General features: G+C 39.7%; 4 protein-coding genes and 1 long non-coding RNA gene across 5 annotated transcripts in view; 3 read left to right on the plus strand and 2 right to left on the minus strand.

The window, feature by feature from the left end:
• The first annotated feature begins 26,417 nt into the window (after nucleotides 1–26,417).
• On the plus strand, nucleotides 26,418–29,006 carry LOC125501880. The gene has a single exon (XM_048658997.1). It carries the CDS (start codon nucleotides 26,694–26,696, stop codon nucleotides 29,004–29,006), a length of 2,313 nt encoding a protein of 770 aa, XP_048514954.1. The 5' UTR covers nucleotides 26,418–26,693.
• A 3,851-nt stretch (nucleotides 29,007–32,857) lies between these two features.
• On the minus strand, nucleotides 32,858–35,408 carry LOC112694914. Its single transcript, XM_048658998.1, has 4 exons — nucleotides 35,274–35,408; nucleotides 34,986–35,141; nucleotides 34,688–34,897; nucleotides 32,858–34,510 (listed from the first exon to the last, which is right to left on the minus strand). The coding sequence occupies exons 1-4, from the start codon at nucleotides 35,406–35,408 to the stop codon at nucleotides 32,858–32,860; spliced, it is 2,154 nt and encodes a 717-aa protein (XP_048514955.1).
• A 986-nt stretch (nucleotides 35,409–36,394) lies between these two features.
• LOC125501881 lies at nucleotides 36,395–41,075 on the plus strand. The gene is made up of 6 exons (XM_048658999.1): nucleotides 36,395–36,526; nucleotides 36,628–36,852; nucleotides 37,146–37,494; nucleotides 37,594–37,641; nucleotides 37,744–38,829; nucleotides 38,938–41,075. The coding sequence occupies exons 1-6, from the start codon at nucleotides 36,395–36,397 to the stop codon at nucleotides 41,073–41,075; spliced, it is 3,978 nt and encodes a 1,325-aa protein (XP_048514956.1).
• A 2,375-nt stretch (nucleotides 41,076–43,450) lies between these two features.
• Nucleotides 43,451–46,237, minus strand: LOC125501701. The gene is made up of 3 exons (XR_007279306.1): nucleotides 46,089–46,237; nucleotides 45,735–46,010; nucleotides 43,451–45,618 (listed from the first exon to the last, which is right to left on the minus strand). It is a non-coding gene; the product is annotated as an uncharacterized LOC125501701 (long non-coding RNA).
• A 22,568-nt stretch (nucleotides 46,238–68,805) lies between these two features.
• The window catches only part of LOC105692974 (zinc finger MYM-type protein 1-like), a 4,343-nt gene continuing 1,059 nt past the window's right edge, over nucleotides 68,806–72,089 (plus strand). Inside the window, exons 1-3 of the mRNA XM_048659000.1 lie at nucleotides 68,806–69,219; nucleotides 69,340–69,903; nucleotides 70,123–70,404. Of these exons, the coding sequence (XP_048514957.1) occupies nucleotides 68,806–69,219; nucleotides 69,340–69,903; nucleotides 70,123–70,404 (1,260 nt within the window). The remainder of the gene's footprint in view (nucleotides 69,220–69,339; nucleotides 69,904–70,122; nucleotides 70,405–72,089) is intronic.

The following is a 72,089-nucleotide window of genomic DNA, read 5'->3' on the forward strand; positions in this document are numbered from 1 at the left end:
ATCGTTAGGCCATTTTAAAGGTTTGCCAAGCAATTGGTAGTGTGCATCTAATTTTTCTTTTCAATTTCGACGTGTGCATCAAATAAAGTAACTTAAAACAATTAGGACATATTTCCGTAAACTAGTAAAATCTACATTCGCTGTAATATTATAAATATGGAAGCTATTCAATGAAACGCGAACCCAACTCCGCTTTTGAGCTCCCGTCGCAGTAAACATACTCGGTAGACGCCCGTTCTTTTGAATGTAATTGGCGCGAGACTATACCGAGTCTCTTGTTACAAAGAGAGAAAAAAATACAAAATCTTAATCCGCCGCTTTCAAAATTGGAGTACATATTATACGAAACGCGGTGGGATCTTCATATTAATTTGTTACAAATTCTTACCTCGCATAAAGCTGGCGAACTCGTATATTTTAGATTGGGACGGTGGATAGCTGCTGCCCAAAGTTCTCGTCTCTTCGGATCTTTGGGGAAGTGTTTTAAAATTATACCGTTTTCGCTCCTATTTGAGCATCCCAAAGCCGCGCAACTAGTCATTTTTCAGCGTCACTTTGATATATTCAGTTGCATACTTACCTAATTCGCAATTGTTTTTCAAGCCTCCTTCGCTTTAGCGCTCTACGTTTTATCACGATTCTGATTCGTTCCTTCGGTGGACCCGCCATTAATGATCCAGACCGTAAGAGCCAATCAAAAGAAATCTCGCATTGGCAAGACTCTGTCAGTAGAGAGTCTCTAGTGCCATGCATGATGGGAAATGTGTCAAGCGGTCGCGCCGCCACGAGTGTGTCAGGAGTACTAGCACTTAGTTAAAGTCAACGAATTCAGACTTATATAGAAGAACAGGGCCTGTACATGGACCTAGTATTATATATTATATCATATGTATAATACTAAGTCCATGGGCCTGTATTACAGCTTGAAGCTCGATTTTTAGTACCTACAGCCGACGCGTAGCGGCGCCACTATAGAGACATTTGCCACTTCGACAAGCTGGGCAGAAGTGGGGCAAGAGTAGGTGGAGCGTAGAGCTGGTGGGGGATAGAGTGGGGGACCTTTTACTCACGCCGCGGGAAAATATTTGGTCTTTGCAAGATCGGGGTATTAGTTTCAGCATTGAGTAAATACGAAGTATAGTCACTCAATGATTTCAGCGTTGACCACTGATCATTGACCCAATATGCCTGGGTGATTTTTGCACTGATTGTCTTATACCGGCTGAAAATCGCGGATGCAAAATTTTCAACGCAAGAAACATCTGAGGAATAAATTGAATCTACGCAGCACTGTTTCAAGTTTGATCGTATTTACTCGATCATTTTTGATTCTCATAACCTGGGATATACATTAGCTAAATTTAGTACAGATTCCCACATAGAAACTATCTTAGCGTCTAAATACAGAAAATAACGTTGCAGCCCCACTCTTAGCTGATGTCAACTAACATATCAATACCGAGCCTGAATTTTAGAGCACATGAATGTTTAAGCGAGAATTTGTGGGGGTGTCAAAGAGTTCATCATGCATGCAAAAATAGGCTTTTATGCAGTCATATCGTAATCGCAAAATTGAATGATAAGAAATTATTGCGGCATTATGGACTGGAAATGAAAGGTGACATCACTCAATGGAAACCGCGAGAAGGTGGTGGGTGTTCTTCCATCTGGTAAGGATAATGGACGGATAGGATTCGGGGGTTGGAAACACGAGAGGGACAGGTTGATAGCGTTTAGCGAATTAAACAGAATTATGAAAAAATTCAAGTGGTGTTAAGCGCAAGATGAAATTCTTAAACAGCATTATAATATCATGCAATCATGCAAAACATGCAATCATTTTTGTAGGAATACATCATTCCGAGCATAGTTTGATCAATCCATTTTTTCTATGGAACTGGAATTAAATCAAGTAACAGTGGAAACCATGCACAAGCAAATTTATGCAAATAGTAAATCAGCATATTACTTGAAGCTATATATCATGCAATTTATACACAAATTATCAAGTGAAATTATGAAGTATCATACAAAAAAGATGCTGTAATGAAGCCGAAACCAAAGAAAACCGAAGTGTATAGTCAAAAAAACAAAGGAACTCTAGGAAACATTTATTGCAATTTTCGCGAATTATAAAATCACGTTACGCATACAGTAATATTCGAACATCTCAGCAAATTAACGGACAAAGTAGAATTATTGAAATCATTATCCGTATGGTGACGAAAAGTTTCATGATAAATATGCTGAGTGGTAAGTGGTAAATGGTGGTGGATGATGCTCAGTAATCGATGAAGTATTGATCCCGATTAATCTAGCATCTTATTGATTGGTGACTTTCAGCAATTTTCTGCTACCCTTCGAAATAAAACTATTACCCCTTTTTGCCCCTGCCTGGTCTTGGATATCCTTAGATATCCATTTTGGATTGGCAAAAATATGCAACCTGACGAAGAAATCTATTATGAATTTCCGATGGTGCCAGCATTCACCATCTACAACCCAAAACCTGCTGTACGTCGTGTTGTTCGTCAGAGCATTTCGGATACAGGTACCAAGGTAGCGGCCGATCTGAGGCTTGTGGCAATTCTGCCGAAATTCAGAAGAAAATTTATCGTAGGCCAAAATGATACAAGAGTTGAAGTCCTCGGAGGAAACCTTCAGATTGCCTAGTTGGTCCCCCTCTTGAGTTGCGTAAGCCCGCCAAAAAATAGGTAATTCATCGTTGTGCTCCAAATTTTGACTATCTTTCGTTAAAGTATTTCCGCAGTTTTCGCAATTAAATTTAAGCAAACATTTATGAGTTAAATACCCTGCAACGTATTTCATAGAGCATCTTTCCAGAGTTGCTTCGGTTGCCAGAGAGGCCGGCTGAATAAACTGATTTGAAACTACCTCGGATCGATTATCTTCGGTGCTCGCGGTACCCTCAATGTCGATCGTTACAGTGGCGTCTGTTCGGTCGATCTCAGTGTCTGCAGTTATGTCGATGCTATTTTGATCACCTTGTTCGTCTGTACAGTCTGTACGGTCTGTAATAGCGTTTCCTTCGATCGCTAGCAAAACTTGGGCGTCGTCAATCTCACAGTTTGTCCCTGACGGTGGCTTCATTAAATTAACCGTCATCGAGTATTGCAAATTCCTGCGGAATTGCATCGCGGAGGGATTATCATTGTGCCCTGAACGAGCTCGCAAAACTGCAAACAAATTCTCAATCGTGTCTTGATTGAGGTTTACGGTGCTCAAGAACAATGACTCCTCCCCCTTGATTTCTTTCCAAAGCATGAGAATACCTCTGATGCTCAATTTCAATCCACCAAAGCAGGGAGGGGGGGTCTGTCCGTTCGCAAATTTCCACTTTTGAATTCAGAGCAAAGCTGTCTCTAAGTATTCTTGCACCTGGGGGTGTTTAAAAAATAAGGAGCATTTTAGTGGATTTGGATCGTTAGGATGGCGGCTATTGAGGCAGTCGAAAATGTCATTCATTTTACGGACAAAATTGGCAGTCGCTATGCAATTCGAGTCTACCATGTCTCCCGTAATCTTGCCTGCGTTCATCGCAGCCGACACCGTCTTGCTGAAGACCTGGGTCGCGAGACTAACTGTCATACGCTGAAAGTTATTGGGAGCGATATGACGATCAGTTAGTTTCGGTGCTGCTCTGCAAGGTTTATTACGTTTGACCTCCCGTAGTTCCCGAATTGCACTCCAAGAAATCGTCTGTCCGTCCATTTCAAAGTTTCTTCTCATTAGATTATTTCTAACACTTTTTTTCAAGTGCGGCACATCATAATTAAAAAAAATTCTCCGTCCCTCAGCGAATTCTACGAAAGGTCTGTCCTGGGTCACTCCTAGAGAGGTAACTGCTCCTCTGTTGGCTACACCTTGATCGCATACCATAGATCTGATTCTAAATCCTGTCTCAGAAACTTTACTGACTACCAATGAAATTAATTCTTTAAGGTCAGAACCTTTAAGGTCTCCATGTGAGATGAAATATGCAATAGGCTGCTTCCAGCTGTACCTCAAGCCACGTAACATGAAGACAAGTGCATATCTTGCCAACTTGTTACTGCGACCGAGCTCACCGAGATCTTCGAAGCCTTCCACAAGGTCATCTTTCGGATTGTATTCTAGAAGCGTCTTAATGCTCATTCCGTCCCGCATCATGACAGAGTTGCGTTCGTATTCCGTCATTGTCTGTGCTTTTTCTTTTAAGCGATCAAAAAGTCCAGTCTATAATCCAGTCCTGAGATTCAGTTCATTGATTTAACTCCTTATCAAAGTAACGCAAGGTAACGCCATTTTTTTAACGTCCTGTAGAAAAACATAGGCTTTGGGCGACTTGTCGTACAGGGATAAAGCAAACTGCTTCTCTTCCTCTGTCCACTTACGTAATTTACTATGATCTAGTTGCATTTTGAAAAATAACAACTGTCAAATATTTAGATGCGCCGTCAACAAGGTCTTTCATCGTCGTACGTTTGTTCATCGAGTCTGTCCTTTTCGATCTACGGACACGTTGCGCCTTCAATTTTGACTGGGCAGACAGTCGTTGGATTTTGCGAGTCAGCCGCCTTTCCCTGGGAGTGAGATTAGATTTTCTAATAAGCCGCACGTTTGAAGATGTCGAGGAATGTTCAGGGAGGGGTTGGATGCAATCGAGGTCATGATGAGAAGAATCTAATCATATCGTGAGTGACAGTGGCGTTGTCTGAAGGTCCAGGAAGATCAATGGCCGGAAACGATACTGCCACCTGACTCTCCAATAATCGGCTCGACTCTACATTAAGATCTTTTGTTATTACTCCATTATCATTATTATTACTGAAAGCACAATCAATCGGGATCGCCAGTCGTGTTAGAGTAGGCCTACCTGAGTGAGTTGGGTAAAAACTCTGCTGGCTCAAATGCGCGGAGCAGACCCGCTTATCACCCAGCTCTTTTGCCGATAGGTCGGTGAAATCTGGATTTCCAGATCGCACGATCCAATCCAGTTGACTGAAATTGAAATGTGCAAACAAATCGATGACTCAAAATGTGACGCAACAAACTTAAAGTGCATTGATCCTTTTGTTGTTCAGTACTATATACATATATACGACAAAGCTTGACCACGTTTGTATTTACGAAGAATATTTTTAGTGAAACGACTAGTCTTTTATTGCGAAACGAAGCCAATAATACTTACGTTTCATGAAATACAGGACATAACAATAACAACGTTGTAAACGCCGTATCATATCTAGTCGCATTCAAAGTTGCATGCCGATTGAATAACGATGGAATTGTGAATCGGGAATGACGAAAGGTTCAATGTACTAAATACATGCTTAGGAGTAAGTTTGGATAAATGCTTGAATCTGTAACAACACCGGAGGATGATAAAAGTAATTGAACGCTATTAGATGCGCTATACGTGCAATGCAATGAAAGGGTAATTAAGTTGAATAGTATCGAACCGTGACGGAATCATTCCGACAAATTCTAGAAAATCTAAATGAGTTAGATCATACTCCACCTGCCGTAATATCGACAATATAGACCTTGTAATATACCACTATGTAAAAATTACTTACGTCGCCTCGTGTGTGGGAAAACGGTGGAAGGAAAGGTCGGGTCGTTTTTTTTTACTATTTGTGCAGCCCACGTAGCAGCAAAGATTTCTCGCAGGCATGATGCTAATCCCCAATTTAAAATAATTTATAATAATGAAAAACCACAAAAAATACGAGAGGCAAACCGATTGGAACCCTATCGAACTATATTGAATCTCGTGCAATCAAAATCAGACAAAACTAGAAATATCGCCAGAAAAACAGAATCAATTTGAAAAAACTCTCCAAACTTCGAAAAGCCACCAACAAAAAAAAACTATACAATATCCAAAATATCAAACAATAACATGAAACTGATCTGATTCTCTTTAAACTTTAGAAACCCACAAATTTGAATCCACTGCCAACACGTGCTTGTAGACCGCTTGCCAGAAGCTCTACTAGCTGCTTCGGGTGTGAGAGAGAAAGCCTGTGTACCCCGAGTGAATGCTACGAATGAGTAAGAGAGAAATATCAAATCGAGGGCGGGGCTTCGAGTCTTCGCACACTAACGTTAAGCTGTAAGCCAGTGTGTGTGATTGTGCTCAAGTGTGAGTGCACACAGATGTGAACGCTACTGCACTGCTAGCTGCTGGTCGGGGTGCAGTACTAATCTCGGGGTACACTGAATTGAGCTTCAAAGCCGCCTATGCTCCTGTTCTTCTATATAAGTCTGAATTCGTTAGTTAAAGTACTTTTATGCCAACTCTTATAATAATAATAATAATAATTATGAAGAAATAAATAAAGATACATAATCTGCTTTTGAAACCATTATTTGTATTTTTTAATATTATTAATTAATTGTAATTAATAGATTATAAACCCTGTCTGCGTCAATTTCTTTTGTAAATTTTTTCAGAAGTTGAACCTGATTTTTTCAAATGCAGCTCATCAGTTACCTTCGTCCAATGTTGTATATGTGCTGGTTGAGCGCACCTCATTTTGATAAACCTGCCAACTATCCAGACAGGGATCGGACCCTGCAAATACTGATTTTTTTTTTATAAAATTTTCATTTTTAGTTCTAAAAATATTTTTTTTTTTTTCAATTCAAATTAAATATCACTATATTACATTATAATTAATTTCATTTTCTTATTACCTTAATTAATTAATAAATACTAACCATTAATAATCATAAATAAAATTATTTATTTAATAACAGCTGCACAGTTATGGAATCGATGTTATAAACAATTGTCTGTCGTGAATTTAATTACCTCAAATAAATTTTATATTGATAAATACTTATGCAATTACAATTACAAAAATGAAAACTATTGCAAATGAAAAGTCAAGTCGTGCAAAAGAAGTTTCAAATAATTACAAAAAATAATTATATACCGAACAGTTTATCGAATGATAGGTAAATCATTATGGTATATTTTATTCTAATTTTTCTCTTACTGAAAGTAAATTTTCTATGATCGATTATCATATTATTACTCATAAATTAATATAATGTTGTTCCCCTTTTTATTTATTATTACAGGTTTGGTTTGAGATTAACAAACAGTATTGCGTTGCTCTGAAATTAGAGATTTTTATTATTCACAAGTCCTTAAAACTACTATTTACAAATCTTAAAACTAATAGTTTACCTGAAATTAGAGAAACGACATTTTATGTTTGTTAATAACGTGCCGTGACTTTTATTATTGTACTTCAGTATTTTATTAAATGATAATCAATTGTGAAGTATTTTCTTCATTGTGGTTTTATACCATGTGCTTTTCTACCCTAATTTATGTTGTACGTTGTAATGTAGGTATTTTCTTTATCGACGTCACTTTTATAAAGGGCGGCGATATTTAAAAGACTCATGAAAGAAATAACATTTATTTCTTTACATTAATATTTTATAATTTTAGCTGTATGTGACACCAATTTTTATGGCGGCAAATATTGAATACTACCCTACTCATTGTTATTTACTGTAAATGTTTTGAACAATATATTGTTTATCATTATAATTATAATGAATACAGATATTATTATACGATTATAAGCTATAATTTGATGTAGTGTACCGGTTCGCTTACAATCGGCTGATTTTATGTGAATGTTGGGCGCCAAGTTGAAATTCAACTAATTTTGAGACTCTCCTTTTCGGTCGATTGGATATACGTCCTTGGGCCGGATACAAAAAATAAACAGGATTGGAATATGAGGTTTTCTTTCATGATTGCGTCGTAGGAAGGAAGGATTGACAGTGGCACGTAGGATTTTATTCAGGACACACACAATGACATGGAAGTGAGAGGAATTTACAGAAATTTTTTCTTAAGGCTAAGAGGATTTCTTTCCTTTTTTCACAAATTTTCAATTGACAGATATCCTTTTTTAGGGACTATGCTATCTATCTCTACAACTCTTTCTGTTTTCTCACGTTTATACTGACTTAAGGATTCTACTATTTGCTAGACTAGGGTCTCTTATACTAGTAGGGAACAACCATATCCCGGATTCTAGACACAAGGAGGGAATTTAATGCAACCTCAATGCGTTGACTTTTAGTATTTCGTGAATTTAATTGAATTTAGGGGGAAAAGAGTATTGCTTCTGCTGGGCAGTTTTTCGGACATTGTGTTTTGAGGTGGTTATAACTCCGGACAGGCAGCGAGACCAAAGTCACTCCGCGATGCCAGCAACTCAGATTTTGCAGGATTTTACGGGTAAAGATATGGACAGGCAGAGAAACCGAAGCCCTTCCGCGATGCCAGCAACTTTACCGGGCAAAAAAAGTTTTTTAAAAGATTTTCTGAAGATTTGGACAGGCAGAGAGACCGAATTCACTCCGCGATGCCAGCAACTCCGTCTCGGTGATCAGGTACAAGGGATATGGAAGTCTGTTTGAGTGGGGAATTCGGCGGATTATAAATCCCCTTCATCCTTTTGTTTTTACGAGAGCCCCTCTTCGTTCATCTCCCTCTAGGAGTCACATATTCAACTTAGCTTGTTTGAACTATTTGCTCGGGGCCTTCTGAGGTACTCCCGGCGATCGCGAAATTAAAACAAGTGCAAGCGCGCTTCACGTATACTGGCCTAATCACTTCCGTGGATCAGTATTCGTGTCGCTTACTTCTACGTATCGTTTTCTTACTATTTTTTAGAAGATTGGGCGCACCACGTTACAATGCCCCCCTAATGAATAGGTCTAAATGAGGAGAGTTGATCGCAACGTTTTCCGTTGAGTAGATCTCGATGCTTTTAGACATATTTCTTACAGTAAGGACCGTGGTGTAGACCTAGTTTAAATTTTTTTTTTTTTTTTTGCTTTATTTGAACGGAACTTGAACACAACACATAAACATAAACATGTAATACGTAACTAATAATAGTATTTCCAAAATTGTCTCTCTTTCATAACATTGGGGATCATCACTTTTTTGGGATTGAGAAAAGTGTTTCCAATAAATTGAATTTGTTTTTTGATCGTTTTCGAGGAATTATTCTGTCGAGGTCGATGCACACTTTTATCGGGGACTGTTTTTTCGGGGCCAGGGATTTTGGGGGGACAGGGCTGGTGTTTTTCTTCTGAGGTTCTGGGGAAGATTTGCACGGGGAAGGGGGTAAGGGCGTGATGAGTTCGGAGACCTGGTAGAACTTTCGTATCAGCTGGTCGATCAAATCTTCTTCGCGAACAGTGGAAGTGGCAAAGATGGATGGATGCACAGGGGTGTAGCATCCTTTTTCGTTTGGGTATCCTTGGAGAAGGAGCGGGTAACTCAATTCTGGTGTATTATTTTCTATCCCGATCCAAGGGCTGTCGCCTATCCACCATAGATGAGCGGGATACGGGTATGGACGACGGGCCTTCCTTTCTAAGATGATTTCTGGTTGGTCTATCGGAATGAGTTTCCAGGATTCACCCTGTTCGTCTTTTTCTGGCGGTGCCACCGTTTGGATACCGCGATGAGTCCTGCTGCTGGGACGAGTTGTTTGCTGGCATCACCCCAGCGCATGGCGCCCCTTGGTTAGTGCCCAGGGTCCAGGCATCAGAATTTTCTGGGCGGCATATCCTGCGATTGCTCGGAGGAACACTCCTTCCTCACTGGTCTGGGTACCGACCTCCCGGGTTCCGGGGAGATAGCAACTACTTTCTTGGTCAGGCATCTTCTTCGTTGATTGCTCGATTTTGAACTGTGACATTTCGTCAATTAACTGTGATTTATATAGGGATCCGTTTGCCATTGCCCGCACCAATCAGATGCGATTTCTTAGAATGCGTTTTTTGTCTTTTTCATGGCATTTCTAGTTTTGGCACGGATTTTGAGTTTTCGTGGTGTCGTGTGCATCGCCATCATGGCTCACCTGAGCGGGACCACTTGGAGTCTGCTGGGTTTGATCGGTTTTTGTTCTCCCGGCTGATTTCTTCTCCTCGTCGTTTTCGTAGGTTCGTGATGTCCCTCGTTGGTTTAATTTTGTTTTTATTTTTATTTTCATTTAGGGAGGAAATACTATTACTATACTACTCTCTATTTTACTTTCCTAGTTTTGATTTTCCTTATATCTACGGAGGTGATTCCGGTGGAACACCCCTTTGATCCTATTGTCCCTATGAATATCTGTTAATTCATAGGCATTTGCATGAGGTCGACCAGTTATAGTGAATGGTCCCTCATATAGGTGAAAAAATGTATTTATTTTCTGTTTCCCGACGGTGGAGGTCCTCAATGCTGTCACTAAAACTTGCTCACCTATTTCTAAGGGTGTTGACTCGATGCTGACTTTATTTCGTCTCGTGGCACTCCGCGTTAGATTTTCATGAATTAATCGTATTTGGAGGTTGCACGGCACCTCGGAGCTCCACGGAATTTTCAATAATTTTCTTATTTCATCGTCTGGTTTCTGACCGAAATGTGCCTCGTATGGAGTGAATTTGGTACTTTCATGGGTTGTTAGGTTAACATATTTTTGAATCTGGGGAACGATGTTCGCCCAACTAGTGTGTCTCGCACTGCAGTACGTGCGAAAATAACGCCCGAGTTCCCTCATAATGCGCTCGGTCGGGTTACTCTGCGGATGGCGAATTGGAGAAAGTAATAATTTAATGTCGTTATCCCTGCCGAATTTCTTCCACGTGAGTGAAGTGAATTGGGTACCGTTGTCTGACAAAATTCTCTTTGGCTTTCCGAAGTTTCTAAAATAATGCTCCCGTAATTTTCTCACGCAAGTGATGGCGTTTGCCTTTTTTATCGGGTATAGTGTGATGAATTTGGAAAATAAATCCATGGTGACGAATAGGTACTTTTCGCCACCTGTAGATACGGGTAGGGGACCATAGATGTCTACTGTTAGAACTTCATTTATGTTCGTAGGGATGTAACTGGACATGTGCACATTCATTGCGCTATTATTAGGCTTCGTTCGTTGACATATATCGCACGACACGACATACTTTCTAATATCCCGGTGATATCCCGACCAGATGAAATACTGATCCACGTACGCGATGCATTTCTTACTACCCGCATGCCCTGTGATTCGGTGAACATGCTCAATCATTTTAGTGGTCATGAGGCGCGGAAGGCAGATCCTCCATGACAGATCACTACGTGTATTTTGACAAAGAACCCCATTAATGATTCGGTATTGAGGGTTTTAAGAATCCTGATTCTCTTTGACTTTTTGAATAATCTTACTATATTTTTCGTCTTTAGCTTGGATTCGAGCTATATTCTTGATATTATTTTTCAATTCGCGACTGATCCCTACTTCGAGACGAGAGATATGGATCGTATCCCTTTTTTGTGTTTCGACTTGAGTTTCGTTGTCTTTCAACGGATTTCGACTGAATAAATCGGCGACCACATTATCGCGACCCTGGCAATGATGTATCTCAAAGTAATATTCTTGCAAGAATATAGTCCACCGGGTGATTCGACTATTGTGAAATTTTGCCTTCATTAAGAAGGATAACGCTTTATGATCTGTGATGATTGAAAATTCTCGCCCTAACAGATAACTGCGGAATTTCGTGGCCGCGAACACTATGGCTAACAGCTCAAGTTCGGTAATGGAGTAATTTTTTTCAGCGGAATTCAGGCAACGGCTGACGAGGGAAATGATTCGAGCATGATTTTCATGATCATATTGATAAAGTATAGCGCTGATCCCCATCAGACTCGTGTCGGTTCGGACATAAAACTTTTGATCTAAGGAATAGTGACTGAGGACCACAGAGTTGAGAAACTTTTGTTTTAACTCGTCGAAATGGCGGTTATGTTCCGGGGTCCATTCCCATTTATTCTTAGGACTCAAGAGGTTTCGAAAAGGATCGGTATAGTTTGCGTATTTGGTGATAAAGCGACGATAATAGTTACACACACCGAAGAATTTCTGTAGTTGTTTTAGATTTTTGGGTGGAGAGAAACTTTGTATTGCCCGTATTCGATCCGGGTCAATTTTCACTCCCGTGGTTGTTAAGATATACCCGAGAAACGTGATCTCCTTTCGGCACAGAAACGTCTCTGATAATTTAAGCGTGAACCCACATTGAATTATTCGCTTAAGTACTTGATCAAGGTGATCAAGGTGTTCGGAAAATGTCTGTGACGTTATTAGTAGATCGTCCACATAAACGGTAGTAAATTTGGCGAGATCGCTTCCAAAAGCGAGATTGATGGCGCGTATGGATCCGTTGCTTGCAGTTTTGATTCCGAATGGGATTCGGCAGAATTGATAGAGAGCAGAGTCATGTAAGAACGCGGTGTAAGGGCGTGACTCGGGAGCAAGGGGTACCTGCCAGTATCCGTTCGTGAAGTCCGTTGACGTTATACCTATATCGGACATTGTCATATTTCTGAATGAGATCGTCTACTGGTGGGGGTCTTTCATGATCAGCCTTCATGTATGAGTTTAATTTTCGAGCATCAAGGCAAATGCGAATCGTTCCATCTTTTTTGACGACAGGGGTAATCGGATTGAGATAAGGCGAGCTACTCCGCTCAATTATACCATCATTTATCATTCGATTGATTTCCTCACTGACCGAGGCCCGACGTGAATGGGGAACTGAATAAATGGGACCAGTGATGGGACTATCCGTAGTTAAATGTATTTGATGTGCGTATCCCTGAACACATCCGGGTCTATTACTGAAAGCTTGGGAATTTCGTAAAAGCACTTGCGTTAGATCTCCTTTTTCGGACTCATTCAGAAAATCTATTTTTGTTATCATCTCCTCTATTCGAGCTGGAAATGACACTTCTAATGGCACGGGTACGTCTCTTGGTACAAGTATTTGCTCAAATAAATTATTATCTGGAGGATTGGAATTTCCTTCTAAAATGTGATGTAGGCCTGCAGTTAGAGTCTGGGGCATCTCTTCGGATGGGATGAATTTCAATTCGTGACTGTTCGTTTGAGGAGGTCTGGGGTTGCAACCGAAAAAAGGTTCCGTCAAAGTAATCCCTTTTATCGGAATTGATAGTGACTCACTTTCGAAAGCAACCTGATTGTTATGAATCCAGTCGATTTCCAGAATTAAATTTTCATGAGCTAGCGGGAGTACGAAACAGATGGTTTCAATTTTCAATGAATCTACTCGTAAATCTAACATAATTTCGTGTTCCACGATAGGAGATTTGTGAAAGAATGCCCCGTGAACTTTCATGTTTTGAACGAATAGAATTGCTAATTTATGACTCTTCTTGAGCTTTTTAAAGAACTTTTCTGACACGCATGTGATTTGGCTCCCTGTGTCTACCAACGCTTGAATTTGAATGTTTTCTACGAGAACCTGGAGTCGTGGACAGCCGATTAAGTTAGATGAATTTTCATTAATTTCGCGTGGAGGGTTGACCTCGTCCATGACTTCCTGTGTGATAGTGTGAATGCTCTGATTAGGGTCTAGACTGAGACTAGGGTGGTCTAGACCCGACGTCGGTTTATAGAATCTCTTGACTCTTCATTTTGCGGTTGTATTGGCGCGCGAGTTGCTTCTCGAGCTTGGGGTGAGGTATTCTGATTTTGCTGCCGTGAGTTTTGATTCAAGGATGGACTATTTGAATTCAATGAATTGATCCGACTACGCGGTGGTTCCGAGTTTTGAGGTGGCGAATTTTGACTTGGCCATCTCGATCGCGAATTTTGATTCTGCCCCTGCGAGCTTTGATTTTGCCAACGTGAGTTTGAATTCTGCCAACGTGAGTTTGAATTCTGCGCATTATAGTTTTGATTTTGAGAGTTGTTTGGATGCGTATTGCGATTGACACTCTCCTGATCCTGAGTAGATGCCGATCGTTCGCTCGTTCTCCTCAGGTTCGCTCATTCCCCCTCCACGTTTAGTTTTTCCCCTTCCACTCGATACATGACGGTAAAACGAAATCACGACAATTGAAAGGTAAGCTACGTGAGAAAGTCACCGAAATGATGATCACACAGGATAAGGCCGCGATCACCGTACGTCGTGAACAGGCTATGAAATTGAAAGATTTTGGTGATGCACATCCCCCTACATTGCCAAGTGCTGCGGTCTTGCGTAAAGCAAAAAAGCAAATGTTGCTTCAAGAATACGGGTTGGTCTTTGCAACGCCTTCGTTAAACCTATTGCACAATATGATGGATGGAAAATACGCCGGTACTATACATAGCCTTGGTCTGCTGCAGTTTGATTGCATGTATAAGAGCAGAGAACAAGAACTAATTTACATGTCGAGATCCAAAGCACCCGATGCTTTTATGGCAATCGATGCGACAGGAGGGGTCGTAACGCGAGAATCCACGCAGAGTCCGAGGATTTTCTTATATCAATGTATGATTGCTGATAAAGAGGGCAGTGCACCAGTTTTTCAAATGGTCTCAGGAGATCACAGGGCACTTCATATCGCCTATTTTTTACAAAAAATTGTTGCGTCTGTAAAACCGCCTCACACAGTTGTATGCAATTTCAGTTTAGCAGTCCTTATCGCTGTTGCACAGGTATTTTCCAAGTCTGCTGATCTTTCATCTTACTTACAAAGATGCTACAATATTGCTGTGCTAGGAATGAAGATGGCCGTACCTAAATGTTACATTTTATTGGATGTGAGCCATTTCGTAGCGATGATTACGAAGTCAAAATCTCTTCAAGGACGCGATGAAATTTTGGTGCGACGATTCTATGTACACTGACCGGCATAAATGGCTTCACAATGTTTACGTCGCGCGGTGATGTGTGGGTCACAGGTAGGCGGAGTTTCTATCCACGGGGGCCCATAAGCGCGATCGAGAGAGCATCATAGTGCGACAGAGTTAGCAACATATCGCTCGTTGCATCCTTTTCGCACAGCACTGGTGCGAGCGAGTCGGCAGAGTCAGGTAGACCAGCTTGGTGGGGGAGATATTCTTCTCCTCGCGCGGAAGGCATTTCTGTCCACCGATTCTAATTCGTTTCTTGTCTTACTAACGCTGTGCGACGACGATGGGTGATCGAAAACACCATTCCTCTCGAACTCACGAAACTCGCCGTAGCGTCTTCTCACTCCCAACTACATGCTACCTACCGACGCGTAAGCATAAGTTTATTGTGATTAAAACGGCGTAACTTTCATGCAATAGACATAAGACTTACGCCCTTTCACCCTTGAAAAAGCGAAACAGCGTTACATTTTCCATATTGGTTTTCATATATTGCTGGGACAATTATCGGCCCTGAAAAGGGCCATTTTCGCGAAGGAACCCACGAGAACGGACCCACGAAAACGAATCAATAACACGGGTCAACATGAAATTTGACTTTGATTGCAAAGCATTAAATTTCGGTAGTTCAGGTCGTAATAAGACGGAAAAAAATATATGGCATGAAAAACTTTGTTTTTGTGCTTAGAAGACTGATTGAACGAAATTTTGAAAAATCTCGGATTTTAATTTTTGATTGAAAATAAAACTATTGAAATAAAAATGTTTATTATTTTTATTAAGTTTTACTATCAAATTAGCTTACAGAAAAGTGGAAAATAACTTGAAAGTGCACACTTTTACTTTTTCTTTTATGTTCATAGCTACATTCTCTCAATAAACCCCAAATATAGTCGCCCATCATGTTTTCATTGTATTGGCCTTGATAGCGTTGTTCAAAATTCATGATGTCCTGATGGAAACGTTCTCCTTGCTCTTCGGAATAGGCTCCCATATTGTTTTTAAATTTATCCAAATGAGCATGCAGCATATGTACTTTTAATGACATCCTGCAGCCCATGGCCTTGAAATTTGTAAGCATATCCTCAACCAACTTTTCGTAGTCTTCAGCTTTATTATTTCCTAAAAATCCAGAAACTACTGCTTTAAAACTGTTCCAACTCAAATCACAGCTACACTATCCCACCTTTTCACGTTTTTCAGCTACCAGATGTCGCCACCACTGATTTGCACAGAGCGAATACCTAAAGGATCAGACTGGAGTGTCTGTGAGAACTGGCGTAGGATAATTGTTAAAAGACACCCGAGTACAACACTGAACTCTGAATTAGCCGCAATAACTCCTAAGAAACGTACGAAGCCATCCTACCTAGATAAATGTGCCGAATGGAATTTTATAAAAGATGCAAGGAGAGCTAGTATTCCTTTGATGACAAAAGGAGGAACAATCACACCGAAAGGTGAAAGAACAATAACCCTCCATGAAACATGCGCCTTCGATTCCATCTTACAATTAATCGCAAGTGGTATAGCAACACACGCGAGTTATTTTTATCTTATCTATAAATTTTATCTAAGCACTATGCGATGCGGGCAGATATTTTGATGAATGTCGAGATTTTCAGAGACCAAATCAAAACTTACCTACGAGGGGTCCGAAAATTAAATACTAATTGTATTGCGCCACACTTAGCTGAACATCTTTTCATCAACGAACCCAGCTACATTAAAACCGGATCTTGTTTGTGTGGGATAACAAAAAAAAGGTCGCACGTTATGCTTAACGTGAATGTAGATATAATTCTCAATAGAAGATTGAATCATGTTCAAGAGGCAATAGACAGTGCAACAACCAAAACACGTACGTGCTCCAGCTGTAAACTGACCGTTGAGAATTCGATCCAATATGGACCTCATGTAATGATGGATACTGCGATTCTTACGGATAATTTTTATGGGGAAAGAAACCCCCAACTAATTCACACTTTAGACTTGATCTCAAAATCTATTGTGTTGGGTAATAAATCATATTTCTTGGTAGGGCTAGTGGATTATATCTCTGGCGGATCTGGACATAACACTGCTTATGCATACTGTTGTTAATTGTTCATGAAATAAACCTTTCTTGGACATTGTACTGCACTTGCCTTTATTTTTTATGAAACCTAACTTTTGCATATAAATTGTTCGTAAGCTAGTAAAACACGTGTGGCGTGGTTACGGCCATCTTTTTCAGTGAACAAGAGAGAATACTTAAGAAACTATTTGAGGCAGGGCGCTGCTATCGTTTCTAACGCAATACTACCAACATAACATTGAATTCCCCAACATGCCGCCCGCCTTGAAGCGTTTGCTTCAAATCATATAAAATGTGATCTAAATTAGCCTAATCTTCCCTTTTTTTTTTTTTTTTTAACTTGGTAAGTATAACATAATATATGTAAGATCAGGTAAGTTTCCAGCTTAATTATATTATAATGTGTCTTATTCTTAGATATATTTCATGTTTCATATTATTGGCTAGTTCACTCAAAAATAGAAAAGTAACATCTAATAGTTTTGTGAAATATAATCTCTACAACCAAGCTTTCTTTCAAATCTTATTTTCTAAACATTGGTTATTTTTTTTTTTTTCAGCTTCGCTACCCTTCTTCTATCTGTCAAAAGGTAAAGCACACAACTTCTTAACAGCTCGTTTGGATTCGCCGGTTGAAGTTTTTACAGTGACTACTCTCACGACACCGTCGGTTCCTGGATGCACCTGTACTACTATTCCTAATGCCCAATGCAGCGGTGCTGTGTTGTCATCAACCAGCAATACTAAGGTACCAATCTTTATATTTTCGTTGCTAACGACCCATTTAGAGCGAGTTTGCAATTGATGCAAGTATTCACTCTTTCATCTATGCCAGAAGTCTTGCTTGAGTTTTTGTATGTGCTGCCAGCGAGATAGGCAATTGTCGGATACATTAGTATAATCTTTGGTTACAGGTTCATTAGGTGAGACCCCTATAAGGAAGTGAGAAGGTGTTAAAGGAGATAGATCGTGAGGGTCGGAAGAAAGAGGAGTCAAGGGCCTGGAATTTAAAACTGCTTCAATTTCTACCAGGAGCGTATAATACTCTTCGTAAGTATAGATGAGTCCCTGTGTGACCTTATATGAATGCCTTTTCGTAGACTTCACTGCCGCTTCCCATAAGCCTCCAAAATGAGGAGCCCTGGGTGGGATGAATTTCCAAATTATTCGTTGATGTGATAAACCTGTAGTTATTGCATCTTGTTTTTGAACTAAGAATTCATAGACTTCGCGCAGTTCCCTCGCTGCTCCGACGAAATTTGTTCCATTATCAGAATATATTACTTGACAAATTCCTCTTCGAGCGACAAAACGTCTCAGTGCAGCCAGAAATGCTGCTCATGTGAACCTAGCATCTCATTTGCTAGCATCCGTTAAAAAACTTGGAGTTCTCGAAGCATCCCCTCGAGTTCCATAAATGAGCATAGATTTTCAACTAGGAATATGCATACGAATATACATACTATACAAATATGTGTACAACGTTGATATATGTATAAGGGGCGTTTTAAGTGAATTCGAGTAGGGTCTATCCTCCACTAGTCCTGATTTATTTGAAATTTTCCAGAGCAATAATAGCACCTTCAAAGTACTCTCAGATTTGTTTTGTTAATTCATCTATCGAACCGTTTTTGACTTCTGATTATTCAAAGTTTGAAAGAAACGACACCTCTTGAAAATCTAAAAAATTTCAGAAAAATCAGATTTTTTATTCCGAACACTTTAGGATGAGTTTCATTTTCACGAGAAATTTCCAATATCTACGAGAAAATATTAATGGGTATTTTCAACATGAAATAGACCTCATGCTGGCAAGAGGTTTCTAATTTAAAATAGTTAAACTGAATTTTATATTTGACTGAGGTTCTTCAATTACCATTTCCCGTAAATCTGGCCTGTCACAGAGAGCTGCTAGCATAACCTGGTAAATGCTGTCAAATGCACACGTATAAGTCACGTATACTTTCTTTCCATTAACGCTAATTGCGTGCAAAGACTTGTGGCTGCCATTTTTGATAATTAGGAGTTTTTTATTTTTTCCACAATTCAGTTGTTCTTTGATCTTGTATTTCTGATCTCCTAAGTATCTTGATTTGTTCGGCTTTTTCTTCTTCTCGATATTCTCCGAAGCTTTAGAAGCTTGACCTTGCCAGTTTTCTAAGTTACGACTTGCAAGAATCAATGGAACACTTCGTGTTGTACTACACGATACGCATATTCGTTTTTGTCCATAACCTTCATCCGAGTCATTCAAGGAAATGGAACATGTTTCAAGTGCGTGTACGGGTGTTTGGCATATGGCGCACTTATGAGCTCCACTTGGCTTATTATTATTCTGGCAAGCAGGACATTTTGAGGCTAACGTGGTAACTATTTGTTGCTGTAGGTTTGAATCATTGTGAGTTGCTTGCATGGCATCGATATTGAGTGTGTGGGTGCCTGTTTAGGCACCAACAAGGTAGAGGGCCGAGTTCATGTGTAGAATGGAAGGCGATAGAATAATTATCGGTTGTCGCCGATGATCGCCGAGGTGAGGTAGAGGGGCGATCGGGAATTCCTCGATAAGAACCGAGGATTCGCGGAAAGATAAGGAAGATCAGAGATGGTGTGTATCTCCCAGGGTCGTCGCGACGTGCACGTCAAAATTACATATATATATATATATATATATATATATATATATATATAAATATATATATACCCAGGAAATATAAGATAAGTTTCGAATAAATAATATACATTTCCACGAGAGATAAGGGAGACCAGAACTTGCATCAAACCGTTTTATACTAGGCCCCAATATATATTTTATACACATAAGTCCTTTCTACGTTTGATTCTGTCATATGTACAATTATTGCATCTGTCCATTTTAACATATATGTTTTGCTTAAAGCTAAGTTTTTTTACTGCCTGTTATTTCGTTATTGTCGACATTTTATTTATACAATAATCGTTATTTATTTTTGTGCTTTGTTTTCACCGTAAATCGTTTGTTCGCTAATTTATTATTATATCTGTGATAGCGTCATATATTCTCATTTTTACACTTCAAGATTGTTAGACAAGTGGACCGAAGAGATTTAATAAGCTTCTGTTATGTGCATATATGAACGCAATTTTTATTGGAATTAATATAAAATGACGATAGGTCAAAAGACGTTAGCAGTAATTTAAATTCATTGGTCCTAAGATCCTAACCCACAACATATTGGTCGATCGTCTTAATCCGATCAACCAGGCTAGCGATCCCCTAAATAAGAGAATCGTTACAAGTGACTCGTCATTTATGCGGTTTTGTCTGGTTTGGATGCTATGGCGCCCCAATGTTTCTTCTGTACACATGGTCGAAATACTTGTGTTTACACATTGGTCGTCATTGGTAGTCTGATCTCCACTTCCGATCATTCTTGCGCCAATAAGTTTAGTACGCCCACTTACATAATTCACGTAGAGCTTTAGAAAAGCATCGGCCCGCATAGGCAGGGTCTCATTTTTGAGGAGATGTGTTTTTATTTTATTGAATCCACCTTCTACAGGTGCACTTGAGGCTGGAACATTTCCGTAGCCAAACATATCTCGGACTACACTCGACCAAAGAGGAAAATATGAGATGTCCTTCAGCAACTTTTTTGCCAAGGCAGGAAAATATTGGGCATTTTCTCTGTCGCCAATTTGGTTTCCGATAGCAGCATTCACTTGCTGTTGAATCCGTTGCCCCCATTTTGTCCATTTGTTTACATTAATATTAGTCCCAATTATTTCGGATCCAGAATCGGGGTCGTCTTCATTTTCATTGCGTATTCCGAAGTCGTTCGAGTTAGGGTCTACTTCGCCATTTATGTCAGGTATTGCCTGTAAAATTTTCATATAGGTATATGTGTAGCTAGTAGTTTCAATATAGAGACTATAGTTAATTTGTATAAACAGCACATTAGGGCACATCTGTACAGTGTACATAGATAATTTGTAAATGAAATCCTAAATTCTGTACATAAAAATATCAATTTGGAAAATGAAATCCCCACGAACTGAACTTTTTTTGGTGAATGGTGCATGAACAGAAAAAAATGCCAAACTCACGGTCTCTTCTGAAATCAACGTCTTCAGGAATGCCTTGGCGATCTCGCTATCGCTTTGTTCGCCATCTGGTAGCGATCCTTCCGTTTCGGACATACTGACAAGGAGAATACATTTCACAATTTTTTCCGCGTCTTCTATTGAACGGCACAGTATTAATTGCCCAATTACTGCAAGGTAAAAGACTTTAACACGATGTGGGAGACTCTTAGAAAAATCAGCGTAAAGTTTAATGAAATGAGCTACGTCTACTCTGACGTAACATTGCGGAACATTCTGTTCGAAACAGGCGTTAACATATTCATCCATCGTGCAGTATGATGTGAAAGCTCTGATGACAGCGTTCAGGAGAGCTTTGGATGAATCGGTTACTACTTCTGCTGGTCGCGGTGCCCCTGACCGCACCCATTCCATGAGCCAAAATTGTATGGCATTTACGTTGTGCACTTCACTTAGCATGTGGGAGATCGAAAATTGGCCTCCTTCGATGTAAGTCACAACATGATATAGAAAAATCGGACCTGCATCCCCACGTTTCGGTTTTACAATTTTCTTGACGATACTCCCGGTGGCATCAATAAACACTGAAGTTATATTTTTCAAAGCGTATCTGCGATATACATCCACTTGGTAATTTGTCCAGTAATGGACATAGAAAGGATCTAACCCAATGCCATGAATTATATTCCTTTCGCTCGTTGCTTTCATTAATTGGATTGCCTTCACAGGGTCACGATCCAAGAATTGCCTGCTGATGAATTCGTGTTTCGCTACTCTAAGTACAGGAAATGTGAATAAGTTCGGTGGCTCGCATTCATTCTCCTGCATAGCGTTCTCTGCTTTTTTCGCACGATAAACGTGTACCGCTTGACTCGAAATTTCTTCTGCTACGGCACGTCTCTTAGATCCCCGCAACTACCGCTTACCGCATTTCCCTGCACCCTTCGTACAGGTACAAATGAGTTTGATGTCGGTGGAATTGTCAACGTCGTCCTTTATAATGATTCGCATAATTCCTCCACATTTGCAAGAAGCTAATGTACCATTGAACAAAATAAATGAGCCGATAAATAAGTGATTAGATGAATGATTGAATGCAGAACGAAAAAACCAAGATTATAGTACAATGAATGAATCCTTCCCTACGGTTTGCACGAGAACATTGTACCAGACCTATTGGTGTTTGTTCACGTATAGTCTAGACTGTGCCAAATAAAACGAATATTTCTTCACTATTTCTTTAGATCGTAACGCTTCATGAAAAATGTAAACCGATGAGTTTTATAGATAAAAGGATTGTTTTTTGAGTGGTCAACAATTATTGAAATTATAGATTTTGGTGAAAAAAAATAAGTTTTATTAGCTCCACAGAAAAGTGGCTAATTTTTTTAACTCGGTCAAACGTTATCTTTGTAGACAATTTAATTCCCTACAAAATCATACCATGGTCTGTGTTGTCTGTTATATTTAATCATTCATAAAACGTAAAGTTGAGAAAAAAATTTTGGACAAAAATTCTTATTTACGCGAGAGCTAACTGAAAAATGAAAATAACCGACTGAAATTTTGATACAATTTTTTTTGTGATAGACAACGTAATTTTGGTATGGGCCCAAAGAAAAAAGATATTCGTTTTATTGTACTTAGCACATGCGTAAACATTTGTACCAATATATCAGAAAAAATCTAATCATCCCCGTCTCTGTCCGCCTCAGAGTCACATAGTATTTGGTGGTGCCCGACTGTGATTGCGAGGTCTATGCCACAAACAAGGTGAAAATGAAGAACCACCCGGTGTTGTGTATAATGAAGGTAAAATAACAGAAGAAAATGACAATTTGTTGTTCTTTGGTTTTCTTGTTTAAAATGATCAACAAAACAAAATATGACATTCGAAACCGTACCATTTATGTATCCTGATTTCAAATCGCCGGAAATGTAATGATTCTGAAAATTATATCCACATGCGACTGGCGTTTGCTGGACGATTGCATCCATAACCACGTCCTCCCAGACTCCCGGAATCAGTATTACATTTGTTCGGTGAGATTTGCTATTGGCTCGTTTGTATCGCCTTATTGTGAGTAATGCCCGGAACTCTTCCCTCGAAAGTTTGACTTCGTATGTCCGTGAAACATCGTCATGTGCTTCTGAGTCCAAAGTATTGTCCCGAGAATCACGAACTTGGCTGTTATTATTGGCGTCACTTTCGAACGTATTGTTTGCACTTTCACACGAATCTCTTGAAATACTAGCACTCAGTTTTTCGCGCAGCTTATATTTGTTATTGCATACCATATAATGCAAGAAACTTGAGGCGATCTTATGATCCAACTCACTCGAAATTGTTGCCCAAATTGGGCTGAATTTCGAAATGATTTTCTGCTCCGGCAAATGAATATCGCATGCATGTTCAAGCACCTTCCTTAATACTAAGTCCTTGTCAACTTGAATTGGCCGACCGCGACCACGTATCGCTTGCATTGTGACACCACTGAAAAAGCTCTCCATGCAATGCTAGCTAGAGACAGACTGAATAACTGACAGCTGTTTACTGCAAGAGCGTTAGATGAATAACATAGAATTTTGCTAAACATACATCGCACACGACGGTATACTATTTATTGAAAGTACATATTCGAGACGTTTCGGATTCCAAACATTGTACGTATATCACAAAATATTCTGATAATTATGTAACTCAAATAGTGTCTAATATTCGAAAAGTAAGAAAAAGTAAAGCTACTCGTCTTCGAGTGATGCACTGGAAGAACCCGAGCTCACCCGGAAAAAAGCAAAATAATCCTCCACTTACCGTAAGGTGCTGCAACCTCGCGGTTAGTGCTCTCAAATACGGCTATGTTTCGCCCGTTCAGGGAGAGGGGGGAGATGTGACCCCAGTAGCGCAACCACCGCTCTTTCGAACGGTCTACTGCCTAATGAAGCTTAGGGAAAGAGCGCGATCTTCATACACTCGCATCCGTAGCGTCAACAGATATAATTATTAACCCCGTTGGTGAATTCCATTTTCTGGCACCATATTTTTGACCACCCTGGATAATCGGCTATCCAACAAGTTTGTTCACAAGAAATAACCTCTTAAATTGATATTTTTCAAGTTATACACAATGGAATTGAACCGTCGGACAAATATTTTCGGTTCATTGTACTATGTAGATACGAGGAATCAAAAAGGATGCCTCTTTCGGAGTTCTCAAAACAGCAATGAACGTAATTCTTTGTCGATTCAAATGTGCTGGAATGTGCTAATAAAAAGCAAAAAATTCCTGCGGTCCTGATAATCACGAAATTGGTTTTTTTTAAATCTAGCATAGTCAGTTTAATATCAAGCTAGCTATACCACAGTTTTTTCGAAAATGGCTGGAGCGACAAAATTAATTTTTGTGCGATTAAAAAGCATTTAAAGAGCGAAAAATTCCTACGGTCCTCATAACACGAAATTATTTTTTTTTACAATCTGGCATAGTCAGTTTTATATTAAGCTGCCCATACCGTATTTTTTCGAAAATGGCTGGGGCGACAAAATGAATTTTTGTGCGATTAAATAGCATTTAAATAGCGAAAAATTACTGGGCAAGTTTTATTGTTGTGCTGGTTTGGCAATTCCAGCTTAACGGACGTTTCATTGTCAGTTATCTGAGTTACGTCTATTTTTTCGGCCTGATCACCCCAATTTTCATTGATATTCCACTGCTTGAAATCAATGGGTGTACTGGTCTGACGCACATCATCGATAACGAATGTCAAATCATCCAGTGTGACACTACTTAGAGATTTTCGTACCTGTGCATCGGGCCCTAGAGTCACTGGAACATCGGTTATTTGTTGTTTTGACGTATCGTGAATACCTGATAACAAACCGGCACCATCTTTTTCATTCTCGCTGGACTGTAGTTCTGTCGAGTCGTTCTCATACACTCTTTCAGAACGGGTGCTAGCTTGTAACTGTGCAACTTCATTCGATGCAAGTTTCAACTTGCCATCTAGATGGTCATCGATGTGTTGCAGAACGAATTTGTCAGGGCGGGTTGGTAAGATGCCTTTCAGCGATCTTTTCATATCGCCAAACTCTGCTTCTACGGCAGAAGATGTAGCGATCGACATGCCTCGTTTAAAGTGAAGGCGCATTATACCGGTCCACAGCGGTGTATAAGGCATGAGCTGCTTCTTAAATTGTTCGGCGAATTTTGGATTATAGCAACCATTGATTACGCTTCCTTTTGTAGATTTTTCTGCGAGATTCTTTGCAGTATGATAAATTGTGTCAGCCCACGTCCTCCAATCTGTATCGGATGCATTTTCGTCCTGTAGATGATCATCTTTGTCTTCATGTTCTTTTTTTTTCATCTCGGTCTCTCTCAGAATGATCCTCTTCGTCATTCACAGTCGTGCCTCGGATGACATCATTTATAGATTGTATGCATGTTTCAGCGGCTACTGCTACATTGTCCTTTGTGTAACCGATGAACTCACTCAATGATACTACGAGTATCGCTTCGAAAAAGGCAGTCACAGGGTGGCCACAGGTCAGGGAAAACCTGGAAAACCTGGAAATGTCAGGGAATTATTAATCGGTCAGGGAAACAGGGAAATGTCAGGGAATTTTGTCGTTAGCCAGGGAATTTTTTTAGGTGTGACTACAAAATTGGATTTCACTATCAACCGAATTGCTATTTTTATAAATGGACGTGCGAAGTCGATTCAAATAGACCGCGTATGACGCTGTGCGGCGCTTGGCGCTTGCGCCGGCGCATCAACCGCAAAGGCTCGCGGGCAAGTCTGTGCAAGTGTGAAAGCGCAGCTCCACTCACCGTGGCTCGAAAAATTGAAGCTGTATTTTTACTTTCATTCAAGGTACGTAAAACATTGAATTCACTCGACATTTGATGGTTTATTATCGAGGTTAGAAACATCAATTTTATCGAGCAGGATGCCGCAATAACATATCAACAATCATAAACACCGTAGCTATGATAATTCCGAAAAAATTCTTAAAAAGACCATAAAACACCTTGTTTGTGTTTATTCAAACATAACATAGGGGAACGCGGGGCAATATGGGGTAGTGGGGCAAAATAGGGACCTCGAAAATTTTGTAAAAATTTGTTTAAAATGATCGAAAAGGACTCAAAACATCATTCTGGAACTAAATTTTTTTTTCTCTCATGCTTTCCTTAGGTACCCCGTTTTGCCCTACCTTCCCCTATATCGATTTTCATTATTTCGAATTGCATTTTGTCAGATATTAATAATTAATATCGTGTGTGTAATCGCATAGGGTCGTAACCACCAAAAAATGCAATTTTTGTGGCGAAAGGGCGTATAATTTTTTTTCATATTATTCTCTCTGAAAATGATCCAAACGGTTGAAGCAATTGAAATTAAGAGATTGGAAATGTTCATGCAAAAGCTCTCGATAACAACCAAACGCATGGATCAGTCGAACTGAGCTATGTTTCAAAATTTTTGAATATACAAGTAAAAGGTCGTAACCTCAATTTTTTTCTTTTTTCTTCCATGCTTTAGTACAGCCTCATGCCTCTAAGAACGCGATATTTTTCATATTTTACTTGCATAGCTACTATCTACGATATATACATATATATGTATACATACATATACAAAACTGTGAAAAACGTTCGAATTTTCTCACCGTCGCCATTAATAGTCAGTTTTCATGAAAAATTAACCGTTACATTTGTCAAGTTGACTCGTTGAATTTCTAGAACATTTGCCTAATTTTACTTCATCATTCTTTTGCGGTATAGATATCGAGCCCATAGACGAAAAAAATGGGACCTACAAAAAACACCAAATTCAACGAAGAATGGCTTCAGGAGGTCGATTTCTCCGCGTGGCTCAAAGCTGTTTCCGGTAAACCGCATAGTGCTCAATGCACTTGGTGTCATACTACATTTTCGCTAAGCAATATGGGTAGACGTGCGCTTTCAAGCCACGCCGAATCGAAAAAACACCGAATTATATGGAACACCAGGGGGAAATCCCACGATGTTGCTGCATTGCTCTCACCCAATGCACTTCAAGTTGCGCCAATCATCCCGGCTATCAGGAATCCGTCTACATCTCAATCAGCTTCAACTGCAAAAGCCTCTACCACGACATCGCTATCGATCGATTCAGCAGAACAGGATGGACCAGAAATCCGTTCATTGCAACTGCCTAGGATTACCTCATTTCTGTTATCAGAGAGTGTGACTCGTGCGGAAATTTTGTGGTGTTTGCACACCGTGGAAGCACACAACTCATTGCGTGCGGCTGCCAAAGGTGTAGCACTTTTCACGCTTATGTTTCCGGACTCAGCAATTGCCCAAAAAATACAATTGCAACGTACGAAATTAGCGTACCTATTGGTGCATGGCCTAGCCCCATTTTTTCATAACGAGCTCGTTCAAGACTGTAACAATTGCACTGATATTGTGGTTGGGTTTGATGAGTCTCTCAATAAAGTTGCGCAACTTGGGCAAATGGACATTACTGTCCGTTTCTGGTGTCAGCGAAATAACCAAGTGACAACGAGATATTTCACATCTGCTTTTTTAAATCACGCGACTGCTGCAGATCTGCTACGCGCATTCACATCGGCTCTGTCCGAGCTCAAAATCAAGATGCTTCTTCAAGTCTCCATGGATGGGCCGAATGTCAATGTCAAGTTTCATCGTGATCTCCGTGAGAGCTTGGCTTCGGACCCTGACGATCCCCTGCTAGTTGATATTGGTAGCTGCGGTTTGCATACCGTAAATTGTGCATTTAAGGCGGGCATCAAAGCAACCTCATGGCAAATTTCCGAATTTCTCCGTGCTCTCTACGTTATCTTCAAAGACACACCAGCTCGGAGAGGAGATTACACACACTATTCCGGCTCAAAAGTATTTCCGCAAAAGTTCTGCAGCGTGCGATGGCTAGAAAATGATTCAGTCGCAGAAAGAGCGGTTGATATCATACCTAACGTCACAAAGTATATTGAAGCACTGTATAAAAATAAAATACCTGACACCAAAAGCTTCAAGATTGTGCAATCGATATTGAAGGATCCTCTATTAACGTGCAAACTAAGATTTTTTCAATCTGTCGCAGCCGAGGTGCAACCATTTTTAACGGAGTTTCAAGCTGATAAGCCAATGGCTCCTCTGTTATTTGAATCTTTGTGCAAAGTGATTCGAAACATCATGAGTAGATCCGTTAAAAGTGAAGTCTTGAATGCCGCAAAATATGTACACGAAGTCAACTTTTCTGACAAACAAAATCTTCTCGATATCAAACACGTCGATTTGGGTTATGCAACTCATGATGCGATGCGAAAAGTACGTACCCAACTAAATGACCGTGATATATCAGTATTTCGTCAAGAGTGTCGAAATTGCCTCCAAAAATTGGGTGAAAAACTTCAGATGCGTTCTCCTCTGAAATTTACGCTTACAAAAGAAATATCCTGTTTGGATCCTGAAGTAGCTGTACGACCAACCATTCGTGATGCTCGTATTGGACTTGCTCTGAAAGTCTTAGTGGAAAATCGGCGAATTACTGGCGTCGATGCTGATAAAGCTCACAGGCAATTTATGGACGTTTGCAAAACAAAAATGTTCGAAGAATCAATGGGAAAGTTTTCTAGAAAAAACGATAGATTAGATACTTTATGGATGTCGCTGGTTGAAGGAAGAGAAGGGGAGACAGCAGAACTGACTTCATTTCTGAGAAAAATCTTGATCCTGTCCCATGGAAATGCTGATCTGGAGAGGGGATTTTCAGTTAACCGAGAGTGCCTAGTTGAAAATCAAAAGCAGGAATCACTAATCGCACAAAGGCAAGTCTATGATTTCGTCACGTTAGCTGGACGCGTTGAATCAATTATTATTACGAAGAAAATGATTCATGCTGCTCGCAACGCCCGAACGCGATATCAAGAAGCCTTGAATCGGCAAGAAAAAGAACGGTCCCAAAGTGATCTTGCAAATGCTGAAAAGAGAGTAGTTACACTTCAGCTTCGAGAACTTGAAAAGCAGAAACGTGAACTGATAAGGAATGCCGATACAGAAAAAGCGTACCTGGACGACCAAATAGCCTTGCTCAAGAAGCAATGCATCTGACTGCAGTTCGAGCCAATTATGAGTTGTTGAACTTCTTATTCTTTCTATCAAGTACCTGTATTTGAATACTATAGTCAATAATTAGGGTTAAGTAAACGAGGGATATTGATGTGCTTCGAATTTCTTTGGTTTCATAAAAACCATATTTAGTGATAACTTTCTGTAATAAAACTCGAAATGTTTCATTTGAGAGCTTCGTCGAAGTTAAAAGTGCAATTTAATGAAAATAAATTGATCTATATAAAACTGGTCGAGAATTGTTTGTCATCTTATTTCATAAAAAAGCGGACATGGTGATCACATATTCATCAATTTTTAAACTACTCTTTGAATGTAACGAATGAGATTCAAGTATCCCAATTTCTTGCTGTTTTGTTCCTCTATTCGATCAGGGAAAAACTTAATTGTTAGTCAGGGAAGTCATGGAAAAGTCAGGGATTTTTTTTTCTCAGATCGTGTGGCCACCTAGAGTCAATATTTTCGAATTTGACATTTGATGCGCCTGCCCTATACACCGTTTGAAAAAATTGCAGACAGCAGCACCTCTGCCATCCAAAAATTTCCATCTTGTGACCATATGAATCAGATGGCTTACATCCAGTCGGATATAAGTCTCCGGAAGTGTGCCTTGAAGCAGTACCGCGACATTGTAGCATTTCTGTAGGTAATCTCGAAGATCATGACACATGCCAAAGATTTTAGCAACCGCGATTAGTAAGGCCCACCCGGAGTCGGTCACGACTACCGGTGGAATAGGTACATTTCTGGTTAGAATATACCATAAGAAATATCCAATGGCTAGAGCAGTCTGATCGGCGGATACCATCTGGAAAACCGGAACGCTGCCTTCATTAGTGATGGTCATACATTGATACAAGAATATTGCGGGATCGTGTTTCTTCTGTCGTTTAACAATACCACCAGTTGCATCAATGGTGAAAATTGCATTAGGATTTTTTTTACAGCGTTCCGTATAAATCTGCTGCTGCTCCGGTGTCCAATAAATACAGTAGAATTTTTTCAGTCCTATTTTATGAATAGTGCACGCATGCCTGCCATTCTCAGAATGCTGATATAAATTCAACGCCGGGTTACCAAAATGTAGACCATGGATTTTTAGCAAATGTTGTTCTTTCGCTTCATGTAAGACTTCCCTGCTTGGAAGTACCGGGGGATCCTTGTCGCCAGGATTCATTAAGCGTTTCGCCTCTTCATATCGAAATGTTACCGCTGCTTTTCGTTGCTCTACTAATCGAGTTGCTATCTTTTCACGTCGATCCCCTTTCAACTGTCGCTTTTTTCCCCCCGTATGACATTTCGGACGAATATTTTTTATTTCGACTTCAAATACGACATCGACATCCTTGGCCGGTTGTTTGTGCAAAGTACCGTGGATAGTGGACTTGCACTCCAAACACTCGCCGTCAAACTTAGCGTAGACTTTGGCCGTTGCTCGAGGGTGAGTGATATTATTTTTGAATGATATCAAACAATCTATCTTGTGCTGCTGCCATATTCGGTCAGCAATGGTGTCGGTCCACCCTTCACGAAATTTCCAGTACAAACGGCCGCAATACAGTTTTGGTTCAGGCTTCATCGATTTATACTTATCAGCTGAAACGATAATTCGGATTTTTTTCGAGTACGCTTCATCCGTTTTGCTTACGACGTCCTGCCGACTTGTATCATAATCCACAGAACTTTTGTCGTCTTTACTTACCTCACTAGATTTATTTGCCAGATTATATTTTTCCCTGATACGGCCTAAAAATCTGTTGCGGTTTCCTTTCGAAATAGTGTAAACATGCATCGGTGTAATTTCGGAACCGCGATCTTTCATACGCTGCGAAATAATGGCATAAACGGGGTGGGAAGGTATGTAAAGATCTCCATCACCATCAACCGCTCGACTATCGGTTTCTAATAAAATTTCATCAAGTACATCTTTATCATACATTTTGGTTATTTTCGATTGCCAGTGCCTTCGGTGTAATGCTTACGCAACAAAAAATTTCAAGCGCTGCGAGAAAAGAGGTTGCAGATGAAAAAAGTAAGCCCACTTAGCAAGGAAAGAAGAAAATCAACCGCAACCTAACGCGACTTTCAGAAACGTCAGTTGGGCACTAGCGCTCGGGAGCTGCTATTGCAAATCAGTGCAATTGCAACGATAATATGCAACAAGCTGCAACAAGCAACACACGTCGACCTGGTCAACAAAGGCGGCTAGTGGAGGGGGAATAGTACGCTGCACGCTACCAGTGCTCGCTACCAGTGCTCACTATACTCTTTACGCTGCACGCTACCAGTGCTCGCTACCAGTGCTCGCTATACTTCATCCGGCCTTGCTGTTCCCCCTCCACTAAAATCAGTGCTAAATGTAACGTAGGACATTTGTCGGAACATTTATACTTGGATGTTCCTAGCTAAACGGTAGGGACCAATTGTCGGGTTTGTCGGACCACGGTAGTAACAAGACCATTCTCAGTATTAAACGTGAACGTGAACATCCTTTTGCAAGAAGGATGTCAGTTCATGCAGCAGGCTATCGACAATGCAAGGGTGATCAGGACACCTGTGTGCCAAAAATGTGGAACCGATAGAACGGTAAATACGACATTCGGACCGCAAGTGATAATAGACACGAGCGTCTTTTCTCACGAAGACTACCTGAGTACGTTGAACGTACAGGATCCCGAGTGCTCACTAAATTCCGTGGCAAAAACGATAAACATAGCATCCTTGAATTATGTCTTGGCTGGTCTGGTACATTTTGAGAAAGCAATCGAGCATTACGTGGCATGTGCATGGACGGGTATGCATTGGTATACATATGACGGCCGGAAGAAAACTCGCGAGACCGTGGAAGGCGAAACTCGTGTTTTACCACATGTATTTATGTACGTCAGAAATGTACCATAAAAACGTACGGATAAAGATCGAATAAAAATTTAAAAAAAATGGATGATATAATGAAAAAGATCAGAAAATTGTATGGAATAATAAACAAAAAAATAATGAAAAATTACAAAAAAAAATAATAAAAAACTGCAAAAAAAAAAAATAATAAAAAATTACAAAAAAAATACAAAATACAAGGCAAAGAAAAAAAAAAAAAGAGGCCAGATCCCGTCACGTCCACGTCGTTGGCTTTGGATAACGCTAAGAACGAGAAGAACTCATATGTAAGTACGTTGATGCGCTAGGTGATGGGTGGCAGGAACGAGAAATTGTACAATATTTGATCTACAGAGCCCTGCAAGGGTTTTGCCGATTCTTTACATAGAGTTAGTCGATCCGAGTCGGAACGAGAACGTTATTCGAGACTTCGAGTGCCAGAGATAGTTTTTTGCGTATCAAAAATATCCATTCCGAGTTCCAAGGTTTCTCAAATGAGTTCTGGGTAGCCCTACACGAGTTCTGTCGATTGTTCCTCCCAAGTTCAAACGGAAAAGTTATTCGACATTCTGAGTGCCAGAGATAGTTTTTCGAGTATCAAAAATTTCTATTTCGAGTTTCAAGGTTTCTCAAATGAGTTCTGGGTAGCCCTACACGAGTTCTGTCGATTGTTCCTCCCAAGTTTTCCGATCCAAGTTCAAACGGAAAAGTTATTCGACATTCTGAGTGCCAGAGATAGTTTTTTGCGCATAACAAATTCTCATTTCGAGTTCTGTTGTTTTTTCAAGGAGTTCTGGATAGCCCTACAAGAGTTCTGACGATTCTTTTTGTGATATTTTTCGATTCGAGCTGAGTAGGAATAGTTATCATAGATTTCTGTTTCTCAATTTCGTGAAGTTGGCCCCCCTAATGCGAAGAAATTTTTTAGGGGGTTTTCACCCCCTTTATCAACGGAACTATTTCTGATATTCGTAAGGAACTCTTGAACTCTTCGGGGGGAAGCCAGAACTCAAAAAAGAAACTTCATTTTTCATAAATGGGGGGCCAACTTCACAGAGGTTGAACATTTGGGCAATGTCTGCTGTTATCACGAATTCGTGCATTCTGAATCGCAAAATAATATTGATTATCTCTTCTTGTAGATTTGGACCTGGCAGGAGCCCATCATTTAGAGAAGTTTGGAGCGATATCTTCGCCGATCCATCGAAAACAACTCTAACCTTTGTCGTAGAGCTTTCAGCCCTTATGACAGGATGATGTGGTAGGTAATAACAAATTTCTTCTCCCTTATCCTTTACCTTGATTCTTGACATGTGTCCCGCCTCTTCATATTCGTTTAGAAATTCCATATAATCTTTTTTCAGCTCAGGATTATTTTTCAATCTTTCTGCTAAAGCGTAGTATCTTCTAGTCGCCTCCTTTTCTGAATTTCCTAACTGTACGTCTGGATTTTGTGGTAATCTTACCTTAAACCTGCCTGCTTCGTTACGTGTGTGCGTGTCATTGAATTGTTCCTCGCAATATCTTTCTTCTGCGGTCAATTGTCTTGCCATTGGCAATTCTTCCATTTTCCAAAGTCGTTCTATATTCTCTTCGACCGTTGATATTACGTTTAAGTTGCAAACATTTTTTATTACTTGCGACGAATTCTTTATAACTTGCTCTCCGCCTACTATCCATCCCAGCAAAGTTTTATGTAGTACTGGCTGTCCCTTTGGCTGCAGTACTTGACCAGCGCACAACAGTTTCCAAAACAATTCTGCACCGATAAGCATATCGATATCACCTGGTACATTGAAGTCTGGATCTGCCAAGAGAATGCCATCTGGTATGTTAAAGCTTGATATGTCTAGTTGAACTTGTGGCAATCTTTCTGTTATTCGTGGCAAAATGAGATAGTCTTGTTTGTTATTAAATTTACTTGTGAGCGATTCTAATTCAATTGTCACAGAATATTGCACCTCTACACTTGATTGACTTATTCCTGACAAAGGTATATCAATTCTTTTGAGCGGTAGTTTCAATTTCTGAGCTAGTTCTTGCGTTACTAAATTCAGCTGCGAGCCTGGATCGAGTAGGGCTCGGCAACGTATGGGCTTGTCTTCTATATCGTAGACGTATACTTGAGCAGTAGAGAGTACTACCCTTGAATTAAGTTGTTTAGCACAATGTGCCACGGTCATTTTCTCTGGTGGTCGATTCTCCTTTTCCTCGGTTGCTTGTGACGTAGAAGATTCTTGGGTGTTACAAGCCACTATAGGCGTATTAGAATTATTCATGTAGTTTTGCGTATTGCTTCTGCCCTGAGGCGTATATTCCTTCCGATCAGCATGAAGAACGGTATTGTGATGTTTAGAGCATATCCTACAATCACCCCCCTTACAATCTTTGCTTATATGGCCTTTTCTCAAACAGTTTCCACATAATCGGAGTCGATGTACTTCATTCCATTTGTCTTGAGTGGATAATTCTCCAAACCTTTCGCACCGATTGATGAAATGATTTTCCTGGCAATATTCAAATTTTATCTGCTCTGCGGTAGCTAGCATCACCTTTCGGTCCGACCTATATCTTGACTGGTTGCCTTCTGGCCTCTCTTTATTCAATATCTGTAAAGTTTGACATCTTGCCGTTAAAAATTCTAACAATTCTTTTAGTGTAGGTAATTGATCATTTGGTTTAGTTCCTATTAACTTTTCCCACTAAGTTCTCGAGTAGAAATCTAACTTATTTGTTACAATGTGTATTAAAATCATATCCCAGTGTTCCATCGGAGCACCGAGTACCTTTAGCGCCTGCGTATGGCTACGGATTTTTGTTATAATTTGATTTAAAGCTTCGTAATTCGTTTTGGTAACTTCCGGTACGTTCAATAATTCACGCAGATGGGAATTAATAATGATTTTCTTGTTGTCGTATTTTGCTTCCAATAAGTCCCATGCTTCTTGATAATTTTCAAGTTGCTGCCGTTGTGGATAAAGCGCTAACAACTTTGGCTGCGTCGTCAACTAATAATCCTCGTAGGTACTGAAATTTTTCAATACTAGACAAATATGATTTATTATGAATGGTGGTTTCAAAAACATCCTGGAATTCTGTCCATTTCTGACAATCTCCTCCGAAAGTTGGCAATTTTATTTCTGGAAGTTTAACACGTGAGATGGTTCTAACATCATCAGCTGTATTGGGTTCGGTTACTATTGGTACTACGTTGAGTTTTGCCTTTGCATCAGCTCTTACCTTATAATATGAATACTCAAATTGTTCAGTTTCTCTTTCGTCATCTTGTTGTTTTTGTTCTAGATCGTCTGCATTTTCTTGAATTCTGAAGTTTGCTATTTTCGCTTGAATTCCATCGAAATCTCGTTATACTTCTGGTAGTGCTTCATATCTTTCTCGTACTACTTCAAGATCACCCGGTTGTAAAGTTGGCAAAATATTTTGTAATCTCGTTATTTTTCCTTTTATTTGTCCTCGTTGGTATGAAAGCTGCTTTAAATTTGCCATGTTGCGATATATTTACGTAGCGATTAGGAATGATGGACAACAATGGCAATCGAATGGGATCGGGAGATCGGAACAAAGGACAGAGTCTCACTCACCTGTTTTATCTTCGACGTTGCTGGAATTATCTCTCTCCGATCAGTAGAAAGTCTTCTTTACCGACCCTTTTTGGCGTCTGAAGCGTCGTTAAGGGCTTGGATACCAACATATATATATATATATATATCTATAATATAAAAATGAATCGCAAAATGTGTTGGTAAGCGCATAACTCAACAACGCCTGGACCAATTTGGCCAAATCTTTTTTCAAAATGTTCGTTGAAGTTCAAGGATGGTTTTTACGGCGAGAAAAATTAGAATTATTGCTGGAAAAACCCTAAAAATAGCCCTTTTCTTTTTCCCATACAAATAATTTCTAACTAAAACGTTGTCAATTTGAGCTTTATTGCTATGGTATAAAGTTCATATTAAATTACAAGCACTCACTGTTGTCTAAGCAATGTAGGTGTGTTCCTGACGTCAAAGATCATATCTATCAAAACAATGTGCGTGTGTGCGTTGGAGCACAGAATACATAGTTGGAGGAGTTTAATGTCGCGTTCCGAAACTCGCGTTTCTTTTGTATTAGTTTCGGCACGCGAGATAAAATGCATCAGTTTCCACGTCATTACATCAGTCAAACAAAAATCGCGTTACCAACAGTGTTTTATTATTTTTAATATACAAATTTTAAATAAATAAAACAATTCGTACGGCTTAAAAGAATTTGACTTCAAGTCATATCAAATTTAAAAAAAAAAAAAGTTGTCTGTTACCTAATCTACTGAGTTTGCTTTTGTCAACTGATACACGAAACAAATTCGTATATCGTGTTTTGTGCAGAGTGTTAAGTTAGTTAGTGTTTGTTTAGTTCGTGATTAGTGAAAAAATAATTTATATTTGATATGCCTCCTATAAGACGAAGCAATTTAGGTAGAAGAACCAGAAATGCTACAAACCAAGCTAATTACCGATCTAATCGTACTGCACAAGAACGTGACGACGGAAATGAACGTGAAAGAATTCGGATATCACAAACGCGTGAAGCGCGAGCGCGACATTCAACTAATAATCGCGCAAGTTTGAATCGAGCTGCTTTCAGTTACGATGTGTCAATTGACTACAGTAACTACCAATGTGTTGTTATTGGTTCTATGAACTCGGTTTGCTCACACTGTAAGGCATTAAAATACAAAAACGAAGCCAATGGATTGTGTTGCGCAAATGGTAAAGTGAAATTGATACCATTGGATCCACCACCAGAACCATTGTACTCATTGGTTTCAGGAATAGGAACAGATTCTATACACTTTTTGACACATATCCAACAATATAACAATTGCTTTCAAATGACTTCATTTGGGGCAACAAATGTAGTTCGGGAAAATTTTATGCCAACTTTCAAGGTATGTATTATAGCAGTTACTCATAATTATTTTAGCGAACAAAATTTTCTGTCACCAAAGTTAAGATGTGTCACTAATCTTCAATTTCTTAATCATTACGAAATATATCACTTAGTCATCATATTATATGGTGATTCAGTTTCAGTGACACTTTTATTATATTTTATTATATTTGATAGATATTAGTTAAAACTAAATATATACTTTTTAAGATCAAATATTATTTAAGTTTGATCACTGACAATCCATTAATTTATTATTATTATTCCATAATATTTTTTTTTTATTTACAGATACAAGGGCAAATATATCACAGAGCAGGTTCACTGTTACCAGTGTCAGATAGCGACAACAAATTCCTGCAAATTTATTTTATGGGCAATTCACCACAAGAAATTGATCTGCGTTGTGCACATAACAATTTAGTAAAGAGGTCTATTGTAGAACAATTACAAACTTTATTTCATCAACACAATCAATTGATTATATTGTTTAAAACTGCCCTGGATCTGATGCCATCCGATAATCACAAAATTGTAATCAGAGCTGATAAAACACCTGCAGGTCAACATACAAGACGTTTTAATGCACCAACTATTGATGAAGTTGCTATCGTTGTAGTTGGAGAAAACTTGGAATCCCGTGATATTGTTTTACATCGTCGGAATGATCAATTACAACGTATAAAGGAAACACACCGCTCATATGATGCACTGCAATATCCCATTATATTTTGGCAAGGTGAAGATGGCTACGATTTCTCAATAAAAATGATAAATCCCATTACAGGTAACTAAAATATTAGTTTAGCTATGGCGATAATATCTCAGTCATTATATTATGTATTTTAATTTTATATTCGAATGTTATTGAAACAAAATCTATTTACAGGTTCTGAAACCAACAAAAAAGTAAGTTCAATGAACTATTATTCATACCGCCTAATGATTCGAGAAAATGAAAATAATCACATATTGAAATGTCGGCGATTATATCACAAATATGTTGTTGACATGTATGTTAAAATTGAAACGGAGAGATTAACATTCATCAGGTTGAATCAAACCAAACTCCGATCTGAAGAGTATATTCACCTTCGAGATGCGATTAATACTGATGGAAATGCACAGAATGTCGGTCGGATGACTATTCTTCCAGCAACATACATCGGAAGCCCTCGGCATATGCACGAATATGCTCAAGATGCCATGTCGTATGTTCGTCATTATGGTACAGCAGATTTGTTCATCACATTCACATGCAATCCGCAATGGATAGAAATCAAGCAGGAGTTATTCTCTGGGCAATCACCCATTGATCGTCATGATATTACAGCCAGAGTCTTTAGACAAAAGTTGAAATCTTTAATGGATTTCATCGTAAAACATAATGTGTTTGGTGAGACACGCTGCTGGATGTATTCTGTGGAGTGGCAGAAACGAGGATTGCCACATGCACACATTTTGATTTGGTTGGTTGAAAAGATAAGGCCAAATGAAGTTGATGCAGTGATATCAGCTGAAATCCCTAATGTACAAGTAGATCCTGGATTGCATGAGGTAGTTATCAAAAACATGATACATGGTCCCTGTGGAACTCTTAATCAAAATTCACCGTGTATGATGGATGGTAAATGTTCAAAACGATATCCACGGACATTAATATCGGAAACAATTACTGGTAATGACGGTTATCCATTGTATCGTCGCAGATCGACAGCAGACAATGGAAAATCAACAATTGTCAAATTAAATCAACAAGATATTGAAATAGATAATCGTTGGATTGTTCCATATTCACCCATTTTATCAAAGACATTCAAAGCACACATTAACGTTGAATCTTGCCATTCAGTGAAATCTATAAAATACATTTGCAAATATGTAACCAAAGGGAGTGATATGGCTGTGATTGGAATTGGTGCAGAGAATTCCAATGATGAAGTTACCCAATACCAAATGGGCCGCTATGTCAGTAGTAATGAAGCAGTTTGGCGAATATTTTCTTTTCCTATTCATGAGAGACACCCTTCTGTTGTTCACTTAGCTGTGCATTTATAAAATGGACAAAGAGTGTATTTTACAGCACAGAACGCAGTACAAAGAGCTGCTCAGCCACCATCTACTACATTAACCAGTTTTTTTGAGACATGCCAAAACGATGATTTCGCACAAACATTGCTATATTCTGAAATGCCAAAATATTATACCTGGAATCAATCCTCAAGGAGATTTATACGACGGAAACAAGGAAAACCAGTTCCAGGATATACAGATGTATATTCCACCGATGCGATTGGCCGGATTTATTCAGTACATCCAAGCAATGATGAATGTTTTTATTTACGACTGCTATTAGTCAATGTACGTGGCCCAACATCATTCCAACAGTTACGAACTGTTGATGGTGAATTGTGTGGATCCTACAGAGAAGCCTGTCAACGTTTGCAATTGCTTGAAAATGACGCTCATTGGGATCAAACTCTCAATGATGCTGTAATATCATCACACGCTTATCAAATACGAACATTGTTTTCTATAATCATATCTACATGCTTCCCATCAAACCCAATTGATTTGTGGATCAAGTACAAAGATTATATGTGTGATGATATTTTGTATCGAATACGGAATAGAATGGGAAATCCAAATATACAAATCAGTGAAGAAATTTACAATGAAGCATTGATTTCAATTGAGGACATGTGCTTGATAATGTCAAACAAACTATTAATTCAATTAGGCCTGACCGCGCCCAATCGTCCAATGCATGACGCTTTCAACCAAGAGTTGCATCGAGAAAGACTGTATGATCTCAACGCTTTGAAAGAATTAATTCAAACAAATCTTCCACTGTTAAATGAACAACAGAAGTATGTATTTGAAACTCTTATGAAAGTAACAAATGATGAAACTGGAGGGATTTACTTCTTAGATGCACCTGGTGGTACAGGAAAAACTTTTTTGATTTCATTAATATTAGCAACAATTCGCTCACAAAATAAAATTGCACTTGCACTCGCTTCGTCGGGAATCGCAGCAACTTTGCTTGAAGGTGGTCGAACAGCCCATTCAGCACTAAAATTGCCATTAAATATGCGAAACAATGAAACTCCAACCTGCAACGTTTCGAAGAACTCTGCAATGGCAAAGGTTTTGCAGCAATGTAAATTGATTGTTTGGGATGAATGCACGATGGCACATAAAAAATCTTTGGAGGCTTTAGACAGAACCTTAAAAGATCTACGGAGCAATAATAACCGATTTGGTGGTGCAATGATTTTATTAGCAGGAGATTTTCGTCAAACATTGCCAGTGATTCCACGATCAACGCCAGCTGATGAACTCAATGCATGTCTAAAGTCCTCCAATTTGTGGAAACATGTCAAAGTACTTCATTTAAGCAAGAATATGCGTGTCGAGTTGCAAAATGACCAATCTGGAAACATATTCTCTAAACAACTCATTGACATTGGTAATGGCAAATTTCCTATAGACATGTTGACTGGCTGCATTAACTTTCCTCAAAGTTTTTGTCAGTTAACTCGATCAAAAGATGAACTTATTCAGAAGGTGTTTCCAGATGTTTCTCAAAATTACAGAAACCATGATTGGTTGAGCGAACGAGCTATACTGGCTGCAAAAAACATAGATGTAAATGAATTAAATTTCAAAATTCAAGAACAAATTACAGGCGAATTGAGGATATATAAATCAGTTGATTCGGCTACTAATCAAGATGATGTAGTCAACTATCCACCGGAATTTTTGAACTCGCTGGATTTGCCAGGATTGCCACCTCACAATCTTCAATTAAAGGTTGGATCGGTAGTTATAATGTTGCGAAATATCAACCAACCGCGTCTTTGCAACGGTACACGGTTAGGGATAAAAAAATTACTAAACAATGTGATAGAAGCAACTATACTCAAAGGAAAGTATAAAGGAGAAGATGTTCTCATACCGCGCATCCCAATGATTCCGACTGATGTGCCATTTGAGTTTAAACGACTACAGTTTCCAGTGCGGCTTGCTTTTGCTATGACTATAAACAAGTCCCAGGGGCAATCATTAAGTGTTTGTGGTATGAATCTAGAAAACCCATGTTTCTCGCATGGTCAATTGTATGTTGCCTGTTCCCGTGTTGGAAAACCATCAGATTTGTTTATCTATGCGCCAGGTAATCAAACAAAAAACATCGTATACCACAAAGCACTACAATGATAATAATAATAATTATGATTCACATGATTAACAATAAAGCGATTACTTACTTTTAAATCCTTATATATGTTTTATTTAATTATTTTTTATTCACAATGCCCTATCACCAGGGTGACGGTTCTGTTCGGGAGAATTTTTTAAAATACGTAGGCACAAAAACTGCCACATTACAAATCTTTTTGACTGGACGAAGTCTGTCGGGTCAGCTAGTATATATATATATCTATCTTTCTGTTCTTTTATATGTCAACCTCAAGAGTTGAAAAATCGTTAATATTTAGATTCAAAGGTCGCTTGAAAACATCTTAAGTACTTTACTTTTGAAGATAAACAATTTCAAGTGCCTTTTAGAAATCAAAGTATCTACTGGATAATCGTGGTATCTTTATCGTTTTCAACATAGAACGCGATAAAAGATTGAGAAAAGAAACCAAAAAAAATTCAATTTTGCACGATTTTGTGAATTGTGTTGAAATCTTGAGTGACTCCTTAGAATTATCTGTTGGAGCTGATCTTCGGAGGAGGCTCTTAAAACATGTTCATAGGAGACGCAGGAAGAAAAATATCCGTTCTTTTTGGGGGCGACCCTAATCCATATACATATGATAGGCTTATCGATTCGTAATCAAGGAAAAATGTCTGAAAAGTTCAGCCATTAAACCCAGAAATACGATATAAGTTAAAAAAGCACATTTTCCAGTATTAATTTCATCACAGATATATTATTGATCTGAGTTTTCTCTTTTCTAAAACGTTGTACTCAAATAATGTAAAAGAGTTCACTAGACCCCGAGTATAAGAATGAAGAAAACATGTTGCAATCAATGTATCTATACTGCAATACTTCTCAAACTCCTTATAACACCGTACCTCAAAATTCTATCAAATACCATTGACATTGAGAATATACATCTGCCTCCTCTCGAAGATACCTCATATTTCAGAGGTATACAGCTCATCGGTAGTAGTAAAATAGATATATTGAACATATCTATGGTAGCATAGATATATTGAACACGTCTATGACGGTAGTGGAACATAATACACAGCCCATGAGAAGGTTCTGTTCAGTATATATATGTTTCTACATAGATACCATATCTATGGTTCTAACGTCCGGACAAGGTTTCTATTTCTATCATTCAATAGGTGATACAAATGAGTGCCCCTGCGAGAGACAAATCTGTGAACCATCAAGAGTGAACCCCCTTATCAATCGAAATCACCGCACTACATCTGTGACCTTAATGACAGTTGTTCGATGAAATCGGTGACTAAAATTACAAGTTCTTTCCTCTACAGTTATGTACTTGAAAAATTGACAATAAGATGATCTTTCGAAAGTGCGAACTCACAAATTGCAACGGAATTATAAATGGCTTAAACTACTAACGTTTACTACTATTCACAACAAGTCAACGATTGGAATTCATAATTCAGACATCAAAAGCATTAGAACTACTGACGCACTATCTTTGTAGTGGAAGAAAGAGAACTAATACAAGCAGAATATTTTTTCAAAAGATATTTATTTTATTTTTTCATATTTCTATATTGTTTGGGGGCAGCGTCGCCGGCCTGTCATCTGGCAATATTACTAATGGTAGTAATATTAGTAGATGGCGGGTGCCCGATTGCCCCCTCAGCGGCGGCGGTTATTCTGCCGCTTCCTCGGCTTCGCCCATGCCGGCTCGAGCTGGGCCTCCGGCCGGGCCCCCGTCTCCGCGTCATCTGCAGCGGCAGCGGCAGCTCCGCCACCGCAGCCCTCAGCGCGACCAGCTCCGCCATCACGTCCGCTGGAGTGATCCGTGAATGATAATGATTATAAGCTATAATTTGATGTAGAAATAGTACTCAAATTGGAAACTTTTATTCGCACTGTATTTTTTCAATTTTAAGTGTTCTATTGACTTGGACTAGTTTTTCTAATGGAATGCTCGTTGTGATACATGAGATATGTGAAATATGGGTCAGGACTCTTCGTACCACATTTAATTTGTTAATACGCTTGATCATGTATTGCGACGGTGGAGTATTCTCACCCCGGGCGGGTTGGACCCGGAAAACACACACGTGCTGTCGGCGCGATTTGTACGAAACTGAAAACGAAAAACGGAATGGAAAACGGAAAACGGAACGAAAAGATTGTTGGGTGCCAGACGCGTTGTCGCGTACGAATCAATAAAACTTTCGAAATCAACGATTGCAGATCCGGCGGAGTGGCTGGCTAGGCACAAGCTTTTCAACAGCGAAATAAATGGTAGAGTGGCGTGGATTCACAACAACAATTCGGGCACAAATAAAATAACGATAACGCGAAATCAAATTCGTAATTTCGGGAGACTGTATTTTAACAAATTCGGCAAGAAGTACAGAATCGGTAGATTTACAAAAGTTCGGAAGTAACAAAATATAATTCGTTTAACGGTAGCGGGAAATCATTCACGGTAGTACAGAATCATAGTTCCGGTATTCGGAAGGCCTACCGGAAGATTACTGATACTTTTTACGGATGTTCCAAATATGCGATAATTACGAACGGAAGGAAAACGCGGTTTTAGACGGAGCGCTTATCCGTGGCTACCCTACGGTAACAGGCAAATAGATTTCACAAACTGAGCGGGAACGTAACGGAACAAAATATTTAACGTAGGAGTAACAAATTATCCAAAGAAATTACAAATCCATACGGTAGAGCATGTTACATAGGTCATCAAATTATAATCAAAATACCATAGAGTATCACCAGATATCACTAAGGCTTACTTAACGTATTACTTAATTACTTTTCTACGGAACGTACTAAATTAGGCCACGTGCAGCAAATGCACGGGAGAAACGGTACAAGACCAAACTGAAGACTCAGATATTATATTTTCCAAAACGTACGATAGCTTAATTCGGCCACGAGATGTGCCGGGAGGAATCGCAGAATTGCCCAAAACTCAAATACGTGAACGGACCAAACCGTACCAAATTGCAGTGGGGCTTACGAGCCGGTGGGTACGAGCGCTTCTGCATCCCATCGACTTACAAATATAATGGGATGAAAACAAAAACAGCCTTGGATGGGAATGAAAACAAAAACAGCCTTGGAGTGGAAAGGGTTAAACATTTCAAAGTTTAAATATTCGTTCATATTGTTTATGAAAATTTAAGTTAACATTAATGATACCAAATATTATTTTAAAATAAATTGATATTTCTTTCCAGAAGAAATATATATATTTGCTTATTAAAACTGATGATTTCTGCTTGAATGTAAGCAATTAAAATATAGTTACAAACTCGGAATTATTATTGTATAATTTATAATCTTTGTCGACCTAGTATTTTTTAAATATAAGTAATCCTGATAATATTTGAGTATATGTAAGTTTGAAGGAACCGCCAAACAAGGTGGTTAGGCTTGGTCAATAACACGACAGGTGACTTGACCAAGCAGAGAAGAAAAGCCATGTGGGAGAATTAGAGCGTGATGACTCAGCGAGTATTACTAAGCGTAAAATAAGGCTACCAACAATTGTATCGAATCAGGTAGGCTAATTATGATTAAAGCTTTGTATGTTAGAATGGTATTGTAAATCTAAGCTCATCTGTAAATATGTTTGTTTATTACAGTTGTATCTGACTGCATCAATGCTTGTTTGATTACCGAACCTCCAAAACCTGATACCTGAAATAAGTCCCTGATTTCGAGACTTACATATAAAAATAGAGTATGTTTTAGAATTTTCGAATGTATCTTGCTTTGAACTTTTGAAATTTAAAGATCTCTACGCATGCGTGCGCATGGGCAAAAGTGTGAGAGTTTTTCTCATCGCGAGAGTGCTGAAGGGAAAGCAGGGATGCATTCAAAAACAATTGACAACTTGTGGGAAACGAGTGCCCGCGCATCGGAAAAACATTTGAATCACGGATTTCATAACTCTTTTGCCTTGTTGATGCGTTAAAGGAGATTCGTATTGTATTACGCGAAAAAATTAGGAGTTATCAATCTTATAATAAAATGGATCAAACCAGGCGTGGGCGAGTGATAGGACTCTGGAAGTCCAGTGTATCAGTTCCAGCAATAGCAGCTGAAATAATTCATTAAGAGTAGACAAAGCTTCTTTCTTGATCAATCAATAAAATCGATTTCTGTGACTATCTCATTTTTGTAGCCGAAGTAGATATCAGCCTTTCTACAGCGAAGCGCTGGATCGCAAGGTTCAGAGAAGATGGCATCGTGGGACTTCAGGACCACCGAAGAGGCAATGGTGCTGCTCGCCGAACAACAGCTGTTGAGGATCAAGTCTATTTTTTCCACTGATCTCTATAGAAACTGGATGCGGGGTATATCTTTCTAAGTGTGCCGATTAAAAGCGCGCAAGAATACTATAAGCGCTACCTGATGAGAGGGCATCGTACTACGGTTTCCATGGTCATGAACAAACAAGAGGTGAGTGACGCGCGCGCGCATTTTTTTTCAAATTTGAGCTGCTGATTGTTACGTGCACAAGCATCAGCGTCAGAATCATGGGCCGTTGTGAATATTGCAAAACTGTGAAAAAAGCGAGAAAAGGAATATCATTTCACAGGTGAGTAACTATATTTAATATACTACACAATTTAAGGATGTTATTCATTATAATTCGCCGTCCGCATCAAGGTACGTACTTCATATTGTATAGGCCCAAGCTGTTAGTGTATGGATCTAAGACATTCGCATCTTGCTTCAGGTTCCCTATAAATGAACTCCAGGCCCAATTATAGGTGAAAAATATGGAAAGGACGAAGTGGCTTCCAAATCAGTATAGTGTTTTATGCTGAGCACATTTTACACCTGACTGCTTCAAGCAGAATTTTACACGCATCAGCTTGGAAGATGGTAGTGTGCCAACGATATTTGGGGCTGAGGATAACGTCATGGATCTCGAGGGTGAGTAGAATTCACTGGGGGAATAACAATTTTATAAGAATCTAAGCTGATTAAACTAATTGTCCCTCAGATATATCAATAGCTGCACATACGAATTCAATGGAATCTCAGCGGTGTGCAGAAATGGATGGTCCTGTACATGGCAGTCAAGAAACCACAGCCGAAGCATCTATGGATAGTGATTGTCCAAATAAAGGTTTGTATATAATCCTGGAACATTCAACACATCGTGTTGATCAAGACAAATATTTTTATTACTTACTACAAACAGATCCAAATACATCTCTTTCTGTGAGGATAATCCAGGATGTGCAACACGACCATTCCTTTGAAAGCAGTCCAAGCCGTACACTCAAACAGCTCCTCTTCACCAGGCAGAAACTGGCAGCTGTGCGAAAAACGGCGAAGGTTCTGCAACAAAAAGTGAAGCGGTTCAAAAAATCAGTGACATCGCTGAACGAAGTGGTACGCAAATTAAGACAGGAGAACCTGGTTAGTGAAAACTCAGAGGCATTCCATAATATCCCACTAGATATCTTTTCCCGCATGATTAAAAATCACAAACGTGGGACGCTTAGTAGGCAGAAATATCCGGCAGATTTGCGATGCTTTGCCTTAACCCGGCAATTCTACTCTCCTAAAGCTCACACCTATGTGCGAGAGTCCTTCCAATTAGCACTTCCCCATCCCGATGTCCTTAGAGCATGGTATGTTAACGTGGATGCAGAACCAGGGTTTACTGATGAGAGTTTCAAAACCTTAAAATTCAAAGTAAAAGAAGTTGCTGAGCAAGGAAGGAAAATTGTGTGTGCGTTGATGATAGATAAAATGGGAATGAAAAGCGGATGTCAAAGGGGGAGAGATGGAAACGTTCGGGGGCATGTTGACATTGGTGTTGGGGAATCAGGAGGGGATGATTTATCAGAAGCAACTAATTGCTTAGTGATGATAGTAGTACCTCTAGATTCGGACTGGAAATTGCCAGTCGCCTACTTCTTGGTCAGAGGTCTGTCTGCGGAAGAAAAATGTAATATTGTAAAAAAAGCTTTGATCAGATTACACAAAGTCGGAGTACAAATCTGTTCACTTACTTTAGATGGGCCAACTGACCACTTTGAAATGGTACAGTTGTTAGGAGCAGACTTAGAAGTAGTAGACTCAGAGCCACGTACATCGTTCCCTCATCCAGTCAATACCGAGGGGAATATCCATATTTATTTCGATCCGTGCCATATGCTAAAAAATATCCGCAACTGCTTAGAACAGTATGAAATTCTTGAAAATGATGAGAACGAGAAAATTGAGTGGCGGTACATAGAACAGTTGGCTGGTCTTCAAGAAAAGGACGGCTTACGTTTAGGCAACAAATTGCGGTTGCAACATATAGAGTACCGCAAAATAATTATGAAAGTTTATTTAGCTGCACAAACACTGAGTAGCAGTGTAGCTGATGCAATAGATTTTTGTTGGAAGGTGTTAGGCTTACCTGAATTCGAAGGACGTGAGGCTACCGTAGAGTTCATTCGATAAATTGATGTCATTTTCGATTTTCTAAGTGTCAGAAATCCTGGAGGTTCAGGGTACCAAAAGTCCGCTGAACCAAAATAATGAAATGATCTGGAGACCGAGGTTTACAGGGTCATTCGCTTACCTGCGTAGACTAAAATTATCAAATGGATCGCCATTGTCCCATTCAAGACGCAAAGTTGGGTTTATTGGGTTTTATACGGCCGTTCTGTCTACATTTGCAATATTCGACACGTTTGTGAAACCTCCTAATTCACATTTGCAATATCTCTTGACGTACAAAATGTCTCAGGACCATTTAGAGTTGTTTTTTGCTGCCATAAGAAGTAGAAGTGGTTGTGTCCGAACCCCACCGCGTCACAAATTGTATCTGCCTATAAAAGATTACTGGTTAGACATGAAGCAAAAATAGGGACAGGAAATACTTGTGCCATGGATAATACGACAATTTTAACCTGTGTGTCTACAAAGCGTGCACGAGTTGATAGGTATGATGAAAGTGTTTATGAAGAATTTAATGATCTTCAAGTGCAGACAAGTATGGCCTACTTGAAAATTATCCTGAGGCCAATATAATGGAACAGTTTTTACATTTTGCTTGGTCTACGGCCACTAACTTAACCGAATTCTCTGAGCAAGCTATCGGATATATTGGTGAGTTTGTAGTACGCTCACTGCGTACAAAAATAAAGTGCGTAGACTGCATCGTAGCTTGCGTAGCATCAGATTCAGAGAACAGAACAGATCCAACTACTCACCGTCAAAACAAGACTGCTTCAGTGAATTCCAAAAGCCGTGGTGGGTTGATAGTGCCATCTGCAAATGTGGTTGAAATCTGTTCAATTGCAGAAGTCTTATTTCGTAGAGCCTCTGATGCTAATTCAGGTAGAGTACCAAAAGAACCCGATTTTCCTGCAGTACTCAGCTCGCGAGCCCTCAAAGAGTTGGTATCATCAGGATACCAGCTGTTCCCCGATCTCAGCCAATACGTAGCTGATACATTCATCCCAGATAGTTCCGAAACTCACTCAATCAGACTAACGAAAAAAATTTTGGCCACATACATCGAAATTAGGATGTGCACATTGACGAAACAAAATGCTTTATCCATAACTGGCACCAACATTCGTCATTTCTTCACTCGTCAAATTATTTGGGCTCACCAGTAGCACTCTCGCTTTTGAGCGTAAAAATTCCTGATTAATTTCTTTCATTTCTCCTTGTCGTGTGAGACGTTTTTGTGGGTAGAGTCTATTACACCTCCATATTTTCTTGATATCCTGGTACTGATGAATGTATCCCTCTATTATATCTATTGTGACGTTGCATTTTGCATGCCCGTCGCAGGGTCATGCACTCCGCAAAAATACGGCCAGATCGGCGAGATACTCTCGGCAAACAGTGACAGATTCAGGTAGTTTGTAATATGGGATTAATTTTTGTATTTTTCTCCCATTCCAACCCTCCCCATGTCCTGGAGTCCGACCACCGAGGGAATACCACAGCCCGACGGATGCTACTGTGGAAGGCTCACGGACCCAACTGCATCGGTCTAAGTAAAAGTAGCCCCAAAAGACGCGCAGCTCTGGTTGCCGCAAGGAACGGACGAAGATCAGCGTCTACCATCTCGTATCGCCATAATGTCTTCCGGGGGAGCACAGTGGACGACTTTTTCGCTGCTGCCTAATTCCCCCAACCATCGTATCGTACCAACCCCGTGGATGCCGGATGGCAGCGTATAAGGCCGTGGGATGAACTCCGCAGCAGAGCCTCCTACCATCCCGACTTCTCGGCCAGGCGCCAAACCACCCCAACAACAACCACCCTCCGGACACCGTGTTGACTCCGCGGTTGGAGTCTATTCCGGAAGTGACACCTAGCGAATAACGAGGGAAGCATCAGGGTACAGCAGGGTCCGTGCAGTCTAAAGCAGTAGTTATCCAGTTCATCCTGCGCATTCAGCGCAGCTAAGGTGTCGCTGGAGTGATCTAGCGACCAATCAAACATCGGAAGCTACTCCCTCCAGATATCGATATTCGGCAGGATGGATCGAAGGATCCTTCTCTTCTACGTCTGACCGTCGACCCGGCTACACGGAATCACCATCGATTATCGTACCGCTCCTCTAAAGCCCCCTTACAGTTTTCTTAAAGTCATTCAGTGCTTTTTCTCCGCTTTCTTTTCTGATCTATCATTCTTCTTTTTCTTCTATCGCTGAGGTAAGCCTTACTTTCTCACCGTAAAGCCACGAATTGACCCTACAATGTAACGTATTGGGTCAGGCCTGGTCATTTTTGGGTGTTACCACGCGGTAGTTGGCCCAGAAAGCCCTACCGTCGAGTAATTTTGTATTTGCGTCACAGTTGTTGGCCCAGAAAGCCCTACCGTCGGAAAATTTTGTATCTCGAGTCTTTTTTGCATACGATCAGGTCGCTACAATTTTTGATTATTTGGATAATTTGGAATGTGTTAAGTCGTGACTGGCTGACGCCTTTTCTTTTCCGCTTTTAGGAGCTATGATCTGAGATAATATTTGGCTTAGAAGCTTTTGCTATTTTAATTATTGTGTATTTTGCTATTTGGTATTTTGCTATTGGGTATTTCGCTATTTTGTATTTCGCTGCTTTATATTGCGTATTCCTGGCTCTATTCGCTATGTGATATAGTTGCGAGGTAATTTTGAGTATTTGCCATGTGATCGATCGCGACGCATGAATTTAAAGTCACTGTCACGTTTCCGAGAGTATTGCAGGCGTGGAAGTAGCCGTAGAGAATTAGCGTAATTTTTGAGTATTGTAATTTGTATTGGGAATTTGTAATTTGAGTAATTAATAGTTGAACTCCACGTTAAATTGTAGTTAGCGTATTTGTGCGCAGCAAGGCAGCGCCTGCGGTGTTGACCTTGCTAAATCTTTGAACTCGTACTATTATATTTTCTTGCCCTCTTTTTCTATCGTATCGCCCCGACTTCCTCTGAGTCGTGCCGAAGCATAGAGTTTGCATTGTATTGAGTCTTTTGGGCCAGAGAGCCATATTTTGTGAATTTTGTATTAGGAAGCTCTGACACCTAATTGCATTAAAGCATGATATTGTTAGAACTGAACTGACTGTTGTTTGTTGAGTCGTACATTTTGTGTTACAAAATGGCGCCCAAATGATGATAAAAATAAAAGAACAATTGAATTGGCAACCCTGCCCCTCTACCACACATCTGTCGCGGAGGTGAGTTAGCCGAGCGCATCCGTCGTGAGACTCTCGAGTATTTCGGTTAGTTTTGTAATTTGTTTGATTTACAGACGCGAAGTGCGTCTGGCGCCCAACGGTCTAATTTTGAGATTGGCGTGAAGAATTTAGAGCTCTGATTTTTGGGATTTCGAGATCGAAAGTGCATAGAGAAGAGCGCCGTAAGGTGCGTCGTGAACCGTTCTTTGTATTTTTTCGGGGAGCGGAAGCGGCATTACACTATATGAGTCCTTATATTCTATCCTGATAATGTATTTCTCTGTTGTATCCATATAATTCCTTATATTTAATCCGTGTAGTGTATGCCTGTATTGTACCTATATAATTTCTTCTATTTTATCCTGATAATGTATTTCTCTGTTGTATCCATATAATTCCTTGTAACGTAGCCAAATCTGATTTATCCTCGTACCTTAGTGTAAATAAATGATTTGGGTTCATTATGATGCATGTTTCCTTGTGTGTTAATCCTTATGGTTTATTTTTTCATGTAAAACATTTTCGTCAATAGAGTCCATCACACCCATATCTTACCCATATCTTACTCATATCACACTCAAAAATCAATATCCCGTGTGCTTTAGGCTTCAAGTCTGTCAACATGACAATTAGTGGATTCTTTGCTACAATATTAGCTGGGTGTTCTGAATGCGGTTGTATGTTCGAAGGGAGAATCATCCATGCTCCGAGAGAAGGCGCGAGAATAAATATGGAGTGCATGGTTCGCGATTTCAATCCCAACGTACAGCACATCAAAAAACGCCAATTGAATAGTGAGATAAGAAAAGAAGTAGGGAAAGGATTAGTCCAAGGAAATATACAGTCATGCATATAGAGGCGTAAAAGAGCTGATGAGCTGATTAAAAAGTGGGAGATTCTGAGCCACCACACCTATACAGTAATGATGTGGTACGCAAAGCGAAACAGCAACATGCCGACGAAGTACTTGGTCTCCCTACGAAAGATGTTTTGAGAAATCTAAGAGCTATGAAGTATGATTTTAAATTCGAAGGTGCTATCGGAACCATCGGCATGGACCCTATTTGCGTTCACTACTGGACCAAAGAGCAGGTAGCAGTTTTTGAACAATTTCCTGATATTTTATATATAGATGCAACTGGATCTGTTATTAAGAAGATTCTACTGCCAAATGGGGAACTGTGCCCTCATTTATACGTATACCAAGCGATTGGACAGGTTGAGAATAAAACACTACCTATTTTTCAAATGATATCTTCTATTCAAAATACGAATGCAATAACTTTTTGGCTGAATGAATTTTTGCGTCAAGGAGTATCACAAAAAACTTCTTTTCCTAGTCCCAAGGAAGTCGTCACCGACTTTGATAAGGCCCTACTCGGGGCGGTTAGCAGAGCATTCGCTCAACAACCAACTTTAAGAATGTACCTATGTACATGTTACGATCTCCTATGTGAGAAGAGTAGCATTATCCCGCGCTGTCTACTCCGGCTTGATATCTGTCATTTCATGAAAATCGTAGCAAGATGGAAATGCTTCAGTGATAAACCATCCAGAGTAAGGCAAATGTATCTGCGAGCTGTTGGTGTATTACGGAAGCAAGATACTTTCGAAGACTTAGAAAAAGTTGCCAAGGCAATCCTAACGCTGTCAACGAGTCAGAATCAAGGCTATGGAACCTTGGCGGATGCAGCAAGATCAATGCTAACACAGTGCATCTAGGGGAATGATGTTCCGAACGTTGTGGAGATTTTGGAGTCAGAGAAAGAGGTACCATTTGGGGTATTAACTGAAAAAGTTATAGATGATGCTTATTTGACGGCAACAAATATATGGAAATGGTCCGATCAATTGTACAAAGGCTGCCTTTTGGAAGTTCAAAATGAGACTGAGTCCGACGACGTGAACGGTTTTCATTGTCCCGAGTTTGCTAAAAAACTGAAGAATTTGTTACCTTACTTCCCGTTGTTTAATGAAGTAATGCGTGGTATTTTCGGCTACGGAGCTCCAAACGCAACCTCCGCAGTTGTGGAATCGGAGTTTAATGATGTCAAAAATCGCGTATTCAGAAATGTTGGGCTACCATTGAGACTTGACAAGTTTGTTGCACGGCACCTAGCATCTTTTCCAGGAAAGATTAAATTGGCAATGGTGGGCCATTAGCAGCAAATCGATCTGCATGCATTATCTGCTTTAAAAAACGACATATCGAACGATAATCTCGATGATGAACTTCATCCCAAGCTTTTAACGCACGTCGCTGAGCTAGAATTGCAAACCTTATTAGACGACGACTACTTTCAAAGAGACGTGATAACAGAACTTAACGAGGAACGAAATTGGCGCAAGAAAAGCGATAAGCCAAATAAAATATTCAAATTCACTGATGCCTCTCAAAAATCAAAGGATCTTCCGCTTACTACTGAGCAAAATGTGATGGAAATAACACGTCAAGATGCGACTGTAACAAACCCAGTATCAGAATTAGAAACCGAACAGCATCACATCAAGCCAAACGCAAAATCCAACAAAAGAATCAGATATACTGACCCGTGTCCTGGATTTGTGTCCTCTCACGCAAAGTACACGAGCCTACCACTTATAGTGAATGGAAATCTATGCCCTCACGTACGCGATGGGTCAATTATAACAACCGTATCAAACACCTGCGGTTTTGACAGTTTGTGTCAAACTTTTGCTATGGCGGTATTAAACAACGACATTTATCGGGAAGCCGTGAAAAATGCGCGGTCCGAAATATTTTCATGTGTGAAAATGTTAATTTCAAACGGATTGTCTGTTAAACTGTATCAACAACGTGCGCGGGTGCTAAAGAATTTAACTCAGCTTAAACCTACAATAAGCCGCAATGGTGTAATTAAAGTGAATGCCGAATCCAATCTATTCAATTTGGCTACCTATTTACTTGAAAATGACCCAAGTTCTGTAGAACATACGGAGTGTTCAGTCTGTGGAACACAAAACCAGCGTAAACATCCCGTACAAACCACAAATTACGACATCTTATGCACTAAAGGGATCAGTCACTTGTCACAGGCTATAGATGAGAGTCGAAATGCTCCTAAAGCATGCTGCGAAAAAATTCCAAGCTCAAATATAACTTACGGCCCACATATAATATGTGAGGTAGACAGTGGGAAATCAGAAACGACTGCCCTAGCCGATTTTCTGGATCAAAATTGCACCTTCTAACGCACGCAACTATCACCTCGCTGGCGTCATTGCATACATAGGATCCAGAAACGTTAGATCAATGGGACACTATATCGCGTATCTAAAAACAGAAGATCGATGGTTGATGTATAACGACATCATCAAAAGCAGGAGACCAGAGATTGTGACTTATGATGCAAAGGTAGAAGCCCACATTTGTGTATACGTTGTAACATAGAGTATACATATTGGCATCATGGCTACTTGGCTATGTTCAATATGCAAAAAACAAAACAATACAAACAAAAAAAGATTTCAAGTTACGTTAGTTAACAGCATAAATAAGGAAGAAGTGTATTACAAAAATTGAAAAATAGAAATTAAAATAAACGTTTGGAAGGTTTTGAAAAATCGAAGGAAACGTTTTAAACTGAAGGAAATTCTGCAAAATGATAGAAAAGAATTGAAAAAAAAAGTCCAAAAAAGTTGAAAAAAATTTAAAAAAAATTAAAAAAAAAAAAAATTTAATTTTTTTTTGAAAATTGAAAAAAAATTGAAAATGTTACGTCCGGACCTCGGTCCGAACGTCTCGCCTCATCCATTCTTACCATTTCTAATTCCTATCAATTATTACCAATAATTCGCACGGACGCAACCTGATATCTTTCTTCCTGTCTTCCGACTGGTGTAGAGGCTTAAGCTCAGTTTCATCGAGTGAACTAAATATGGTTAACAAAATTCGTCGTATTGTTACTATTACACAGGCCTTATGTAAGGAAAAGAATGACCAATACTTTAGATGAGTTGAAAAAGACGTCAAGTAATTTAAAGAACGCAAATAACTGGGAAAACATCTATATTATCAAGGAAATCAGAACCAAACAAAAAATAAAAACAGAAAGCCGAGCACAAGTACTCTTTCAAATATCACAAGTGTGCTTCAGAAATTAGACCGAGAAGGTATGAAATGTAGTATATATTCGTATTAGATTTGTAAAAACACTCATAATTAACCGTAAGTTGGCAATTTTTCGTGAATTTTCAACCCTTCGTATTTCAAAAACCGTCATTTCCAGAAGAAATGTTCAGGGGGCGGAGTTATGCGAAATTCTCGACACAATACGGCACATCCATCAAATTTAGATTTTTCCGAGTTTTTCGAGTTTTTGAGTTTTCAACCCCTCCGTATTTTGGAAAGCGTTCGTCCCAGATGAAATGTTCATAGGGGGAAAGTTGTGCGGAATTTTCGGCGCAATACAGCACATCCATCGAATTTAGACTTTTCCGAGTTTTTCGAGTTTTCAACCCCTCCGTATTTTGAAAAGCGTTCGTCCCGGGTGAAATATTCAGAGGGGAAAGTTGTGCGGAATTTTCGGCACAATACAGCACATCCATCGAATTTAGACTTTCTGATGCGTTAGTTTTGCTTATTTTTTCTATTTACCCGAAACATTCTTTCCAAATTTTTGCAGAGGTGATTCCAGCTATCGACTTTTTGTTTACGGCACAAAGTGTTTTGAACAGAGCCTAACATAGCACAATAATCTTTTTTAAACATTTTGAACATGGCTCAGCTTGTGTTTTTTTTTCAAATTCAAGTACCTCAAAAACCATCGTACCTTGAGGAATGGTTTTTGCGGCACAAAATTCAGCAAGCTCACACCCACTCAGCACAACAATTACATTCAAACTTATCCGTCATGGCTCAGCTTTCGAAAAGAAATTCTTTTTGCGATTTTTTGGGTTTTTTTTCAAATTTTTGACTTATGCTCACCGGCACAAGGTAGCACAGGCTTAGCACAACCCAGCACAATCATCATTTTTGAACAATACAAACATTGATCAGCTAAGTTCACGGACATCAATAGCGCAGTGAATCGAGCCAGAAGCGTGCAGGACTGGTACGCAACTCACCCAGAAGTGCAGCGGCTCGACTGGCCAGCCAAATCTCCACATTTTAACCCAATCGGAAACTGTTGGTCTGAAATGGTCCGGGGCTGGAGGCCTGTTGCCAGAGAAAAGAAGGAAGGCCTGAGTCTTCGAGTCGAAGCAAAGTGGGAGAGACTCTGCACCAGGCCAGAGTACTTTAAGGCAGTTGTTGGTTCGATGCACCGTCGAATGCATCCAGAGTACTTTGAGGCAATTGTTGGGTCGATGCACTGTCGAATGCATAGTGTACCTAAGAATGATGGTTGGTGGACACACTATTGAATGAGGACGTAAGCGCCTAAATTCTACCGCCTCGTTTTTGAGTACTTGTGTGGTTGGTGGGAGATTGACCAATGAGAGCTGAGTACTCTTTACCTTCCGCACTGTGCTGTTGCCTGATAATACAAAGTAATTGGCATTTTATTGAAATTCTTTTCCGAAGTGGTTTTTGTCTCTCTAGCATAACATTTTATACTGTAAAATCCATATTCGTTTCAAGTTTCTTGAGTCTATCTCTCACTGCTCTCTAATCAATTATAACGGGTATAGTTGTTTGTATTTTCTTCAACTTCATTAACTACCTTATAGCTTTTGGTTCGTAGTATTCGTAGGAAAGGTGAGCATTGTATTTTCTAAGAGTTTTTTTGTCCGGGCAATGTATTACATGATAACAAAATGGGAATTGTTGGGTATCGTCATATGAATTTGAGGCTCATTGTCATTCAGGGATAGAGATTGTTGCGTTTAAAGTTACGTGGGGAAGGGGGAGGGGGGCGGAAAGATTTTAGATCTTCGCGTTATGGGTGTAGAGATCATTGAGCATGTTTGAAATGATTTCAGGGTTTTTGTAATGTGAGGGCACCCATCTCTCCCACACACAAAAAAAACATTTTCTTCATTAGTATTTCTAGAGAACTTTGCCGTGATTTGCTCTCATTGTCAGCTGAAATTTTCATTTTTCTATTATTTGGTGGATCAGTCGTAACGAATAGCTTTGTATTAAAATAGCCATCTTTGTGTTTCGGGAAAAACTATCTCATCACTTGATAATTTTATATTGTGCATCAGATGACTTGAAAGACTTCAATTTTCAATTCATTTTATAGTTTATTTGTAGATTCTACTCGAGAAAAATCATCATGTTTTTTCATATAATAGAATTTGCGTTTATTTCAGGAAGTGAATTCATATCAGTTTTTTAATTTGTAGATTTTTCTCGAAAAGAATCAATTTGTTATGTTTAATGATTTGTTTGTGAATTTTATGCACTTTAATTTTCAATTCATTTTATAGTTTATTTGTAGATTATACCCGAGAGAAATCATTATGTTCTTTTATATCATGGATTATGCGTTTATTTGAAGAAGTCAATTCACATCAGTTTTTCAGTTTGTTCGTGGATTTTTTTTTGAAAAGAATTATTTCTTGCTCTCGTTGCGTCGATTATAAATTCGAGTAAAAAAATTCACTCATCATTAGTATAGTTCATTTTTTTGTCAGAAATGAGTAGGAGTTGATGATAAATATCTATTTATTGAAATATGCTAGAGTTTCGACTCGCAGATCATCTTGTATATCTCACATTCATAACTCAGTATCTATTTTGGTTATTCTCTGTCTACAACAAATTTTGTCTCATGAAATGTAATTCATGCTTCGTTTTCGCTCCAAATCAACACAAGCAACGCACATTTTTTTGCACTTCCAATCAAATTTAACAGTTCCATGCTTTATTTTTCACTGACAGGTTTCTCCTATTCCTACTTACAATGAAATTCTGTATACTACAATTTATCCTGAATCGACATATTGTATATAAATTCAATACAAAAAATGATATGAATATCACATCCAAGTATAAATTATAATAATGTTCCATCCATTTCGATGTTCAGTTATTCGAATGATTCCCTGTCGTTGAAGTGTTATTATAATCTTGTAAATAAAATCTCATTGCACATACCCGGAATCTTTATTTGTAGTCGTCAGCCTGTATAATTTGCACCACTCTCCTGTGATTGATTTCAGCTTCTAGCTCTGATATGCAACATATCAATGATCCACAAATAATTATGTCCTTACACATTGAGTAGAATAATGCATCATAGAACTTACCGTCTATTTTTCGATGGTATTTTCTGCAATAGTATTTTGTATTCCTCGAAGTGTTGTTGATATTCTAGAAGAGAGAACACCTTGTGGTGTTTCTCAAAATCACTGTTCTGGTTGTCGTGCGTGAATATCTCGCGAATGACACATGGACAACCCGGTTGACCCATACCCGAAATCTTCATCGCCCATATATTTTGCATCGCTTTCGTTTGAGTAAACTAAACTCCTAGCATAACTCACGAAAAAAGTTTCGATTTCACATGTGATAGAATCACATATGATGTATCAAATATTTGACCGTTAAATTTTTCGAAGTTACTCCTCCGATAATGGCCAATATTTTTTATATTATTCCTAATATCCTAGAAGAAAAAATAATCTGTATGGAGTATTGGTCATACCCTAGAAAAAAAAACAACTCGTATTGTTCTCGTAATTACTTCTATTGGTACTGTTAATAAATAGTGATCGTTGCAATCATTGCATCGGCGATCGAAACAGATCGAAAGCAGCAGCAGATTCAGAGCTGTCAAACAGTTGAACACAGCGAGTAGACCGCGGTAGCAGACGACTTATAGCGGTTAAGGGGCTATATTAGCTATGGAATGAGGAGATCGGGCATTTGAATGGTTAATTACACCAGAGCAATTACAACAAGTGATGAACGTTCATTAAACTGATGAAATATCACACGGCTTTCGCCACAGCTTTGGCTGAACACAAAACTGTTGTCCTTTGAAGTTTAAAAACTAAACTACGTCGCTTATTGGTCGCAAAGGCGGAAAGTGAGCGTTTGCTTTCGCTTCCGCTTGCTCTCCCGAGCGCTCAACTCCGCTCCTTTGACTGGCAATGCTGGTAGTTGGCGAGAGGTCGCCACAGACTCAGCGATCATAGAGCGCGGGCAACAAATTCAGACCTACATAGAAGTGCACTTCTATCGGCTGGGGTGATGCCTGACAGCTTGGGGTAATACAGCGTAGTGGCTACCCCAGCCACCCTGTGTCGCCACTGCAGCTTCAAGCGTGTGTAGCACACGGACATACTCCTATATCATACACAAAGAGAGCATTCATAAGCACCGCCTCCTTCTCATCCTTCCTTTGTCGTAATCACGAAGTCACATATATTCGTCTCACTGAACCACGTGAGAATTATCAGTTTCTTTTCCTATCACTTCTATTTCTACACTCCTATTTCTACACTCCCATAGTTATGTCGCTGAATGTGTGTGCCTATAAAGAATGCACAAACTCTGAGAAAAAACGACCAGACCTTTCCTTTCACCGTTTTCCTCGAGATGAACGCACGTAAGTTATTCACTTCCATCAATCCTCTTCCTTCCCAATATTACCACCTAATATCTCCTAGCGACCGTTATGATCCTCAGTTATGCATTTGTATAGCAATCTTGACACGGGCCTTTTTTTCAAATATTAAGGTCGTTTCTCGTGTGATCGCCGGTAATTCCTTGAAAATAGTTTTTTGGCGGGAATTCACCGTCGTTGCGGGAGTAGCGGGATTTTCAGCAATGGGTTGGCCTTGGCGAAATAAAGGAACGAGAATTCTATCGGAATTTATCCATTATTAGTACTTTACATCATTTCTGCCGTGATTGTTGAATTGATTATCCCATCCTCGCAGGAAGTGGAGGTTTTTGAAGTGTGACCGCCGGCTAGTTTCAACGGTAATGTGTTCGGGTCAACCCGTTCTACAACCCCCAAATACGGGGGTTGGACGTAGTAGAGGGCTATCAAGATCTTGGAACTCTGGGTCGCACTAGAAATTGGGCCAATTACGCTCTAGTATTCATGTTACGTGGGTTGGAGTACTCATGGAAGCAACCGATTGCCTATGTTGTTTCATATGGTAGCGTTTCTTCATATGACCTGACTTTACTCATCACAAACGTTAGAACTGCGGTAATTCAAGCTACACCATTACCGAAATCTGTGACTTGTGATCAAGGACCCACTAACCGTAAAGCAGTCGCAAACTTGGGCGTCACAGAAGCTGTTCCTTTTTTTGAAGTGATGGGTCGTAAAATTCTCTTCACCTATGATGTTCCTCGTCCAATCAAGAGTATTAGGAATAATCTTCACAATACAGACTTTATTATAGATGGCGAAGTAGTTTCCTGGGAACTAATTCGGGAGCTACGCGAACTCAAAGCCAAAAGTTCCTGTAGGGCTGCCCCAAAACTGACGGATAGGCATGTGGATCCAAACAACTTCCAACGAATAAAGGTAAGCTTAGCGACACAAGTCTTCGGTGGTTCTGTATCTACATTAATTTCCACAGCAGTGTTCATAGGGGATTTGAAACATCCAGCAGGCTCATCTACTGCTCGATTTATAAAAAATATGAACGATTTGTTCGATTGCTTCAATAGTCGTAGTTCTTATGATCCCAATCCTTTGAAGCGCGCTTCATCTCCTCAGCAGCCCGAGGTCGAGAACTTCTTACAAGGTGCTGTAGCATGTTACAAGGAATGGAAGACTTCAACAGGACCATCACTACCCTGTTTTTCTGGACTGATATTAACTGTCAATAGCATTCTTCAGCTTTGGCAGATGATGCGGGATGAGGGCTTCCTTTACTCATATACTGCACATTTGAATCAAGACGCGTTAGAGAATCTATTTGCCATCCGTCGAATTCGTTGCGGTCATAATGACAATCCTCTATCTATGCAATTTCGTAGAAACCTTCGGTATGCCATGACTGGCAATTGGATGAAGCCGCCCAGTGGCACAAACTGTGAGAAGAATGATGCCACTTCGTTGTTTGCTACCTTTTCATCTGAGCAATCCCAGTCTTCATCAAATCTTCCAGTCACGTCGCTCCATCTATTGCTGCCATAAATCTTAACAAAGACAATTGGGTTAACTGCGACGACCGAATTCGTATCGAATCATCAGAGACAGATGACAACACATCTTCAGAAAGACCTTATCAGCCCCAATTATTGACAGAACATGTAGACGAATCATTATCCTCATTCTCAGACGGTTCTCTGCAGAAACGTGCCATGAGGTATGTTGCAGGATATATTGCACACAAGTGTTTGAAAAAATTCCAATGTTCAGATTGTTCACAGGATCTTACACAAAACAACCAAGATCTTGAACAAACTAGTAAAACCTTAATATTCTGGAAAGCCTCTAGCACATATGACGAGACCGTCCTGGGAAATCTCAAAGCTCCATCTGATAAATTTCACGCTGCTATTACATCAGCATATCAAATCTCCGATGGGCAGTTGAAACAGTACAGTCATAAAAAGTTCTTCGGTCGTTATCTTCAAAGCTGTATTTCTCATTGTTTTGCCAATTGTTCCGACACCGATGACAAGGATTCCCAGAAGCATCTCGAATTCATCATTGCACTTTTCGTTCGCGTTCATATCTTCTACAATGTCAAGTAGATGTCTAAAGATCGTAGAGATCGTTGTAACAATGAGCGACCTTCAGTCTTTGCAGGCTCAAAACCTAACCGCAAATTACAGAAAATTACTCATCTGTGATTCACTAAGTTTGCGTATTGCTATCATCAGCAACCAACCTTCAAATTTTTCTTCTTTGGTTTCACTTATGCTTTATATCAGTGTGTGGATGCTCTTTCATGCCCATTGACGCTTACTCACTGGGCTTTGCTTCCAACTGCTTGCAAATATTTTACATAATAAATTCTCAGTAGTTTTGCACGCTTTCATCATACTCATATATTGGTTCATATATTTGTATGTAGTGTATACTGTATGTACCTACATTATATGTGTACCAGTTCCTCCTACGACCATTCTTCAAAACCTTTTATCCTCCATCTCGAAATCCCTCCCTGATGAAAGATGCTCATCACCTTCTCGTGGTTTTTATTGAGTAATGACAACTGACACCTAAAATTATTAATCCTATCAATTCCTGCGGAAATCGGAATTTTCCTGAATCTGTCTCGCTCTATCATACTCATGTAATATATAACGTATGATGAATGTCAGTTAAGCATCAGTCAAGAGTGGGCTCGAACTGTGAAATAAGTAACAACAACGTGCCGGATCTAATGAGTCGAGGTAAATGTAAGTATCTTTCAATAAGCTAACCCACCTTCAATTTTTGACACATGTCTATGATCATATTTTGGTAATATCAAAACATTTCTTTTTGCCTGATTTATCTTACTCGTTTTTCTTTTACTCTTAAAATAGGCACCAGCTGTATTTTACGCCACTCGTCTTCAGATTAGGGATTTTCGATTCTGAATCGATTCTACGAAGATCGATCTTTTCTAGCCAAAAGATCGATCTTTTGAATCGCATTACGCCGCAGTGCGGTCACATTACAATCAAAAGCGGTTATAATCGACACAATAGAAACTACTAGAATTGCTTTGTTTTGGTAAAATCAAATCGATTGAACAAAACCAAAGCATTGGTCTGCAGTAGCGTTTCATAACAATCATTCTATATTTCTTCTTTAGGTGGTCCGAAAAAGAGGAAGTCTCATAAAAATGCAAAAGCGCAACTCAAATAATCATATTTTACAAATTGAGTTTTTTTTACCAACAAAAAAAAGATTTTCGTTACAATACACAATATCGGTCATCTCTAATTCTCACGAGTTTGTCACCGAATCAAGCTTCTCCCTTTCTCGCTCTCTTTGTCTCACGCCTGCCTGCGCCATTTTATAGAGTAGCACGAAGGTATGAAAACCCTTAAATAACTTCGACGAAACGCATTTTCTGGATGAATGTTTAGTACAAAAGTACAAGAATTTTCCCCCGGCTATGAGATGGTGACCTGTTATCCGACCTTTTCTTCCAATTAGGTCATTTCAAGATCAAGACGGGTTTTTTCAACGGAAACGCCCTTTTTCGATAGTAGTAATCGATAGAGCGGGATCAAATTAGGTACCAACATCTTGAAAATTTTCTAACCTTGAAGATCACTACGAAGCCATCTCAATTCGCGAAATAGTAGCTTCTTGATCTCTGTCATAAACGAACCAATCATGAATTTCACGATGACCGTTAAGGCTATTTCAAGGCCAACATGTTTTTATTTTTTAGAAAAACCTCAGTTCAGAGGTCAGATGTGGCCTTCATGGTCACCTTCTGGAAATAATTTCGTTACGACCCTAGTTATTATTTCAAGGGTTTGTGTAGGCGCATGATGCGGAGAAACGGATCGGCGTTGAGGCAAAGAACAACTCTGGCTCAGAATTCGCCGAATAACTTTGAAGGAAAACCTGTCGAATACCAAATATTTGTGATAAATCTCCGAAAACAGCACAACTACATGCTTAGTCAGATGAAAAACGCCGATCAGACACCGGTGGATTTTGATATGCCATCAAATACCACGGTTGTTGTGAAAGGTGCAAAGAGTGTCCTTATAAAAACGAGTGGCAATGACAAACTGAGAATCACAGTCATGTTGGTCGTTTTAGCGGATGGTACAAAATCGCCGCCGTGTGTGATTTTAAAACGTAAACGGCTAATGGAAGAACAACTCACGGATGGAGTTCATGTGCGTTGTTAGGACAAGAGCGGATGTCCGGGAAATTGGTCAAAGACTGGTTAAAAGTTGTGTGCAATAGACGACACGGTGCGCTATCAAAAAAAAGGGCACTTGATACATTTCGGGGTCATACGACCGACAGTGTGAAACGAGTCGTTGAGGAACTGAACACAGACCTCCTTATCATAGCAGGAGAAATTACTTTACAATTGCAAGTGTTGGACGCCGTCGTGAATAAGCCATTGGAACACAGACTGAGATCCCACTACACCAAGTGAATTTTGAAAGCCTAACACGCCTCAACACCCACTGAAAAAATGAAAAAACCAGCAGTCACCCTATCGTTGCAATGGATTCCAGATGCCTGGCAAACTATCAACCGTAAAAGTATTATAAACGGATTCAAGGAATGTTGCATTAGCAATGCAATTGATGGAACTGAAGATGATATGCTCTGGGAGAATAAGAATAGCACGGAGGGAACAATAATAGTTTAAGTGAATACGGCTATGACGAAGAAACCACTGAAAATTCTGATGCGTAAAATATTCGTATGTTCCTTAATCAAAATAAATGTATGTGTTCAATATATTTATCCAATTTTAAGTGTGACTGTGAGAAAAAATCAACGGTTTTTCCCTATATCATAAATAAAACCCTATCTAATTGTCATTGTGGACTCCAGAAAAAAATATTTTAAATGCAGCCTCGTAACTAGGTATCGCCTCATGTGCGGGGTCGGCTGATACTCGGAACAATGCGGTATCCGTCTACTGCACCCGCCCAAACCATAAATGCATCATCGTGCGTACGCACACAGGCAGTCGTTAGCGTTGATAATACCGTTTATGATGGCAGACAGCGTACTGTAGAGACCCCTAGCTGCTCGACCTGCTGTAGCCGTATCTGACTTTGTGTTCAACCTTATCACATCCGAGTCTGAACAGACGGGCAGAGAGATCTACCTGCTCTGTAGAAGGTAAGACGACTCTGGTGGAACTTCATAGTTTTACCCGAGTTCGGAAGCCGTGTCTTTCCCAGATCAAAACAATTCCTCTAGACAGGCCTGGTATAATTGAGTTCATACGAGGTTTTTGGCTCTGAAAAGCGACTCTGGCTTGCACAAATCCGAGTTCGTTTCCTAACACTATTCTTGGACTACGAATTCAGTGGTATCATTGGTAGAAAAAGCCTCAAATGAAATTTTAATGCAAAAAACCCACCACGGCTCGACCGTCCGTTGAGAACATACCTCATGAACGCCCGGAAAAGTTGCAGTATATATTTACAATATTCCAAGGATCAAGATTTGAAGATATGTCGAACGGAATATGAAACGAAACGGTCGCTTTATTATTTATTAACGATCGATTGCGTCGTCTTGCCATTCTGCAGTACCCTCGTTATTGAAGTAAACTGTGAACTTGATTCTGATATAGGCAGCACGTTGTGTATTGTTATTGCTGCCTGCATTTCTGATAGGTTGCGAAGCGGCTCCATGCGTTGCTACATGCCATGATCCCGCTGCTACTATAGACCCCTCATATCTTTCCTCCGAATCTACCAAATCAGGTAGGCAATATGGATTATTTTTATTGTTTTGTTCCAGGAAGTTATGCAAACAGACTGAAGCCTTTACAATTGCTGTTGCAGTATCCACATTGGCAATAAAAGGCTTTCGGTATCCTACGCCATTGTGCTGCGAGAATAGCAAAGGAATTTTCAATCAGTCCGCGAGCACGACTCAGTGGGTAGTTAAAATCTGCTTTCTCTTTCGAAAGTCCTCCTCTTCTAGGACATGGGCGCATCATAAATTCAAATAACTCAAACGCCTCATTAACTACAAGAACATAGGCTAATAATATCTGTTTACTACCAACATAGATGAATTGAATAGATCGGACAAGTTGCGAAAAGTCAGAGTCATACGGTAGTATGTTACAAAATAAGAGCGCCAGTCTAGGGCGCCATCTGCATTTTATGGTAAAACAGGGTCTTGATCAATAACGTGGAAATCGGCGGCCGAACGCATAACCAATGTGAAGGTATGATCATCAAATTCATTCACCGACGGGAAATATCACGTGGCTGAATTACGCATATACGCGGTAACGCAATATAAAATATAATCCATTTGGACGATCCGAAATGGAGTGCAGCCATCCGACGAGCTGCTCGTACCACTCGAATGATTCGAGCACCAATTGATCATTTCAATATTATAGATATATTGAACATCATATCAGATATCATCACAGATATGACTGCATGCGTGATTATATGTTAGCAAAATATTCAATGTAATTGGCCAGCTGACTGTCTTTGGGAAAATAGTACTTTATAGTATCCCTTTTATGGTACTTCTATGGTATTTCTATCATATTTCTATTCGTATACAATCGATAAAATATCGATAAAAAGGAGTGTTCAAGTCGAACAAACCGACCTAGTATCGAAGTCCGATAACATTTACAGATCTAGATATATTAGACCGTTCAACATATAGTTGCGCGCAAAATTTTTTTGTTTTTCAAAAACTGATGACGAAATTCGGGTGTTCAAGTAATTATAAAAATTTTTTTTTTTAACTATCCTGGGTTGGTTGAATGTCAGAAAAAAGGATCGTTCGGAACAAAATGGTGAGGGACGGAGGCTTGTCGAGTTTGCGTGGAATTTCCCATATATTCTGTATATACTACACGCGCTGAGGTATATACCTCCCCAATAAATGATTTTGGCACTAATATGATATTTCATCGTTCACAAAGACAACGAATGCAATGCTTACAATTAGAAAAGGCGTAGTAAGGGGCCGCGCCGCTCATATGCGGAGGCGGCGGTCGGGGTGGCGGCCCCCCCCACCTCACCGCATGAACAGGCTGTGGTACCACAACAGCGAAACGTACGTTACAGATCTTTAATGTTCATACACACATTATAGTTTCATACCGAATCCAAATCAACTTTTCATTCATGAATTCGTTTTTGACAAGTTGCTGCATTTTTTTCTGAAAAATTGTTGCAGTTCTCCCTATGATGATTTTTATCACAGACAACTTGTCAGTGTGATCACCACACAATATATGTATATCTATGACCACACATAAAATTTATTCATTTTCGGAGAAACAGTTGTCCACACCAATACACTTCTTTCTTGTATCTGATTTTTTGCATGAAGAGTTTTGCTATTTCTTATCACTCAACTCCGACACAAATTCATGTAAAGGAGAAGTTGGGCCATTTTTTTGTCGAATGATCGATCAGGACTATAACCATCACTATCGATTCTGAAATCAGTTCTTCTACATATCCGATTTTAAAGAAATATAAATGGTGATAACTTTAAATGTTAGTATGATTCTTATTATCATAGTACAATCAAATAATTCTTGATTTTCTCTTTCTCATGGTAATTAAGAATCGTCCTCGTTTACTTTAAATACAAATTGGAGAAAGAATTTTTGTCATACTTGAGTTTCAGAAAGCTCGGGCTTTCGTTAGGTAGTCCGTATTGCCTCGCCATCAGCTGATCATCGCCAACATCTCCCGCCTTCCGATCTACCGAATCGCTACCGGCGTATAGGACCGCAAGACGACCCGTCTCACGTCCGAGCGTAACACGCTCTGCTACCGACGAATGGATGCTACGGAGACGGCGTATAGGGTCGCATGAATCGAGTAGTGTCACCTCCCATCCCGTTACTTACTGGCCAGGAGCCAGACCAAACAAAACATCTACCGTTTTGGAACTGATCCCGTCACCGGGTAAAACTTGGTAACCTTCCGAGACGACGTTCTACTTAGGAAAACATGTAGGAGCCGAGGCACAGGTGAGCCCAGGCCCTCTAGGGGCGGGCAAACCGGGCAATTGCACGGGGCGCCGAGCTTAGGGGGCGCCATACGAGCAGTGCTACCTCTGAAAAGTGAAATATAATGATACCAGAACGCTCACTCTGGCGGTCGACGACCACCAGAGTGAGTGTTCCAGTATGATTATGTTTCAGTGAGCGCTACATACAACTGGCAGAGCTGCATACGAGCTGAACAGTAGGGACTGCCTTCCCCCACTACGCCTACCGCCGCATATATCACCGTTTGCTACATTGGAGTCACACTCGTTGCCTCACTAGCCACCAGTACAAACCTCTTGGTACGGAGTAATACCTTGTTTATAGCAGAGAACCACAAAAAACAAACCGTCTTCTTCAGGATCTGCTTTCTGTTTTTCCTCTGTTATCCATATCATTTTTTCTTCATCTTCTGCTATCTCTTTTTTAAAATTTCTTTCCTTCCTCTGTCTCTACGAATCCTAAATTTTTTCTTTCTTTTCTTCAATTCGATTCTATCAACTTGCTTTTTTCCCCTTACATTTGGCGGAACCATTATCAAAATAAAAACGATTCTGTCCAATCGAACGAATTATGTCATCGAAGCCTTCAGGCGCTCAGAATCGCAAGCGAAAAGCGAGAGCTCTGAAACAGGATGAAACTAGCGCCAAAATGATGACGACATTCTTCGCTGAAACTCCTGAAAAGTCTGTTGACAGCACTTCTGATAGCCCTCCCCTCGATAATCGTCATACGAGCGAAATTGAAGTTTGTGTTTTCCCTGAAATTTCGTCACCTGCTATTGTTGTGGCAGGAGAGTCTTTTGCGCAAGTTATAGATGTGTCTGCCGAACTGAAAGCTAATGAAATAAGCCAAACTGGTCCTATTATAGTCGCGGAATGTCAGTCTTATGCGGACATAGGATCTTGGCCTTTATTGACATCAGCTTCTAGGGATGTAATAATTGAAAAAGAACCGGAATCAGCGGTTGGACCTGATTCAAGGTTTCCGTGAGATGCTATAAACAAAAATCGCCATTTTTCAATTTCCCACTGCACAAGAATTCTTCCTAACAAAGAAACTATGATCAAAACTTGGCTTCAATATTCCAATTCGTGAGATCGCGTATTTTGTTTTTGCTGCAAACTTTTCGATCCGTCTCCCAAGTCAAAATTAGGTAACGAAGGATCAAACAACTGGCAACATATCGGAGAATACTTGAAAAGTCACGAGTCTTCGAATGAGCACTTTATTTCATTTCGAAAGTAGCTCGACGCAGAAAAATATTAACGCACTCATTCTGGAATAGACGCAACACTGCAAATCCACATAAATAAGGAAGCTACACACTGTAGAGCTGTACTCGAACGGCTCATAGCTATCGTCGTGTATTTATCGAAGAACAATTTAGTTTTCCGTGGCAATTCTGACCGACTAGATTCTGCGAACAATGAAAATCTTTTGGGACTGGTTGAGCTATTAGGTAAGATCGATCTAGTTATGGGTGAACATTTGCGTCGAATACGATCTGAAGAAACTCACGATCATTATTGCGGCAAGATAATTCAAAACGAATTGATCGATCAACTGGGTAAGAAAGTCAAGTCAGTTATACTTGAAAGGGCGAGAGCTGCGAAGTATTTTCCGATTATCCTCGACTGCACTCCCGATGTGAGCCATACCGACCAAATGTCTTTCACTATTCGATTTGTCGATATCTCCGGTGAAAATATTTGCGTGCAAGAACATTTCCTAGCGTATCGGCCAGCTTCGGATTCAACTGGTGAAGGATTAACTTCGCTACTTCTTGATGAGCTGAAAGCAAAATGTGGTCTAGATATGAATAATTGCCGAGGCCAAGGCTACGATAATGGTGCCAATATAGTAGGCAAGAACAAAGGAGTGCAGAAAAGGGTATAAGATATGTATCCACGAGCTTTTTTCAACCCTTGTGGGTGCCATTCTTTAAATTTCGTTGTCGGAGACGCAGCAAAATCTTCGGTGAAATCAGTGTCCCTATCTGGCGTATTGCAGCAACTTTTTACTCTCTTTAGTGGATCTGTGAAAAGCTGGGCAATTTTAAAGTTGAATATTCAAACTTTTACCATCAAAGCTGTGACTGAAACTAGGTGGGAATGCAGGGTTCAGAGCTTGAAGGCTGTCCGTTATCAATACTTCGGGATTTACGACGCTCTTGTGAGATTGGCAGAAGAAGCAAATAACCCAAAGATTTCTTCAGAGGCAAATTCACTAGCCATGCATCTCGCAGATTTCCAATTCATCGTCACTATCATTGTCTGGTACGATATACTTTTTCAAGTTAATTTAGCGAGTAAGACCATGCAAGCGGAAGAAATGAATTTGGCTACTGCTGTTAACATATTTCAAGGATGTCAAGAATATCTGACTGATTACCGATTGACTGGGTACGAATCTGCCGTCATAACTGCGAAGGAAATCGCCGAAAGCCTAGGTGTTGATGCTATTTTCAAAGATGCACCATCTCGCCGAAAAAAGAGGATGTTTGACTACAAGAAAAGCGATGACGCTCCAACTGATTCCGAACAGCTTTTCAAGACTACGTTGTTTTATTCTCTCGTAGATACGGCCTTCATTTTTCTACAAGAGCGCTTTACGCAGCTCAAACAACACGATAGCGAATGGGGTTTCTTATAAAACATAAAAAACCTTCCAAAAAATGAGAAACTTCTCCAGTGTTGTTTAGCCCTTCAGAAAGTTTTACAACGGTGTGACGACGGAGACATTGACGGTTCACAACTATATGATGAACTACGCCATATACAACATTGTATTCAGAATTCGACTATAACACCAGTTGAAGTCCTCCAATACATCCACGAAAACAAAATGCATGAATGCTTCTGTAATATATGGATAAGTTTACGAATACTGTTGCCCATTCCAATCACAGTAGCCAGTGGCGAGCGTAGTTTAAGCAAGCTGAAATTGATTAAAACGTACCTGCGCTCTACGATGGGCCAGGACCGATTGACAGCCTTAGTTATATTGGCCATAGAGAATGAGGTAGCGAATTCTTTGGACATGACGGATCTAATTGAAGATTTTGCGAATGCTAAGGCAAGGCGAGTGAATTTTCATTAGTGCCTTCACTTCGAGGATTGATGTTTAGAAGCGGAAGATAGTAGGGGCAGAGGGGGAGGGGGGCGAATTATTGTTGTTTGCCCAGGGCGACAAATGTTCTAGAGCCGGCGCTGCCCAGGCCTACATTAGAACTCCCGAGACGACATAGGATAGAGATGTTGTTCTCGAAGACGAGGACTCCAAGTACCTGAGTCGACGCAGCCTTGGATGGCCTTCCGAACGCAGACAGCCAGCCGGTCAGTATGCAAAAGCGAGCGCGGCCAACGAGAAAGCATGGATGGTGACGTCAGAGGAGAGGAGAGGCGCCGAATAGGCAAATTCGATTGTCATCCGAAGAATTGCGCCCTACACCAATGTGGCCAAGTTAGGAAAGGGAAACGCCAATCTGGACGATTTTCGAGAAAGAAGATCCTGGACATCAGTGCTCAACTCGTCCTACTCTACGACATACCGTTGAACAAACAGGACGTTCATAGTCAGATCCTTTCGTACCTGTTAAGATCTTCCTTTTTCGATTTCCGGACTCTACCGTACCGCTCTCGTTTTCACCTCTGTTCTACCGCCATCGTTGCACTCTAGATTCAATCCCGTCCGCCCTTCAGCTTTACCAGTTTATTCAAAGTTAGAGTCACTAGTTGAAAAGTTAGTAATTAGAATCAGTGAAATCAGTGGGTGCCGAACTTCTTCAATAAGGTAAGGTTTTCCACCTTCTGAGAGAGGCACGACGTAGCCAAGTAAGGGTTGAAAATTGCTTCAAAGTATTGCGTATTTTGTTATATTTTTTTTCGTAAGTCGGTGGGTACTAGCCCCACCGCAAGTTTATTATATTTTGTGTAAGTCGGTGGGTACGAGCCCTACTGCATCGATACTATATTAAAATCTTAAATTTTAATCTTTATAATCCCCTTTGGTATGGTATTTTTCGAAACAAATCCCAGGATGAAGCGAAGGTTCTGTCTCTCATGTTTTGCAAAAATAGCATGTTTCTTTTCTCCCTCCTTTTATTTTTCGGTTGGAACACACAACACAATCCTTGTGCTTCCCCCTAGGTTGTAAATAAATAAAGTGAGGGGTTCTATCGAGACGTTGTTCTGTAACTGCCGCAACCTCAGTTCTACGACTTGTTTCGGGTGCCCTAAAGTCTTCAATGAGTGACATGAGCAAAGTTTGTCTGTACTTATTATGACTCATTGCTACTTTTTCATTTCTTACACTCCAGTCTTTATACAACACATATGAATTTATAACAGAGACCTCTAGCCCCCAGAAAAATAGTTTTCTCCACCACTTGAGTGTTTTTCTGATAAAGCAGTACGAAAAAGTATATTGATCGGCCACATCAACACCACCCATGTATTTATTATAATTAACTATAACGATAGGTTTTTTTACTCCCGTTCGTATTGTTCATTCATTCGTGATTCAAACATTTTAGTAACAAAAATCCCTCCTGTTTTAAAATTTTCCGCAAAAAGAGGTATCACACCATGTCGAGTATCACTCGACAGTGGAGCTAGTGGAACAAAATCAGTGTCGAGTGACACTCGACATTGGGGTGGAAAGGGTTAAACGAATAATACTTCTACATTTATTTTATAAACATATTATTAATATTGCATCGTTAGTATTTTATGATAAATGAAATACTTATTTTGAATAAC

The sequence above is a fragment of the Athalia rosae genome, chromosome 7 (genome assembly GCF_917208135.1).
Source record: "Athalia rosae chromosome 7, iyAthRosa1.1, whole genome shotgun sequence".
Lineage (NCBI taxonomy): Eukaryota > Metazoa > Arthropoda > Insecta > Hymenoptera > Athaliidae > Athalia > Athalia rosae.

What these genes read in the sequence shown, in the direction of transcription:
- LOC125501880 (XM_048658997.1), top strand. Translation starts at nt 26,694, where the DNA reads ATGGGACCTACAAAAAACACCAAATTCAACGAAGAATGGCTTCAGGAG.
- LOC112694914 (XM_048658998.1), bottom strand. Translation starts at nt 35,408, where the DNA reads ATGGCAAATTTAAAGCAGCTTTCATACCAACGAGGACAAATAAAAGGA. An exon ending in GATATGAAGCACTACCAGAA is followed by an intron (nt 35,142 to 35,273) that starts GTATAACGAGAT and finishes TCATATTATAAG; the next exon opens with GTAAGAGCTGATGCAAAGGC. An exon ending in GCCATACGCAGGCGCTAAAG is followed by an intron (nt 34,511 to 34,687) that starts GTACTCGGTGCT and finishes CAAACTTTACAG; the next exon opens with ATATTGAATAAAGAGAGGCC.
- LOC125501881 (XM_048658999.1), top strand. Translation starts at nt 36,395, where the DNA reads ATGCTACAAACCAAGCTAATTACCGATCTAATCGTACTGCACAAGAAC. An exon ending in TGGAGAAAACTTGGAATCCC is followed by an intron (nt 37,495 to 37,593) that starts GTGATATTGTTT and finishes TATTTTGGCAAG; the next exon opens with GTGAAGATGGCTACGATTTC. An exon ending in AATGATAAATCCCATTACAG is followed by an intron (nt 37,642 to 37,743) that starts GTAACTAAAATA and finishes ATCTATTTACAG; the next exon opens with GTTCTGAAACCAACAAAAAA.